Source organism: Carcharhinus amblyrhynchos, chromosome 13, assembly GCF_965287045.1.
Source record: "Carcharhinus amblyrhynchos chromosome 13, sCarAmb.v2.hapA, whole genome shotgun sequence".
Lineage (NCBI taxonomy): Eukaryota > Metazoa > Chordata > Chondrichthyes > Carcharhiniformes > Carcharhinidae > Carcharhinus > Carcharhinus amblyrhynchos.
In genome coordinates, this window is record NC_137336.1 from 37,599,430 (window position 1) to 37,671,518 (window position 72,089).

The 72,089-nt window shown below is 41.8% G+C and overlaps 1 protein-coding gene across 3 annotated transcripts; it reads left to right on the plus strand.

The window, feature by feature from the left end:
- The first annotated feature begins 12,747 nt into the window (after positions 1 to 12,747).
- LOC145351498 (SH2 domain-containing protein 4A-like) lies at positions 12,748 to 36,289 on the plus strand. 3 transcript variants are annotated; one of them, XM_080201098.1, is made up of 5 exons: positions 12,748 to 13,266; positions 14,297 to 14,635; positions 19,018 to 19,141; positions 25,958 to 26,069; positions 34,221 to 36,289. In XM_080201098.1, the coding sequence occupies exons 2-5, from the start codon at positions 14,467 to 14,469 to the stop codon at positions 34,245 to 34,247; spliced, it is 432 nt and encodes a 143-aa protein (XP_080057224.1). In that variant the 5' UTR covers positions 12,748 to 13,266; positions 14,297 to 14,466; the 3' UTR covers positions 34,248 to 36,289. The 3 variants fall into 3 exon arrangements, with proteins under 3 accessions (XP_080057224.1, XP_080057223.1, XP_080057225.1); XM_080201097.1 differs by having other exon boundaries at positions 12,748 to 13,255; XM_080201099.1 differs by lacking the exon at positions 25,958 to 26,069 and having other exon boundaries at positions 12,748 to 13,255.
- The last annotated feature ends 35,800 nt before the right edge of the window (positions 36,290 to 72,089 follow it).

Here is a 72,089-nt window from a genome sequence, read left to right on the forward strand (position 1 = left end):
GGACTCATCCCCAATGTATCCACCAGCAGCATTGCTCAGACTCCAGACTCATCCCCAATGTGTTCACTTGCAACATTGTCCAAACTCCAGACTCATCCCCTTTGTGTCCCCCAGCAGCATTGCCCAGACTCCAGACTCATTCCCAATGTGTCCCCCAGCAGCACTGCTCAGGCTCCAGACTCATCCCCAATGTGGCCCCCAGCAGCATTGCACAGACTCCAGACTCATCCCCAATGTGGTCCCCAGCAACACTGCCCAGGTTCCAGACTCATCCCCAATGTGTCCCCCAGCAGTGTTGGTTACACTCCAGACTCATTCCCAATGTGTCAATTTGCAGCATTACTCAGACGCCAAACTCATCCCCAATGTGTCCCCCAGCAGCATTGCTCGGACACCAGCCTCATCCCCAATGTGTCCATTTGCAGCATTGCTCAGACTCCAGATTCTTCCCCAATGCGTCCCCCAGCAGCCTTGCTCAGACGCCAGACTCACCCCCAATGTGTCCCCCAGCAGCACTGCCCTAACTCCAGACTTATCTCCAATGTGCCCACCTGCAGCATTGCCCAGACCCCAGGCTCATCCCCAATCTGTCCCTCTGCAGACTTGCTCAGATTCCAGACTCATCCCCAATCTGTCCATCAGCAGCCTGGCTCAGATTCCAGACTCATCCCCAACGTGTCCGCCTGCAGCATTGCCCAGACTCATCCCCAATGCATTGGCAGCCTCAGTGTCCACAGCCCTAACAGACACAGACTGCGCTAGGGTCATGTCGGCCTATTCAACCCCCGCCCCCGGGGGGGAAGCCCTCACGCCATCTGTTCTGGCAGCTTCCCGCGGCTCGGCGAGATTACATTCACACATTTCACTGCCGGAGAGGGCACGTCGGCACTCTTTCAGATCAGCGTGTGTGTGTTTTCGCAGGTTTACCCAGCTTCGGTTTCGAATGAGAATTCACTTTTGTGTTAGCTTCCAGCCCCAGTTTGGGGAGGAGACAGCCTGCATGTTTTATAGTCGACCTTAGAAGCACCCAGTGCATCGAGTAGAGTAAAAAAACATTGCTATTGCTTTCTGTGTCTGGAACACTTTTATATGCTTATCGTTAGATTAAATCAGAATGGTAGATAAAATCCTCATGTATAAATGGAGCTGAACGTTGGCTAATATCTTATTGGAGTCGTGTAAAATGCATTAGATCACTTGTCCATCTTTGTACTTACAACAGCAGGCTCAGATTGAATGTAGTTGCCAGGAATAGGAAAATGTTACAAATGATGCGGTCTGCCCCAGACTATCCTATTTCTTTTGTTTGCATTAGTGTTATAATTAAAGGTTGCCAATAATCGCCTGCGAGAAGGAGGTGGGGCTGAGTCTGGTCTTTTGTGTTGTTTACCAAGGACGCCTGGATGAAGTTCCCCTTAAAGCAGAGTAGGAGGCAATGTGACTGCGGTTTTCTGGTCGTGGTTCAGACGCTCCAGATAATTGCCTCAGCCGCAGCTGATCTCAGGGGGTGGTAGCAGTCTGTGCACTGAGACCAGAGGAAAAATACTAACGCTGTGCATGAAAACAGAGACGCGGAACTGCTCGGGAAGTTGGTAAAGATGTGGCTCCAATCCAGAAAGAGCGTCCCCCAGGGGAATGGGGAAAAGGCTGTACAGTCTACAGTCAGGCTGCTCTGGGGACCAAGAATTTGATCGTGCCTGAAACGGGCGAGCTGGGGACGCATATTGGTAAAGGTTACATTGATCTTTCCCCGCCCACTCACTGGTTGACCACTTGTCAGGGGGTACTGGGGTATGAAATAGAGCCTCACTGGCGCCACTAAAAAGCCAACCACATAAATAGGTGAAAACAGCAGGGAACGATTGTGAGAAAAATGTGTAGCTGCAAGACCCCAGGTCACCAGTGTTACTTTGATGTGGGGGGAACTGCTCCCGTGTCCAGGAAAAGGGATATTCTGTTCCCCCAGGGGGGCCGGAACCACCACCTAGACCCAGATAATACTGACCTTGTCAGTTCAGAAAGATCATGGAGGTTAATGCTAGGAGCGCTCCCACGACATGGCTGCAATGTAGACAAAAGTTAAATTTCCTTACCGGTTTTGTTAAGGCGTTAACAATCTGGTAATCGCTGTTCACAATTACACAGCCTGTAACCTCTCTTATCACAATATTCCCTTTCACAGTTTCTTTCATTCGATCGCTCCTACAATACTAAAAATAAGGTGCCAAATTGGTGATGCCATAATCAGAGCTCGGTGAGATCCCACAAACAACAGATCAGACCAAAGCTCTGCTGCCTTCTCACATTCAGTTACGAATAGTGGTGGGCAGTTAAACAACTCACTGGAGGAGGAGGCTGTGCAAATATCCCCATCCCCAATGACGGTGGAGCCCAGCATGTCAGTGCAAAAAGACAAGGCTGAAACATTTGCAAAGACCTTCAGCTAGAAGGACCAAATGGATGACCCATCAAAGCCTCCTTCTGAGTTGTTCAGCATCTCAGAGGCCAGTCTCCAGTCAATTCCATATCATGTCAAACAGCTGAGTGTATTGGATGAAACAAAGGCACTGGGCTCCAGCTGTAATGCTGAAGTGCTATTCCACATCTAATTGTGCCTAAAGGCAAATTGTTCCATTCCAGCCATAACATTGGCATCTATCTGAAAAAGTGGAAAATTGTCCACAAAATATCAAAACAAATCCAATGTTGCAAATTACCAACCATCAGTCCACTCACAATCACCAGCAAGGTGATAGAACAGTCATTGAGGAAGCCAGTTGAAGATGGTTGGACCAAGAACATTACCCTGAGGAACCCCTGGAATAATGTCCTGGGTTGAGATGCTTGGATGCTAACAAGTGTGACTCCAATCTGTGAAGTGTTCACCTTGTCATTCCCATTGACTTCCATTTTACTAGGATTTATTGATGCAATATTCGTTTAAATTGTGTCTTGATGTCAAGGGCATTCACTTTAATCTCATCTCTGGAATTCAGCTCCTTTAAACTAGGTAATCTATGTTTAGATCAAGGCTGTAATGAGGTGTGGAACCAAATGTCCTTATTGGAACCCAAACTGAAAATTGGTGAGAAGGCTACTGCTAAGTAAGTACTTCTTGGTAGCATTGTTTATAACATCTTCCAACATTGTGTTGCTGATTGAGAGCAGACTAATGGGGCAGTATTTGGCTATATTGGATTTCCCTTTTTGTGGACAGACATATCTGGCATTCTTCCATATTGTCAGGTAGATAGATGCGTGCTTTACAGCTGAACTGCAACAGTGGGTAAGAGTGTGACCATTCCTTGAGCACAAGTCTTCAGTACTACAGCTGATATGTTGTCAGGGCCCATAGACTTGGCTGCATTCAGTACCATTAGCTACTCAGTATGGAAGTGAATCACAGGAATTTTCCAGCCCCACCAGCCTCCGGGATGGCTGTGCCATCGAAACCTCCACGGTGGGCCCTGCCACAGTGGGGCCACAAAATACAGATTGGCATCTCTGATGATGGGCAACCTTGGGAAGCAGCTGAGATCGACCAATTGCTTGACACTTCTAGGTGAAGATAGTTGAAAATGCTTTGACCTTGCCTTTGCTGGGTTCACCCATCACTGGACTGTGTAATGCTTCAGTTAGCTATTTAATTGTCCACCACCAGATGTGGCAGGATTGCATAGCATTGATCTTATCTGTTGCGTGTGGGATCACTTAGCTCTGTCTCTTGAATTGCTGATTCTTCTGTTCCTCATATTTTAGATCCTGTGTTGTAGCTTCCCCAGGTTGACACCTCATTTATATCTTATGCCTGGTGCTGCTGTTGATATTGTCTCCCACAGTCCTTGTTGAGCCAGTGTTGTTATTCTATCATGATGGTGAAATGCCAGCCATAAGATTACAGATTGTGATTGAATGCAGTTCTGTTGATGCACCTCATGAATTTCCAGTTTCCAGTTGCTAGATCTGTTCTGCATCTATCCCATTTAGCACTATGTGAGTGTCAGTATCGGCAGTATAAAGTCTCTTCACGGGCACTTCAGTAGTCACTCTTATCAGTGCTGGCGTGGACAGGCAATTTTGTAAGAATGTAGTCAAGTAGGTTCTTCCCTCTATAAAAGCAAATTACTGCAGATACTGAAATCTGAAACCAACCTCTTATTGGTTCTCTCATCACCTGCCCCAAGCCCAGTCATACAAATATATCCTTCAGGATTCGGTCAGTAATAGTGCTATCACACTGAACCACTCTTGATGTAGTTGTTTGGTTGCTTTTTTAAACATTACTACTCTTATAAATATTCATTGCCATTCAGGAGCTTGATATCCTCTTATTGTAGGAACTTAGGGAATATTTAAAGGTTCTTTTGAAGCAATAAAACTGGTTAACCTAAGAAAATAATACTTTTGTTGTTATATTTAATACAAACATATTTTTAAGATTTTAAGTCTCATTTAAAACCTAGTGAACCCAAATAATCTACAGCGTTAGATTATATGATCCCATGATATGCTAAATTTCAAATGAGTTAGATCTAATGCTATTTACTGTGGTTGGGGGGGGGGGGAGGGTGGCGGACAACTGTTTAGAGTTCAAAAGCGCTGGAGACAAGCACGAGGAAGATAGCAAAGCAGTTTAGCCTGAGAACTGTGAAATGGAGTGAAGAGCACAAGAAAACTGGTTCAGGAGGAAGTGTAGAAGAAAGTAACATGCAATGTGAGGGCGGCAGGCTGACATAGTGGTTAGCACTGTTGCCTCACAGCTCCAGGGACCTAGGTTTGCTTCCCGGCTTGGATCACTCTCTGTGTGGAGTTTGCATGTTCTCCCCATGTCTGTATGGGTTTCCTCCATGTGCTCCGGTTTCCTCCCACAGTCCAGAGATGTGCAGGTTAGTCATGACTAGCCGAGCTAAATTGTCCCTTAGTGTTCCTGGATGCATAGGTTAAAGGGATTAGTGGGGTAAATACGTGGGGCTATGGGGATAGGGCCGAGGTGGGATTGTTGTTGGTTAAGGCTCAGTGGGCCAAATGACCTCCTTCTGCACCACAGGATTTCTATTCCTATGATAACTAATACTATGGGCCCGATTTTACCATTTTGATTCCAAGTGCTGAATCTGGGAGTGATCCAGATCTGACTTGTAAACCTGTTCTCAAGCACCGCTATACACTCTCTGCCTGAAAGAAAAGCAGCGAATCTGAATCACGCTGTGGGCGGGGCTTATCACGTCCGAAACGCTGCCACTCCGATCGCAGCCTTCAACTACACATGCACAGTAAAAAAAAATGTGAAAAACGCTCCCCAGCCACATTGCTCCCGGGCCACATAAAGCGATTGCCCCCATAGACATTGCCCCATCCCCACAGCATAACTGTCCCCCTTATCCATCCACCCATCTGCTACACAGACTGATTGCGACCTCCTGCTTCACTCCCCACTGCACCCCCACCCCCCCCCCCCCAACCGATCGCACGCAGAGTGGCAGTGAACCCGCCTCCCCTCCCATCAGAGAATGATCTGGCCCGCCTCCCTCCTCCTCCTCCCTCACCCCCAACAGAGAACGATCTGGCCCTCCTCCTCCCCCCCCAACCCAACAGAGATCCATCTGGCCCTCCTCCTTCTCCCCATGCCCCCCTCCCCCCGCCCCCCGAAGACAGTCTGGCCCTCCTCCTCCAACCAGCTCCCCCTCCCCAGCCCAGAGAACAATCTGGCCCTCCTCCTCCCTCCCTCCATCAGAAATCCCTCTGGCCCTCCCCCTCCCCACCACCAGAGAACAATCTGACCCTCCTCCCCCCTTCCACCTCCCCCCGCCCAGAGAACAATCTGGCCCTCCTCCTCTCCCGCCCGCCCGCACACAAGAGAACAATCTGGCCTTCCTCCTCCCCTCCCCACCAGAGAATGATCTGGCCTGCCTCTCTCCTCCTTTCTGCCCACTCCTCAACCAGGGATCCATCTGGCTTTCCTCCTCCCCTCCCCCCACCAGAGAACAATCTGGCCCTTCTCCCTCTTCCTCACCCCTCATCAGTGAACGATCTGACCCGCCCATGCCCACCACCGATCTGAGTTAGAGAGCAGCTAGAAGCTCTGAACCTACTTCCTCAGAGGCTGGAGCACTCAAAACAGCCTTTTGTGGACCATGTTCTGTTTCACATCGAATCTGGACAGGCGAACACAATGGTAAATAGGGAAATGCTGGTAAGTTTTGGCATCCAGCCCATTAAGTCATGCCTGTTTTGGCATGGTGTCTTTCGCAGCCATTTTGGGTGCTTGGTAAAGGGGAAACGTGCGTGGAGGCAGTCGTGGATCACTCTACTCGCCTCACATCCAACTTTACCGAGTTTTCACGCTTGAAAATGGGTGCAACTTGTTGATAAAATCAGGCCCCATGTGTACTAATGAAGTGCCAATCTGGTGATAACTGCAACATCAGCTCATGTCAAACACAAGAAGAATCATTCTACAGGCAAAGCTAAGTGATAGCATGATCAACAGACTGGATCAAAATTCTTCAGCCCTGTTACATTCTATACTCCTGAATGGATGTGACCAATTAAACAAGGAGGAGGCTCCATGAACATCTCTATCCCCAGTAATGGCAGAGCTGAGCCCACGAGTGGAAAAGACAAGTCTTTACAATCATCTTTGAGCTGGAGTGCAAAGTGGATGATTTATTTTGCCACTTCCTGAAGTTCCCACTATCACAGAAGCCAATCTTCAGCCAATTTGATTCACTTTGTATGAGAAAAGAAAGAGTTGCTTTTACACAGCTCCTTTCACAACCAGTTTACATTCCAATCACTTAGTCAATCAACTCTCACCGATGCACCAGAGAAAACACCCTCTCCGGGTGTATCACAGTTTGGTATGGCTGCAGCTCTGGCTAAGATTGCAAAAAATTACAAAGGGTTGTGAACGTAGCCCAGTCCATCTGTTGCAAACGTAGCCAAGCCCCCCATCCATTGATTCTGTCTACACTTCTTGCTGCTCTGGAAATTTAATCAAGGACCCCATGCACCCTGGACATACTCTTTTACATCTTCTTCATTCAGGAAAAAGATCAAAAGACTGAAATCATGTACCAACCGACTCAAGAACAGCTTCTGTCATCAAACTTTTGACTGGATCTACCTTTTACTAAGTTGATCTTTCTTGACATCCTAACTATGATTATAATACTACATTCTACACCCTCTCCTTTCCTTCTCCCCATGTATTCTATGAATGGTATGCTTTGTCTATATAGTTTACAAGAAACAATACTTTTCACTGTAAATTAATACATGTGACGATAATAAATCAGATCAATGAAGTATTTTGAAATGTAGCCACTGCTGTCATGTAGGAAACATGAAAGTCAATTTGTTCACAGCAAGCTCCCACAAACAGCAATGTGATAATGATCAGATTTTTTTTTGTGTTGATTGAGATATAAATGTTGGCCAAGATACTTGGGATATATCCAATGTTCTTCTTCAAAACAATTTCATGTGATCTTTTGCATCCATCTTGAAGGCAAACAGGACTTTGGTTTAACATCTCATCTGAAAGACAGCACTTCAAACAGTGCAAAGGTCCATCAGTACTCCACTGCAGTACCAGCTTTGATTTTTGTGTTCAAGTTCCTTTTGCGGGACTTGAACTCATGAACTTCTGATTCAGAGGCAAGGGTACTGCCACAAATTGAACCACAGCTGACAAATATGAAACTGAGAAAGAGCTAAGTGCATTGGATATAACAAAGCCTACGGATCCAGACAACATCTCAGCTGAAGACTTGTTCTTCAGAACTTACATGTCCATCCATGCTGTACTAGTTCAGCTGCATTGCTGGCATGTATCCAACAAAGAAAGCTGTCCAGCTACTTCCTATACCCAAATACAGGACAGTTCAGATCCAGCCTATTACTGTCCTATCAGTATACTTGTAATTGTCAGCAAAATGAATGAAGCTGTCAACAGTGCTATCAAGCAACACTGACCAATAATCCGTTCATCAATGCTACAATTTCAATTCCATCAGGGCCATTCAGCTCTATCCCTCATCACAACTTTAATCTATGAAATGTGGCACGTGCCTATATAATTATGGTGTCATTAAATGTAATAATATCTTACCATTTACAAATATTGTGAACATCAGAAATCCCAGGACAGATTCCAATGAACCATCAGTGGATATTTTCCTTGGCATATAATTTTCCATTTATAGCGATCTGGAGTCTGTCCATGCCCCTCATAATCATTCTGTCCATGCCCCTCATAATCTTGTACACCTCAATCAGGTCATCCCTTAGTCTTCTCTGGTCCAACAAAGCCAAGCTATCCAACCTCTCTTCAGTGGTTAATGGTGACTGGAGAGATAGTGCAGTAGGAAGAGCTTTAGATTCTTGAGACATTGGTACGTCATAAGACATAGACAGATTGATGGAATGGGTGGACAAGCAACAGATGAAATTTAATGCAGAGTTGTATGAAGTAATTCATTTTAGGAGGTAGAATTTGGGGAGACAGTATAAAATAAAGGGTAAAACTCTAAAAGGGTTGCAGGAGCAGACATGCATATGTGCATAAATCATTGTAGGTGCCAGGATAGGTTGAGAGAGTGGTCAATAAAATATACAGAATCCCAGGCTTTATCAATAAGTGGATAGAGTATAAAAGAAAGGAATTTTTATTAAACCTTTTGTTATGGTTCAGGTTAGAAACTCCAGAATGTTTTATGAAACCTGCCTGAATCATAAGTTTTGCAACTTGTATTTGGCTAGGATAAGCATGAGATGCTTCACTTCAGGTGCAATTCAAATGACCCAGTCGGGAACTTTTATCAAACAAAGTTTATTTAAGAATATAGTTAACATCTATAGTAAGAAGATTAGCAAGAAACTTTATCAATTACAAACAAGAAACAAAGCAATTACCATAATGTACAATTTTTAATGAATATCTCTAATATATTCCAATTAAAACCAAAATCCAATAAATGAAACCCTTTGAACAGGTTTATCACTACACAGCCTAAAACTTCCATAATACTGGAATCCAATCCCCTGGATTGAATGCTGATTTTGAATGATCTTGAACATTCAGAGCAGCTTGTTGTCACCAGCTCCCCAAAATACAGATTCTTCACTGCAGCATGGCAACAAGTTTTCTTTTAGCTAACTGATAAAACTTTCAAAATAAAAAGAGAGAGAGACCTATTTCAGCTATGCTTCTAGCACTGCAGCCAAAACAAAATGAAAAATAACTCTTGTCACCCTGGCTCCATACAGTTTTTCTCTCCTCCCAACAATGACATCACCTCAGGCTATAAGCTGCAGAGATCATGATTTAAAAAAAACTCTTAAAGGGACTGTAACGTCACACCTTTATAAAACATTAGTTTAAGAGAAGGTTGAAAAGGGATTTGACAGAAGTTCAAAATTATGAGGTTTCTGGACAAAGTAGATAGACAGAAACTGGTGGAAGGATTGAAAACCAGAGGGCACAGATTTAAGATATTCACAGGAAAAGCAATGGTGACATGATTGGTTAGGATCTGGAGTGCAATGCCTCAGAGGGTGGTGGAGGCACGTTAGTTGAGGAAATGTTTCCAACTAGTATAGATTTTTCCATCTCTTTCCCATTAACTTCAACTTTATGAAAGTTCCAGAATACCACACTTGCCTTGATGTCATAGACAAGCTCTCAGCTCACCTATTTTCTCTATGTTTGGACCAAGGCTATGATAATGTCTGGAATGAGTGGCCCTGATAGAACGCAAATGGGACATCAATCAGCAGATAATTGGGGAGTAAGTGTCATTTGATAGCATTGTCATTGATTTTTTTCATCACTTTACTGATGATTAAGGGCAGACCGATGGTAACTGGATGGATTGGATTTATCCTGATTGAGACTTATCTTTTAAACTCAGCAGTTGGGCTCCAAATTTTTTGAGGTTTGGATATCCATGGAACCGCATCCTTCTGTTAGCTGTGTAAATATACACCATCATTCATGCATGGATGTAGCAGGACTGCTGAATTTTGATCTGATATATTTGTTATGGGATTGTTTAGCAGAGTCTATAACATGTTGCTTCAGCTGTTTAATATTCATGAAGTCCTATGGTATAGCTTCACCACTTGGCATCTCAGTTTTAAGGTATACATTTTTCTACTCCTGACATGCTGTTGTGCACTTTGCAGGGCTGACTGGTCTGGGTGGGCCTTTGTCACATCCTGCAGATAGGCCAGTGGTGGGCAGTCCAACCAGGTTTGTTCATGTTAGATCTTTTCATAGAAGTATATGATACAAATAAGTAGCTTTTTAGAACATTTTGTGGCCAGTTACACTGCTGCAGGTCAGATGTCAGAAAGTGGTTATATTGGGTAAGGACAGGCAATGTCCTTCTCTGAACGATATTCCGAACCAAGCGAGTTATTATTGGCAATTCAATAGTTTCATGGCCATTGTTACTGATACTAGCATTTTATTCTATATTTATTTATTTAACTAAATATAAATGCCCAGTTACCATTGTCCACGTCTCTAGATTACTACTGTGTTACCATTCCAACTTGATAACAAGCTTCATTCATACATTGGATTAAAATGGATAAACAGCAGTTCTACAAAAAGAAACTTTTGCAAATTCGTCATCCTTTTTAGAAATAGAAGGTTGGTTGGAATTGATACAAGCTTACAATTAGGTGTTTCATGTTTCATCTGGTAGAATAGCAACAACGAAACTAACAATAGGGGAATTATATAGGTCTGTAGAAAATTAACTTGTTAAAAAGAATTAAAAAGATTGAGGACAATACCAATAACTTGAATTTAGATCATAGAAAAATAGAATGGTCACATCACAGAAGGAGGCCACTGGGCTTTTGTGTCTGTGCTGACCATCTTGAAGAGCTCCCAATAGCAAAACTTCTTTTTTTTCTGGTGTGGGTAGCACAGTGGCACTGTTGTCAGCGCTGTTGCCTCACAGAGCTAGGGACCTGAGTTCAATTTCCAGGTGGGTCACTATCTCCCTGAATGTTTTCCCAATTTCTGTGTGACTTTCCTCCAGGTGCTCCAGTTTCCTCTCACTATCCAAAAGATGTGCTGGTTAGGAGCATTGGCCACGCTAAATTCTCCCTCAGTGTACCCGAGTGTGTCGACTAAGGGATTTTCACAGTAACATCATTGCAGTGCTAATGTAAGCCTACTTGTGACAAATAAACTTTACTTTATCTCATGCCCTTTTGATATCCAAGACTGAAGCCCCCCTCCACTACACTCTAATTACTTATTTGTAAAAAGACTTTTCCTCCTGTAACCATTAGTTCTGCTGCCACCAATCATGTTAAATTAACTTCCTCTAGTTCTCAACACTTCCACCAACGGGAAGAGTTTCTCTTTAGCTGTTTTGTCTTAATCTTACAATTTTGAACATATGCATGAATTCCCTCCCTACATTTACAGGATTGACACAGCTACAGTTCTAGGGAGCTAAACAAACTAAAAAAGTAACTGTACTAATAAAATCAACATCATGCAGAGTTTATCTTCCAAATCCTGTATGGCCTGTGGAAAAGAAATCTATGACGTTAATGATACGGCATCATCCTGTAGTGAAACAGCACTGAGGTATAGTTTTGAAAAAAAAACATTTTGGAACAATGTTGTGTGACTGTGAGTTTAACTAAACTCGACTGGGATAGATCAGCTTTTCCTCTTCTAGGGGGCACAACAGTAAAGATCACGAAATATTTTATGGCCGATTTAAACAGTTTTTTTAAAAAAAGAAACAAACTAAGAGACAAAGAGGAAACATTTGCTTGGCCCACCCATTATTATTTGACTATCAGCTGTAACTCAGTTGGTAACTCCCTCACCTCTGAGTCAGAGGTTGTGGTTTCAAGTTCCACAAAGGCTTGAGAACAGAAATTGAGACAACTGCAGCGCCATTCTGAGAGAGTGCTGTACTGTGAGACGTTTTGCCTCTCTCGTGAAGTACTAAAGTGAGAATGTGCCTGTTCTCAAGGTGGATGTAAAAGATACCATGTCACTATTTTGAAGAATTGCAGGGAAATGTGGTGTTTAGGTCAAGATTTATACTTCAAGCATATAATCTTAAAATCCCTACAATGCAGAAGGAGGCCATTTGGCCCATCGGAGGTCATTTGTAGCTGCACCGACAACAATCCTACCGAGGCCCTGTCCCTGTAACCCAAGATATTTATCCTGTTATTCCCCCTATCGTTGAGGGACAATTTAGTATAGCCAATCAACATAGCCTTCACATCTTTAGAGCGTTACAAAAACCAGATTTAGCTGGTTATTGTCCTATGTGGGAGCTTGCTGTGTAGAAATTAGCTGCTTCCTCGCCTACATTACCACACTGGATACACTTGAGAAGGACTTTATTGACTGTAAATTACATGCAGACCTCCTTAGTTATGAGATGCGCTACATAAATGCAAGTCTTTCTTTTGTTGATGCAGCTACAAAAGAGTCTCTTCTCATTCCTGCGCCACCCCATCCAGTTAGCCACAAGGATGCCAATGAACAACTACTTCAATCACAAAAAGAGGTTTTATAGCGCGTAGAATAAGTGATTTTGCAAGCATGACATCTGCAAATGTCTTCACCTACCACAAGCAGCGCACTTTCCTGCCGGAATCTGCTGAGCCAATGACATTGACAGCAGGAATTTACAAGTGAGTGTAAAGGGGAGCGGCCCTTTGAAATGTAGACAGAAATGTTTTTTTCTCTCTCATTTTCCTCCCAATCGAGACGTAACATACGGGTTAGACACTTAAAACATCCTGAGCAATATCAATTGTAGAGGAAGTATTTATTTGTAGAAATCTGATTCCTGGCATATTTAAGGAGAAAATGCATCAGAACAGCAGGAAAGCGACTGCCCCACATGAACATCCAGCAGACACGGTTCTCTGCAAGAAACCCGAATAGGCAGAGTTAATAAACATGGAAGAATTTAAAGAGGTGGGGGCGTGGATTTCGTTAATCCCCCAAAATCGTAAATTAGCACCAGCCTTTGGGGTTGGATGCTTTCATCATGGTTGGATCAGGCAGTGGCATGTACTTGGACAACTTTCCGCTACTTCCAAATACAGTTGCCCTCTCCCAGCCTCTCAACAAGTTTCATTCGGAGTGACGAACTGCAGACAAGTTATTTCCCTGTAGTCAAGGAAAATCGTCTCAGCCAAAAATACCATTCTCTGCTGAAAGAACCAGGGTACTCAAAATCGAAAGCCTGCCGTAAGTAAAACGTTAGTTTTTTTTGTGAACGTAAATTACCAGCAGTAGCCTTTAAAAAATATATTGTACCAAGCATAGTTATTTCAGTAAAACTCCCCAACTTCTGATGGTAGATTTAGGCTTGCATATATCAGCAGTGACCTTGAAGCTTCAACATTTTAACGGAGGTATTTCTGGTGAATCTGACTGCCAGTTACCCGAATGATTATTCGGATTTTTAAAGAGCGGCTGTCAACTTTTTGTTTTGATACTTGGGCAATGAGCAATTGTAGCAAAACTTTATCACGTGCCTTTATAAAATTGCCCACTGTCCCGCACTGTTACAGCTGAGATCCATCACTTCATGTCAAGTGTGCCCAAGTTGTTCGGAGGTGGTAGAGGATTGCTGGGCTGCGCGTTGATTGTGTGGGGGGAGGTGGGGTCGGTGCAAAACAAAATGAGGAAGTATTTATAGGAAAGCATTAAGAAACAGAAGGGTTAAGTGCGAGTTAGTTTTAGAAATGCCGGAAAAGCCGAGATATGTTGATAACTTTAATTGAACCGAATGCAAACGCGTGGGCTGACGTTAAAATGTGTACATACTGCACCTCCATCCGGACAGAAATAAGTCTCCAGGATATATGGTATTCATAATTCACAAATTATGGTCAGATCTTTATTTCCCAAGTGTGTGGGTGCCTGTTACAGCACTTTTTGCATAAGCGGAGGGAGTTACAGAGAAGTAAGGAGTGTCCTGTAGACCAGCATCTGACAAATACACATCGTCAAATAATAAAGTCCAAATGCAATGCCCTAGGCTGGAGGCTTCAACAACAAGGGCACGGCATACAGTAGATTGTTATAACTGACCAAATACTTTTCAAAGTCTTTGCTAAAAATATACGCGGTGCTCTGAGGATGAAGTTTTTTTGGATACCAATTTTATTTTTGTTACTCCTGTATCTTTGCTGCAAAGTTATGCGGGCTCTGGGTTATTTATAAATTTCTGAATACTTGCAAATCAGCATATTATTTATTTATGTGACACTGTCTCCTTTTTAGGGTAATTTGGATTGTGTCTTAAATAAGAAGACGCATCAGAAACGGACAGTGTCATCATCAAGAATGCGAGGACCATAAATGCCTGATAATGCACAATTCCAAAGGTTGTTAAGTTGCATTGTTTTGTTCCGGCCAGTGTCGATTTAACTCAGCGAGTCTGTCTTGACAAAATGCTGCAGCAGATTTTACAGGACATGTACATCGACCCAGCTGTCCTGGAGCAGCTCAATGAAGAACAAAAGCAGATTCTGTTCCTAAAGATGAGGCAAGAGCAAGTGCGAAGATGGAAAGAAAGAGAAGAAAAAGCAGAAAGAGAAGAGAAGAAGATAAAGAAGACAGGTATTCAGAAAATTCTGAAGTCGGTGAATCTTTTAACCGGGGATCAGTCATAGTTACTGAGTTTCCAGACATTGTTCCTTTCAAAATTAATGCTAACTTAATTTGAGTGATGACTAATTTCTTAAGTGTGTAACAGGATTCAGTTTAACATAGTAATTGAATTTAGAATCTGTTTTGGGGCTATTTAGCAACTTTTATTGATTGAAAAAGTATTAATTTCAGCTGGTAAATTCAAAACAAAATACCTGACACACTTAGGAAGAATCTTAATCACAAACATTTAATATCTATAGTTGTAATTTCACATATGAATTATCATTTGTTTCTAGACTGAATATTGCCTTTAGTCAGAAGAATGATGTTAGTGGTGAGAACTGAGACTTTAAATTGAGTACCCATGTAAAGCATTCCCAGGTTAGGGATAACCTCTGGGATAAAATGCATTCAGTGGCAGTAATTTAGCACCTTAATTTCAAAAGAATATCCTCCATTAAATAAAGACTAAAATAACCTGAATGGCATCACCCTCACCTGGCAGAGCAGGTAAAATCATGGTGAATAATAGGCAGTTCAATTCTATGGACTTGCACGCACAAGGAACACATTTCAGGCACAGCACAGCAGCACAGTAGCTAGCACTGCTGCCTCAGAGCATCGGGGACCTGGGTTCAATTCCTGGCTTGGGTTGCTATATGAGTGGAGTTTGCACATTCTCCCCATGTCTGCATGGGTCTCCTCTGGGTATTCGTGTTTGCTCCCACAGTCCAAAGATGTGTGGGTTAGGTGAATTGGCCATGCTAAGTTGCCCCTGATGGCAGGGGACTAGTGTAAGGTAAATGTTTGGGGTTAAGGGGATAGGGCTTGGGTGGGATTGTAATCAGGGTAAACTCGCTGGGCTGAATGGCCTCTTTCTGCACTGTAGGACTCTATGATTTTCAAATCTCCATATATCTTCATTTCAGTCTGCAGCAGTTATTACAGACTTTCATAGTATCACTCTGTGAAAGATTAAAGTATTAGATCCAAGAAAAAGGGTGCATTTTGCATATCAAGGAATGCAACATGTTATCATTTAAACATATGGACAGTGCCAGCATTAAACAAAGCCCCCTTCATAATAGATACGTTTCCATTCTAATTTTGTTTTCTAATGAGACTCCTAGGCCTGATAAAGCAACTGACTTCTGTCTCAGTGGCACTGTTACGTATTCTGCAATTTACACAGTTATGAAATTGTGTAGAATATATGCTCAATGGTGCTGATGACAAGAAGAGGGATATTGAATAGGGAAACAGCTATTTACTCTTTGCCTGTTGGCAGATTGCAAACACTGAGGGTAATGATACTGTGCTCACCTGCTAAACTGCCATGCATCATTTACTGCAGTTGGCAATAACATGAACATGGCAACATAACTAGATCCCTTTTTGCTCCACTAATGTTGCAAGTGAGGGAAAAGTCAGCTACAGCATTACTGTTGCCAATTTAAACACTGCTACTACTTCAGCATGTTTTGCAATTATACAGATGAATGAAGGCAATAGTATTTATTTCTACTTGCATGTTGGTGAGTGCAGGATAGCAATTGTGGCAGTGCAGCTACAAATCTTGTACTTATAGTTATCATCAACATCCTTCTGTCTACAAAAGATGATGGATACACAGCAGATGACCCATTTCAGATGGAATGTCTTCATATGTCTTTTACTAATGGCTGACGAGACCAATCCTTGAGGGCAGATTCTCCCACAAGTGCAACCATGAAGTTATCAGGTGTTTTTGGTGTTGGCTTGTCAATGGATGCCAATGTAGCCACTGGTCAGTGTGATGATGCATGCCAGCTACAGAAGTTGCCATTTTCCTCTGTCACCCATGAGTGACTCCCAGGTGTAATAATGGGTATTGAGGATATTCATATCACACTTACAATCATTCTTGAAATGGAGCTTTGGACATTCTACTGGTCATTTTTATATTATCTAGTTTGCAATACTTTATGTTATTTACATTGTGTGTAATGTTAAAAAGAACATAATTCACAAATAGGAAAACAGACTCCAGGCAATGCTTGATGCTAATAGTCACCATTGCCTATTATCTCCCAATTTAACCTTAGAAAAGCACAATTAATTCTAACTGTCAACAGAAAAGTTACTACATTTCAAAAGTAATTCAACAGATATAAACCACTTTGAGACACCTTGAGAATGTAAAAGGCAGTGTATAAATATTAGTTCTTTCATTGCTCTCATCCAGGTTGAATATAATCTTGAGAGGCTTGTTATCTAAATAGAATTTTTAACAACATAACGTATTATAACAAATTGACATTTCTTGGGAAAATTATGTTATTGTGAAGAGGGCATTGTACTCTGATCGGTAATGAATGCACGGTGCCTCAAAAGGGAATTAAATGACAATAGCTAAATAATAGTCTTGCCCTAATATGGACAATGATCCTTAGCTAAGCTCTTGTGCGTGTTAATATTTCAGTATGCCTCCATATTTATGCATAGCACAAAAAAAACACACAATGAATTGCAAAACTGAAAGAATGCATGGAATTGTCTTCCCAAAAATCAAATATTTTAATGCATTAAAAATAATAAGTCATGATACTAATAGATTTAAGAATATAACAAACATTATAAATTGAGACAGTTCTTTCAAACCCACTCAAATGCATTTTTTTGTTATATTCTATTTCCTTTTAACATATCTTTCATTCCGGTTCTAATTTTAAAAACGTAGTTATGCTTTGAAACATAATCGTGATAGCTGTGCTATGCCACTTGTAAGCATAACAGCCCACTGGAATTTTAAATATCCATGCCCACATAATCTGTATGTCCCTGATAATGCCTGATTGATTTTTATTTTGGAGAAATAGGACCGCACGTTAAATGCCTGTTAAGGATAAATTAATTTATATATCTTGTGGTCTGAAGTAGAGAAAAGGATACCTGTCTGAGCATATGTGTCTTCAGAATATCTGCTGTGGCAATAGTGCATTGGTTACTTTACCTGTTTAAGTGTTACTGTTTGGATGCGGATGCATTGTAACAGTACACCTTGGAACTTCAAAGTTGATCCTGATGGTAGAGTAAAATAAGAAACAGTAAAGCCCCCTTCTGTGCAAGGATTTCACTGAATCCTAGATGTTGGATACACATTTTAAATTGCATTAGCTACCTTTTTGAAGTGAGTCATTGTTTCATTCAATACCCAAATTTTCAACTTGTTTAGCAATATTGGTTTATTATCAGCCTCTCATGGGCCTTTAGCTGAAATGAGGAAGTGGAAATTGAGGAAGTGCAGGAAAAAGCAGAGTGAAAGTCTGACGCTGATGTCAGGAGAAGGTGAAGGATCAGCAGAGAACAGGCCAGCTCAGAGAAGGACTGATTGCGTGGACAATATCAGAAACACAGTGTGTCAAATTTCAGTGAAAGGAAGGAGGTGCCTACAGCTCTTTGGCTAATTATGGTTAATGAATGATCTCTCGCACTACATAAAATATAGGAATAAAGTCGCTGGAAAGAAGGGAATTTGTGAATCATTAGGACTGATTGTGGAAACTGCCTCACACAATAACAGCAAATTACATGTGCATGTTTAATTAGTATAACTTGGGAGAATTTTAAATACTTAGAATTTGGCACCAAACTAGTGTTTAACATTACAGCAGAAGAAACAATGCATACAGTGATTTTATAATAAAGCATTCTTTTGCCCTAGGTAGTTATATATCACAATATTAATGCAGTTTTTTCTCTAACTGTAGTGTTCGCTTGTTCACACCACAACAGTCATTTGACCTTCAACTCATAATGCAGTACTGTCTATATATGAATCCGCTGAAAATTTTGGGCATGTTCCCATGATGATACAATGCTGAAGGAAAATAAAACCACATACCCAAGATAAAGGCCGCTCTACGTTTTAGAGCTTGTACAGTTTTTTTTAAAAACTCTATTTCTTTTTAACAGCACTGTTGGGAAAAAATAAACAAACTGTGGATTTGTCCAGTGTTAACAATGTATACGCTACTGTCTTGTTCAACTGATAGGAACCTGGACTTCTATGGCGAGGTTTGTGTTGTCTTTCCTGCAAATCCAAATTACACTGTACATGCAGGAAAAAAATAAAATTAAACTTAACTTGGATTATTCTGGCGTACACTTCCTGTTGACTGGTTTGGATGGAATAAATAAAAACCTGGAAGCAGGCCACTAGCCCTCTTACAAATGGAGCAGAGAAATTCTTAAAAATTACTAACTTCCTTCAACGATATAAAATATTAGCCTTTTATATTCACGTTCTTAACTTTGAAATGGCCATGCTTCACAACTGCAGCCACTAATGCTTTTATCTCCTTTGACAGAATCAACAAAACGAGTGAATTGGCTGCTTGGAAAAGACGGAGATGTGTGGGTGTGGGTGATGGGAGAGGCTCGAGGGGATAAACCATCTGAACAGATCTGTCGTGAAGCTTCAGCAAAAGCAAGGTACAGATCCATTCAAATAAACCAAATGTTTCAGAGGAAGGAGTTAACTTTGTGAAGGCTGAAGGTCTTAAAATAACAATCATCCTAAAACTCCCAAGTTGTAACATTTTTGTGTTAATTCGTATTTCACTTATTCGGCATGCATTTGTTTGCCAAAGGAAATAACGTTATCTACATTTTTCAAAAAGACAATTTCAAGTAAGCAAAACAAAAATGGTATTTTTGGGACGCGGAATGGGTTTTCCAATCCCTTAAAGTGGAAGGATAGGTGGATTGTTACTGCAGTCCAACATTCTTACCAACTTGATTATGAATACCATTTTAGTTAAAATTCAAATATGCATATGGTTTCCATTTAGAATAAAGAGTTGAGTATTCCTAAAATATATATTTAATGGATGAGTTCAAACCACTCATGTTTTAAATCTTATAAAGCAAATATTACGTGGAGTTACAGAAACAGGCTGTCTGGCTCAACTAGTGCATGCTTCCCACCTTGCTGCTTCATTTAACTCTATTAGCATAACCATTTATTCCCTTCTCCCTCGGTTTAAATGTTTCTGCTTAAGTGCATCTATTACATTCATCTCACCACTATCTGTAGAGAAGTTCCTTCTGAATTCCCTGTTTGATTTCTTGGTGGCTGTCCTGGCATTATTCAGTTATTTTTAGTATTTCAGTATACTACAAGAGCTGGTATGGGCCTTCTCAGTCTGTAGTGACAAAGGCTAATTCATATCTATGCAAGTGTTATAGGGCTCAATTTCATGTGCTCCTGCTGGGCATATTTGTAGCAGGAGGCACATAAAATAGGACGGGTGCCCAGCCCGCGAACCCTGGGAGGGATTTTCAGTCACCCACTCTGCGCAGTGTATTTTCCAGTGGCAGAAGCAACTCAGGAGCTTCCAGTACCATAAGAACATAAGAAATAGGAGCAGGAGTAGGCCATCTAGCCCTTTGAGCCTGCCCCGCCATCAATAAGATCATGGCTGATCTGAAGTGGATTAATTCCACATTCCCGCTTTCTCCCCATAACCCTTAATTCCCTTGTCTATCAGAAACCTATCTACCCGTGACTTAAATATATTCAGCAAGGTAGCCTCCACCACTTCATCGGACAGAGAATTCCAGAGATTCACCACCCTTTGAGTGAAGAAGTTCCTCCTCAACTCCAATCTAAACTGTCCCCCCCCTTATTTTGAGGCTGTGTCCTCTAGTCCTGCTATTCTTTCTAAGCGGGAAGAATCTCTCTACCTCTACCATATCTATCCCCTTCATTATCTTATATGTCTCTATAAGATCCCCCCTCATCCTTTTAAACTCCAACAAGTACAGACCCCGTCTATTCAATCTCTCTTCATAGGCCAACCCCCTCATCTCTGACATCAGCCTAGTGAACCTTCTCTGCACTCCCTCCAATGCCAATATATCCTTCCGCAAGTGCGGTGACCAAAACTGCACACAGTACTCCAGTTGCGGCCTCACCAGTGCCCTGTACAGTTGCAGCAAGACCTCCCGACTTTTATATTCCAACCCCCTCGCAATAAAGGCTAATATTTCATTCGCCTTCTTGATCACCTGCTGCACCTGCAGACTGGGTTTTTGTGATTTGTGCACAAGGACCCCCAGGTCCCTCTGCACCGTAGCATGCTGCAGCTTTTACCATTGGCGTCAACGCTTTGAGTAAGTGTCCTCCAAGGGGGCTTTCGAGGTGCACAACAAATGCAGAATCATCAAGCAGAAACTGACAGATTCCACACTCATGAGGATGGCTACATGTAACCCCACCCTTCTGTCTGTGGGGGAAGAATCTCCCTGACTATCCTGTTTTAACACCATTAACACCATGATTACAGGTGATGATCTCTCTGCCTGAATTAGTTTGCATAGTGTTTAGCACTATCTCATTCTTTGATTGCTTATAATTATCTCTCTGCCTTAAATTATTAGTTCTTCGGTCACCCCTTCACTTGACATACAGCCTATCGACACTTGACACATACTGATTATACGTAACTGCTTACACTTATTGATTAGCACTTGTGATTACTTGTAAAGACTTGTTATTCAACCAGCCTACACTGTACTACACTGCCTGTAGTTATCCTCTTGATTATCCGTTAGTGTCGGGCTGTCATCACTCCACCGATATATTCTGTGCCTAGGTGCCTTGCTCCACTTCGCCTGATGAAGAAGCAGCGCTTCAAAAGCTTGTGATTTCAAATAAACCTGTTGGACTATAACCTGATATCGTGTGACCTCTCATTTTGTCCATCCCAGCCCAACACTGGAATCTCCACATCAGCGCTTTCACTGAACACTGACCTTTATTCTCCCATTAACACATTCTGATATCTTACATTTTATGCAATGACTAGCACTTTCTCCTACCATTAACGCTCCCTGTTTCATGACCTACACATTTGTTGCAATCGTTCCCAGCTCCCACCAAGTACTGACCTTCTTCTGTGCTCCAGTTGCTCCACCCTCTTTTATGAGTATATAATGCATCACATTCCTTCCTCTTTTTAGTCCTGAAGAAGAATCATACAGACTCAAAATATTTATTCTATTTTCTCTCTCCAAGAATGCTGCCAGACCTGCTGAGTTTTTCTAACATTTTCTGCAAAGCCTAATGTAAGTTAGAGAAACAACATCTCAGCTCTACAATCTTTCAGACTCAACATTGAGTTCAATAATTTCAGATCAAAACTCTGCCCCATTTTGCAGACAGCAACTCTTGCATTCAGATATTCTCATTTACACCTCCTGTGCACCCATCTTTTGTCTCTGGTCCCACTGTCATCTCCTTTTGTCTCACATTATGATTCATATTTTTATTTAATCTCTCCTGCCCCTATCCCTATGACACACACCTTCCCTCTTGTTCATTCCTTCTCTCCCCCACTTTCTTTGCCTATGTCTTTGTTTAAAACCTGTTACACCTTGAACTTTGTCAAGTTCTGATGAAAAGTCATTCAACTTTAACTCTGTTTCTGTAACTATAGGTGCTGTTTGACTGCTGCGTATTTCCAGAACTTTCTGCTTTTGTTTTCTTATGTGCTTCCTTTGCTCAAAAAACCTTCCTGCCAGCTCAAGTTGAGAGCTATGGCTACTCTGCACGGACACACTAAATCTCGTTATCACTGGGAACAGTTTTATGCCACTCACACATCTTTAACATTGTCTTCAGTTCCTCTAAAGCAAAATAAACCCTAAAACCGGTGTCCTGAAATACATCTGGGGAAGGTGCAGCAATGCCAAAAACCCTGAATGTGCGTGAACAGAAGATACTGCTGCCTATCTTGTTCAGACAGGGAACCTTGTGAGAGTAAGGTTAGAGGCGAGGTGACAACAGAAGGTTGGTGAAGACTGGGAAATGGTCATCAGCTAGTTTCAGCTCTCTATGGTTTTGTGGCTTATTTAAATGCCCTTATACTTAGCAATTATTTTTTTCCAAGGGGGACTGTGGCTAGAATGACATCGAAACAACATGTTTTGTGTTTCACATCATAGGGGTACATTGTAGGAAGAAGCTTGTCATGATGATTACCACCCACGCAATTCCACCGAGAAGTCGGTTACCAGAACCACAGCCTCAGCTGCTGTCATTTAATTGCATAGGCACTGCTTAGGAGAGAAATACTGTGGATGCTGGAAATCTGAAATGAAAACAGAAAATGCGGGAAATGTTCGGGTTGGACAGTTCTGACAAATGATCATCCACCTAAGATGCTAATGCTGTTTCTCACTCTGTTGGTGGTGCCTGACCTGCTGAGTATTTCCAACATTTTCTGTTTTAAATTCCATTCAGGAGGAAGTAGCTAATGAGTCGCAAGAGCTGTCACTGGGTTAAGCACTAAACGCTACCTAGAATGAGAAGCGAGGAATGCAAGAGGAGGAGATCCATTCCTCCATGAGAAGTTACTTCCCTTGCTTTGGACCCAGCTGTCTTCAAAAGATAATAATGATCAGGGAACATTTCAATCTTTTGTGGAGACAGTTTGAGATCATGGACAACTGGGAGGAATCTATTATTTGCATCTTTAAGACATTGCAGGAAGTTTTCTGTACACACTGCAGAATATTCTTAAGTCTGAGACATTGAGATTTATATGGCTTCGGGAATATCAAAAACAGTTTCTAAGATTGTAGGGTGATAATCTATATGCTGGTATGAGTGGGCAAACTGAGCATAGTGCCATGGTGCAAGGGGCATTCAGCTGGGAGGAATGAAAAGGAATTGATAAGGAAAGGTATAGTTAGGAAATAGATACTGCAGTCTTCAGCCACAAAGAGGAGTTTGAAAATTGTGTTGCTTCCCTGGTGCCAGAGTTAAAGACATTTCTTCATGATTGGAGAAGAAATTGAAGTTGGAGGGGAGGATCTGGTTGTCATGGTCCTATGACATAAGTGGATAGACTGAGCTAAGTGGTCACATAACCAGCAGGTCAGATCAAAGCTCTGAACCTGCTGTGAATGGTGGTGGACAATTAAACAACTAACCAGAAGACAAGTCCCTAAAGATAACTGTGTCCTTAATGATTGGGGTTCTCAGCACATCAGCACAAAGGACAAGACCAAAACGTTTGTAAACATCTTCAGCAAGCCTACTGAATAGACGATCCATCTTGGCCTTTTCCTGAGGACCCGACAACACAGATGCCAATTTTTAGCCAATCTGACTCACTCCGTGCAATGTCAAGAATGCCTGAAGGCACTGGATAGCACAGGCCCTTAAAACATCCCAGCAGTAGAACTGAAGACTTGTGCTGTAGACCAAGCTGTGCCCCTGACCAAGCTAATCCAGTGAAGCTACAACACTGACATCTATCCGACAATATGGAAACTTTCCCAGGTACGTCCAGTCTCACAATTTAAGTTAAAATCATTCTCTGATTTCCCTTTTTCATATTATTACCTTGAATATACAAAGAACAAAGAACAACACAGCACGGGAAACAGCCCCTTCGGCCCAATGAACATGTTGCTTTCCAATTCTGTGTCCACCTTTCCTGCAACATCCTGTTTGAAACTCTCAAATTGGATTTCCTTTACAGCACCAAAAGGCCCTGACCAAAGTCCTAAAGGTCTATGCATTATTGTTCCTTATTTCCTTCTACTTCCCTGCACCCACAGTCACCTGTGCCATCCACCTTCAACACCGATTCTTTTTCATCCAGTTGTGTGGGATAACCATGCCTGGTTCCAATTAAAACCATTTGATGATAACTGGAGTATCATGTGTACTGAGCTCCTCCATGGATCAATACTTGGCCCTACTTCTTTTCCTCATCTACATGCTGCGTCTGGGTGACAATGTAAACAGTCAAACACATCACTGAATCCATCTGCACCCTAGCCAGTAATTCAGGCTGACCTTAACTATCCTCAACCTCAGCTTTCTGTTCAACGTTGAACTGAATTTCACACTCAATACCATCCTTATCAGAAAACCATCTACTTTTGTCTCTGCACCAGCCTCTGCACTTGCCTCAGCCAATATGTTGCTGAAATCCTCTTCCATGTTTTTGTGACTTCTAAAATTGATTATTCCAATGCTCTTCTGGCCAGCATCCCATCATCCAACCTCTATAAACATCAGCTTGTCCAAAACCTCACTGTTGATATCCTATTTATGCCAAGTCCTGTATGCCAATCACTCTTGTTCTTGCTAACCAGTATTGGCTTCCAGCGTCGGAATTCCTTAAATTTAAAATACACATCCTTGTGTTTAAAGTTCTTCATCGCCTTGTCCCATTAAAACCCCCTTCAGCATTCCAGCCAACCCTATCCCCCAAAGCTCTCCACTAATCTGATCTGGACATTGTATATTACCCTTTCATTTACACCATGACACTCCCCCCTCTTTAAGAGTCTACCAAGAAAAACGTTAACACTTGATCACCCCGCCTAATAAAAGAAAATCTTTCTTTGGCTTGACATTCATTTTTTGCTTTTGACTCAGTAGAGTGACTTGCAACTTTTTTTTCTATGTAAGTAGTTCTCTTCTTATTATCTTGTAACTTGATAAGATCACTGCACACAGTGAATATTAATTGGCCTCCTTGGTCTCCAACTGAGCTCTGGTGAAGGATCAGCCTGACTTGAAACGTTGGCTCTATTCTCTCTGCACAAATGCTATCAGACTGGCTGAGTTTTTCCAGCTTTTTCTGTATTTGTTTCAGATCCCAGCAGCCGCAGTATTTTGCCTTTATCTCCAGTGTGGCTGATAGGAAGTCCGTGTTCATTACAAGGCATGCTACTCACCCTGTTAATATAGCTAACCTTCCTAACAACTAATGAATCCCCCTGAACAATACAACTTTGGTTTCCTGATGGATTTGACACTAAGTTTTCTCCTGCAAGTTTTCATTTAAATTATGTTGAGGCAATGACAGTGTCATTGTGCCACAATGTATAGATTCAAATTAGTAGTCTGCCTGACTATAGTGGGAGTATACATCTGACTTCAAAGTTTCAATTTCTCCCATGCAGTTTTGAAACCAGGTAGTATTGCAGGTAAACTTGGCCCATTGTTTTTGTTGCTCTGTACTAATAAGACTTGATTTTTTAGAACAATAACATTGTTTTTCACTGAGAAGCTGGTGCTGTCTTGAAAATTAGGGCAGCAATCTATAAATGTTGACAGGGAGTTCCCAGAAGTGTGCAGCTATTTGCAAGAAGTCTATCACAGCAAAGTTTGAAAATCACTAAGTTGAGTTGAAACGCTAATGTCCGATTAATCCAAATGTTGCACTGAGACAAACCTAACAAGATAATGTAAACCAATACTGTAAATTATTCTTGTTTTAGGAAATTCACAGAAAATCAAAGAAAGCTATTTTCAGATTCGGACACCTGGAATACAGATAAGCATGAACAATTTAAACCAAATGGAAACAGCGAAGTATATGCAACTAGCAAGGTTAGAATGGGGTCACATCTGAAACATGCATTTGAGTCTTCATTGAATGGGGTGGAAGGGAATTCATACAATGCCACATGAACATCCCATAATGAAACAAGGCCACTTTTGTGTATTAGTCAGTCAGTATTGATTAAATACGTGTTTACGCAGAAGAAAACATTCAGTGTTAAGAAAATCATCCATTCACATGTAGGTAATATTATAATTTATCTAATTTCTTTATCTGAATTGTACATTTCATTTTCTGAGAAAATAGTTTCTAACTATTTTAAAATCCACGCGCCAAAACTGAATGACAGTCTATGGAAATTCATGGGAACACAGAAAAAATTAGCAGAGAAGTATTAAAACATGCAGAAAAATCTCATTAGAAGAAGTTCAACAATTTGAAAAGCTGAAACCTTTTATTAATAATTTGAAAAATGGCCGAGACCATGCCATGGGCCAGAAAATACTGATGACCATATCAACTCAATGAAGCTTTCAAGCTTTGCCATTACGATTTATGTGAAGTGATTTAGTGAAGCTATCCCATTGCCTTGAGTTTTGTTATTGACACAAGCTGGGTCAAGGTTCAAGCAATAGCGTATGGCCCCAGTTTTGCAATCTGCACTCATCAGTAGTGAAGCCCCAAATTGACAGCCATTTGTCTGATATCATCAGAAACCTCTGCTTGTGTAACCTATCACTCATATTTTCGATACAATGCATTGCAAACAGTATTGAAGCTGATTTTAACTTTTGCCGGGAGTGTAAAACTACAGATAACATTTGACTGCTGGTAAAACATCCTTCATTGGAAAGGCATATTGGGCAGTGTATAACAGACCTGTTACTGGCTATCAGCAGTTGTGGGTACATTTTGAATATATGGCAGAGGGACAATGTGTGATGTTGGGTAGGGGAGGGGGACAGGAAGCAATTAATGAAATGTAAATATATTAAACTGAATGTTGGGCTCTGCTTCATAAAAAAATATAGTTACATCTGTCCCCTTGCCATGTATCCAAACAACAAGTTGACGCAGATGTGAACCTATCATGCAGATCCTCCAAGGGCGTAAAGGTATAACCCCCAGGCAAGAGGGAGAATTAAATATATTAAACTGAATGTGAATCAGGTTCACACCCGTTGTTGTCACGAACCTGATTACACCATTGGCGAGGGGTGGTGAAAATCGGAAGTTGCGATCTCTTACGTATCTATGACATCTGGGGTTTGGCTGAATCTTGAGCATCTGTTGCCATTCCTGCAGACAGGAAGCATGGGCTTAAATCGCCCCAGTGTTGAAGCTGATAGCAACAAACGTAATTGTTGAAGGAATGGAGTGGGAGTGTGGAAGCAGAGCCCAACATTTCACTTCAAAGGAATGTCGGAGAAACATTTGAAGTAAAAAAAATCAAGAGGTCATAGTCTTAGGATAAGAAGTAGCAAATTTAAAACAGATTTGAGGAGAAACTATTTCTCCCAAAAGGTTGTGAATCTGTAGAATTCGCTACCCCAAAGTGTGGTCGATGCTGGGACAGTGAGTAAATTTAAGGAGGAGTTAGACAGGTTTTTAATTGGTAATGGGTTGAAAGGTTATGGGGAAAAGGCAAGAAAGTGGGATGAGGAGCATATTAGCCATGATCGAATGGCAGAGCAGATCCAATGGGCCAAATGGCCTAATTCTTCTATTCTGATTAACTTATTTTATGGGGGCTATGAGGACAGTGGGATTAATGGGGTATTGCTTGGCATAATAAGCCAAATAGCTTCCTTCTAGGCTGAAAACTTGCATAATTTTAAGTAATTAAAACAAATGGAAAAACATAGATCATGTACATTAAGCAGTATTAAAAGATTATGTAGGCAATTGAGGTGGAGGAGAAAAATGGTAACTGAACATATTACCTGCTTGAACATCATTTAAGCCACATACAATATAATGTAGTTTTGTGACACACTTAAGCATGGTTGTTATTTTGTATATGGGATTTGAACCCTAAGCAAGTTGCAGGTTGGTAGGAACAGAGCATGTATGAAACACATTGCTGTGTGGGATTTTTTTAGCTATTCATTTAAATGCTGCCAATCCTCTCCCACTGGTGGCCCAGTGGTTGGTACTGCTGCTTCACACCACCAGGGACCAGGTTCAATTCCGGCCTTGGATGACTGTCTGTGTGGAGTTTGCACATTCTCCCCATGTCTGTGTGGGTTTCCTCCAGCTGCTCCAGTTTCCTCCCACAGACCAAAGATGTGCAGGTTAGGTGGATTCGCCATGGTAAATTGTTCCTTAGTGTCCTAAAATGAATAGGTTAGGAAGATTAGCGAGGTAAATAAGCGTTATGGGGATAAGGTGGTAGGTGGGACTCTTAAGAGGTTCTGCCGGCGAGTTGGTGCAGATTCGATGGGCTGAATGGCCGCCTTCTACACTTTAAGGATTCTATGATTTCTACCAAGAATGGCTGGGAAATGGGCGTAGAGTGGCTGATACCTGGATAGGAGTTAAGAGATCAGGAGACACTTTCAGGAAGGGCTCACAGGCTGGAAACACGGGGGAGTACACCATAGGGGTGGCCTCCTTTTGCAACCTGGATCTTGGCCTGGGCCTGCTAAACACTGTTCAAGCTAGCTTTCTGAAGCGATGTTGTTTTGTGGGTGTGCAGAAAACTACTTAGAGGCAAGTGTTGTTGCATTCCCACTTTTCTGATGTGCTCCAGATCCAGTTCCAAATTCAACTGCATATTCAGTTTGAAGAAAATTAATGGAGAGCCACGTGGGCCTTGTGGCATTTGAAGACGGACTTGCTCAAACACTCTGAAGACTTTGTTGTACACATAAACAAAAGTTAAACTTTTTTTGCAGACCTTTTTGTCAGTCAACTCACAGCTGCCTAATCGTTTCACTGTTGCAGACCCTTGGGGCCTGCTGGCACAAGTCTCGACCCCAATCTGGGTGGGAGGTCAAGCCTGCCTCCCATGTGTTACGTGACCCTGCCAGGTCAGGGAGATACCTCCGGGCCAATTAGATGACATGCCCTGCTCAAGATTGATTCTTTTGGTTTGTATTATGTTCGGAATATTACTTTGAATCTGTAACGAGCAGTTTGGAGGGAGAGCAAAACAACACACTGCCAAAAATTCACAATATTTTCAGAATGCATGAGTTTGAGAATGCGCCGAAGGGCCTGTACTGTGCTGTAATATTCTGTGTTCTATAGCTACAGTTTTGTGATTTATTTTTGATTTAACCTATCAAAAAATATGAGTCCAGATACAATAACTTTGTATTGTATGCTGTCATGTAATGCAAGAGGAAAAAAAGCAAATTACTACATTCAAGTGTTTTCAGCTTATTTATAAATTGCTGAAAATGATGAAAAATGATTTCCATAGTTTAATGTTCCTGACATGTCTCTGTGAACAAAGCTAATAAGGCCATTTTATACAGATGAATTATCAGGTAAAATTGACAAAATATCTGTAGTCATTATCAGAATCAGATCTTTGCTGGCTCCTTCATTCCTACTATGTATAATTTTCATGTAAGAGATTTTATGCATTGTAATCCTTGGGAGGAGTGTGCAACAAGTCAGGATCAGTGTGAAGCAGACCAGGAGGAGTATGCAGCAGGTCAGGATCAGTGTGAAGCAGACCGGGAGGAGTGTGCAGCAGGTCGGGATCACTGTGAAGTAGACTGAGAGGAGTGTGTGGCAGGTCAGGATCACTGTGAAGTAGACTGAGAGGAGTGTGTGGCAGGTCAGGATCACTGTGAAGTAGACTGAGAGGAGTGTGTGGCAGGTCAGGATCAGTGTGAAGCAGACCGGGAGGAGTGTATAGCAGATCAGATCAGTGTGAAGCAGAGTGGGAGAAGTGTGCAGCAGGTTGGGATCAGTGTGGAGCTGACCAGGAGGAATGTGTAGCAGGCCAAGATCAGTGGAAAGGGAGGAGTGTGAAACAGGTTAGGTTCTAGGATCACTGAAGTGGAGTGGGAAAAAAATCAAATGATGAAATCACAGAAAGACCGCGAGTTAACTGGCCTGTTAGTATTGTAGTTTTGTTTCCCTTTAGGGCTTCATGATGGCACAGTGTTTAGCACAGCTGCCTCACAGTGCCAGGGACGTGGGTTCAATTCCAGCTTTGGGTCACTATCTGTGCAGAGTCTGCATGTTTTCTCCTTCTTTGTGTGGGTTTCCTCCAGGTGCTCTGGTTTCTTCGCACAGTTTGAAAGACGCGCTGATTAGATGCATTGGCCATGCTAAATTCTCCCTAAGTGTACCCAAACAGGCGCCAGAGTGTGGTGACTAGGGTAACTTCATTGCATTGCAAGCATACTTGTGACACTAATAAATAAACTTTAAAAAACCTTATACTTTCTCTGAAGTTAGGTTAAGGAGTTGGGACATTTTTTTAAAAAATTATAATAAGGGTTAAGTCAAGCATTTCAATTAACCTCGGTATAATTAAGTGACAATAGAAGGGAAGGGAGTACTGATGTGTATTTACTTTTTAAGTAGCAAGATTTGTCACCTAACAGATAGTGAAATAATGGGGCAGCTCTGAACCTCGGAATGCACATCCTGTTCCATGTGGGAGTTCTGAGATATTGAGGGTGATGAGTGAATGGAATCGGCTGCCGTCAGTGGTAGTGGAGGCGAACTCGCTGGGGTCTTTTAAAAGACTTCTGGATGAGTATATGGGATTTAATGGGATTGGGGGTTATAGATAGGTCTATGGATTGGTAGGTGTTGATATGTGATCGGCGCAACTCATGGGCCGAAGGGCCTGTTTGTGCTGTAGTGTTCTATGTTCTATGTTCTATTCCCCTTGTCCTGGATAACCACATGTGCAGGAATTATTGTCACCTTCAGCTGTTCAAGCTCCAAGTTTCAGCTGGCATCACATACACAAAATTGGGAACTTTGTGGATAGTGCACCCATAGATGTGGTCACCTCTGAGATTAAAAGTATGCTGAAGAGACGGAATGGATGACCACCATGCAGGCAAGAAGAAATAGAAGGGTAGTGCAGGAGTCCCATGAGTGCATAATTCTTTCCAATTAGTATTGGTTTCTGAATACTGATTAAAATAATGGTTCATCTGCAGAGTGCAGACAGAGCTAAATCCATGGTACACAGCTTGCTCAGCTGTACAAGGTTACAAAAAAGACTGTGACAAAAGATTTGATAGATCATCGAACAGACAGGAATTTTTGTGGCCGCAGATGTGAAACAATGTGTTATATTTCCTCCCTGGTCAAAAATATCACTGGCTGAAGACCATCCTGAGCATGAACAGCGAATAGTTATGGTCCACATTGGCACAAGCAGTATAGGCAGAAAGAGGGATGTGGTCCTGCAGTCAGAATTTAGTGAGATGGTAGGACATTAGCAGATAGGACCTCAAAAGTATAACCTCTGGATAACTCATAGTACAATGCAGAGTAGAAATAGGAGGGTAGAACAGATGAATGCTTGGCTGGTGAGATAAATCAGGAAGGAGGACTTTAGATTACAGGGACATTAGGATCAGTTCTGGGAGTGGGAACCAGATGGCTACAAATAAAAAGAACCAGAACTAATTTCCTAGTGGGTGATTTGCTAGTGCTATTGGGGAGGGTTTAAATTATCCTAGTAGGGATGTCAAGGTGGAAAGAATATTGGAAGAGATAGATAACGTCAGAGTTGGAAATAGTAAGGTGGGTTCAGTATAAGCCAGGAATAAACAAAGGCTCATAAATTCCCCAGCATTAGATTTAAGGGGTACCTCAATGATGCACTGGGGAATCCCTCTGGGAAGTTCCCAGGTAAGGGATTACCTGGCAATTGTCCAGAAACACTAACTTCCCCTGGACAATTGCATTGTGCTAGTCTCAAGCAGCTCCAGCCAGCAAAGGTTGCAGTAAAGTTTTCCAGGGCAAGTCAATGCATTTTAAAATCTTATAATTCCAGTGGGCCAGGACTTTCAGACATAATGGTCCAAAGTTTAAATTAGGGTTACAGTGTATTTTTGTGTTAATAGGGTTGGTGAGTTGCTGAAGCACATATCACGGGGAAATATGATGTGACAATAACAGAGACCTGGCTCAAAGAAGGACACGACTGAGCATTAAACATTCCTAGGTACAAGGCGTTCAGGAAAGATAAGAAAGGGGGTCGGGTGGCAGTACTGGAGAAAAACATTTCAGTGTTGGAGAGAGAGGATATCCAGAGGAGTCAGGGACAAGAAAGGGAAAAACTATTTGCATTGCTGGCAGAATCGAGAACCAGAGATTTGAGGTAAGTGACAAAGAAGCAATGGTAACATGAGGAAAACCTTTTTCATGCAGCATTTGGCTAGGATCTGGAACACACAGCCTGAGTATAGTGGAGGCAGGATCAGTTGAGGCTTTCAAAAGAAAATTAGACCATTAGCTGAAAAGGAAAAGTTTGCAGGGCTATGGGGAAAAGGCAGGGGAGTGACACGAGGTAAATTGCTTTTTCAGTGGACCAACACACACATGACGACAAGCTGAGTGGCCTCCTTCCGTGCTGAAAATATTCAATCGTTCTATAGTTCTGATCAGAAATGGATTCCATGACATTTATATAATGGATATTTTCTATTGTGTAAATATAAAGGCATGCTATAAGAGCTGCTGGAAAATAAACAATGCAAAGTTACTGCAAAAATGATTTTGTTATACCAGTGTACTATATATATCCACTGAACTTCTAATACTTGTTTAAAAAAACAATATTTAGAAATCCTAAACAACTGAGGTTGTGAAGCTAGCAATTTAGGAAAAAATATTGAGGCCAGAAAATGATTTATATTACTCCAAAATTGACATTTTCCCTTTGGACACAAAGCTACATATTGACCAAGTACTGGTGCTGGTGATGAATAGGCATCTTTGCAAGGTCAGTTGGAACAATTTCAGAGGGAGTTACTGTGAAGTACTGAGCCTTGCTATATTTTGTTGCCCAGACTTATTTCAATAATCCTGAGTTCAAATTGTAAGCAAGTTGCATACCCTTGAAATTGTTATTTATTTAGTGCAATGAACGGAAGCTTTATAACCAAAATGTTTAATATGAAGTCCTCTGTTGGAAACAGAAGCAATAATATTAATCAAAAAAGTACATGCCACCTGAATTTGAACAATGATCATTAAAAATTATAATATCTTAAATTGACTATAGTCAACCAATATAAAACATTAAACTAAGCATCCATAATAAATTGTGTTAGGAATTGAGCATGATTTGAAGAATAATTTGATGAATAAGGGCAATAATTTGAAGAATTCTGGCATAAATCCTTGGAGTAATTTTTTTTGTCCTTTTTGCTAAATAGAAGCTTCATAATTTGAACCTTATTATAGTAATTTGATAGAAAAGTACTGTCTGCAGAAACTAGCCCCAAGGTCCTTTTGAGTGATTAAAAATACCTGGGAGACAGAGACATTTTCACTTTGTTCTTCACCTTGTTCATAGTTTAAATCTTTTTGGTTAGGTTTAACAACAAACCAAGATTAAATATTTGCCCATTTTAGCAGTTCATGCTTTATTCTTGTTAATCTTAGGCATTTGTAGTGGAATATATTTGTCTCAAATTTCTGTCTCCCCCTTCATATCATGCACAATTCTCCAGCTGTGAAGGTGAGAAGATGGCCCTTTTCCAGGCCTTTAGTGATATTGCTCTCATTTTCTTCCCTTCCTCCTGTGAAAAAATCCCTTGGTTCCATTCAGTGTGACCCATTGAAGGTTAACTTGAGATCTGTAACTGCCATGTGAGAAATTATGGTTATAAACCAATCACTCAGTGCAATATGTTAAGTGTCAATACACGATATTCACATAATACATGCACACAATACAACATAGTATTGAGATTTACCTAAACATGTAATGAATCATGTTCATTTCTAAGCTTCGGAAATGCAGGACTTTAAAAGCAAATAAAATAGCACTGCAGCAGATTACTTTAACTTTGATGCCTAATTGCAATGGGAATGATTGAACATTTTGAATTCATTTGATAAATATTTATAAATGATCCAAATACTTAAATACACTGTACTTGTAGATAATGGACATTTATAATACATGCAAATAAAAGTTTCAAAAATGTGAAATTAAAATAGATTATCTTTAATAAACGTATTCATTTTATTCTCAAAAGGTGTTTGAAGATGATAAAAACTGGTAGAAACATGAGAATCAGGATTACAAGTGAGAAATGTATGACCTACAAGGAAACTCACCAAAAAGAAAGCTGAAGAATGTGGATCAATAGTGTCATGAAAACCATATATAATATTTCAGAAGTTTCATTATAACAGTCATTATGCTTTATGCTTACTAGGCTTCGGCTGAGAAATGTTCATTGTGGTCTAATTTCTATTAAATATCTCTCATTTCATGACCTTATTTCATCTTATAATTACCAAAATTGTTTTTCCTCTTGAAATTAGCTTGAAAGGATTGGCCAAATGGTGTGAATTCTTAATGCACTGTCATAATAAACAAATCATCAGCTTTGTCCACAGAGGGAGAGACAACTAAAGTAACCATAGACCAGTCAGTGCAACATTAGCTGTGACCAAATTTTTGAGGGATGAATCCCTGCCTGCTAGTGGAAGGCAGATATTGAGCAGTTCTAATCGCCTTTGCCTTCCCAAAGGTTCCACTTTTAGCCTGCCTCTGAGAGTGCAGAAAGGGCAGCCATTGGAAACCATAAAGGTCCTTCTTGAAATATACACATCAGGTTCACTAGCTCAGTATGGCCAGCAAGGAAATTTTGGCTTTCCCAATCTTGCAATTCCAGATCGCAAATCCTGCCAAATCCTGTTCTGCCATCTTACCTGAGTATCAGGGATCATTCCTTTGGTCTCTAGAAGCAGCTTTCAGTCTCAAAACATTCTTCTCCCTTTCACTGGCCAGCTGCCATTTTTCACTTGCTTTGCAAAGGAGACCTGAGGAGATGAGATCCCACAATTAAATTCTCCCAAATAGATAGTGATACAGTGCACAGCTGGCAGTCAATGTTTGATCCACTTCAGTTCTCAGTCTATGCAGATGATGTTAGGATTAGAATCTTGAAAGCTGTGAATTGCACAAAAGTAGAAATCAAATGAGAAGACTGGTGACAAAATGTAATTTAATATGGATACGTGTAGTTTGTACGCAGTTTATGGAATGGGAGTACCCAATTGATGCAAAAACAGTAAAGGGTAGGGATGAACAGGAAGACCTTAAGATTCAAGTATATAATACCCTGAACAGCACAACTAGAAAAAGAAAGACAACAACACTTAAATGTCAACAACAATATGGAGGGAATGAGGCAGTAGTATTAGTTTTAGATTGCTCCATAGGATAAAATAGAATTCGTACAGTGCAGAGGGAATCCTGTTGGCCCATTGAGCCTGCACCAATTACAGGCTCACCTGTCCCTATTCGCACATATTTATCCTGCTAAGGGCCCTGACACTGAGTGGCAATTTATCATGGCGAATCAACCTAACCTAATCTTTGGAGTGTTGGAGGAAACTGGAGCACCCACAGGAAACCCACACAGATACAAGGAGAATATACGAATTCCACACAGACAGTCACTCAAAAGCTGGAATTGAACCCGAGTCCCTGGTACTGTGAGGCAGTAGAGCTAACTGCTGTGCCGCCGTGCCACCAGCAAAAAGAAAACACAAATGTGATGGGTTAATTAGTCTTCTTTGCTGTATGATTTGATGGTTCTTTTCACCTTCAAGTGCAATACAGAAATTGGATAATATTTAATATCATTGTTCATAATCTCATCACCCAGTTAATTTTATCCTCTCAGATAAATTTTTAAAACATGGTGTAACCAAAATACTTGATGAAGATCCATGGAAAGTTATTTTTATTTTGCTCATGACAAAGTCATGAGTAAATTAACCAGTCACCTTTGCGATATAAATTATTTGTCGGTCTTTACCATCATCCGTTTTTCTAATTCTGTACATTATATGAATATGATTTTATTTGCTTTATATTTATATTTATCACCATGCATGTACAGTTTGAATATCAAATAACACTAATTTTCAGTGATCACGTTGAAGCCAAAATCATACTGTTTATTCTTTGGATTTTGTTTTCTCTCGGCTGGCCCTGAGTTGATCCTATTTGCACTTCGGGCTTTCAATCAAGAAATTAAAGGGCAACTATTTCAACAACTCATTTGTCCTTTTATTTGGAAAAAAATATGCAAACAGCAGTAAATAAAATGTTGATGAAGAGCAACAGTAGTGAATGTTTCAATGGAAGAGAATAAACTATCCAATCAACATTTTGGGCCTTAAAACTTAATGTTGTCCTTCTTCCAGGGGTCCTGGAGCAGTAAACACACAAAATGGTAAGCGGGCACATTCACTCATCACTTACCCACCATATGAGTGAAGGTTGATTAAAAAAAAGTATCCAGGACATATGCCTTAAATGGATATTTGGCTCTTTGTATCTGCAGAGGGGGGCCGAATCCATTTTTGGGCCCTATTTTCAACATTGGGCTACCTTGACTGAAGCTAGAATTTGGCTAGCTGCGTTCAGGAAAGTATAGTCTATATCCTTCATAAAGGCTTTAAAGAGACTACTAAAAAAACTCATGTTCTTTGGGTCAGGACTAGCACTCTTCGGTCTTCACTCAGTCTTCTCTCAGTCCCTTACACCTCTCTCCTGATCGCTCCCTTTTCTTCTGATCACACTACTCCATGACCCCTACCCACTCCCATCACTTCCCATAACCCCTAGCAGATATCTGCCACACAGTGCTGGTGATGCAGTGATCCAAAGTTGAAATCAACTTTGGCGCCAAGCTAATTCGGGAAGCTGGATGTCTGAAGCTTAACAGTCTTATGCAATTGAGGCCAGCGGTACGGCTCAGAACAATCTTACAGGCACTAGGATTGTTCCTAGCATGAACCAATTTCTACATCCTGATCTCTGACATTGGCTTCATGCAGGGCTATTATAACACTATAGGCATGATTTGCTTCATTTCTCTCTTTGGTGATACTTCAAAGACTGAACGTAAGGTGGAGTCCATGGCATAAAATCTACCATTTAATAGTTTCATTATAACCCAGACTGTTTCCCAGTGACAAAGCAAATTAGATATTTAAGTATCTGTACCATGCCTGACAGACATGGCACACCATCATTTTCAGACAGCTGAAAATCTAAACAATGCAACCCTGCTTGCACACACTTGATGAAAAAGCATGCATCTTGTGAGCCATCAAACTTGGTGAAAGGGAGATAACAGCCTGGAGCTTCCAAGCAGTAGGATTAGTTACCCTGGCATTCTTAAATACCTCCGACTCAATGCTGCTGTGCCTTTCTATCAGGATCTTCCATAGAAATGCACAGTTCTGCGTCTCTCGGGGAACTCCATCAGAGTGAAGAGTCAAGGGAAGACACAACATGCCCCTGTTTTGGCACTAGCTAAAATTTGGTATGTTTAAATGTCCAATTTGAATGTTAGTGAATGGTTGAGTGGATTAAAAGTTGAGTGGGTGAGTGAGTAAATGGGTAGGTGGTGAGGCGGGTAAGTGAATAGAGTTGGGGTGAGTTGATTAAGTGAGGAGGGGGTTAGATGGGTGAATTGGATATGTGGTTGAGGTCAGTAAGTGGGTAAGTGGGAAAGGCAGTTAGATGGGTAAGTGGGTAGGGTGTAGGAGGGTGAGGTGGGTAAGTGAACAAATTGGGTAAGTGGTGAGGTGGATAGGGGTAGAGATAAATGAGTGACTGGGTATTTGGGGCAGTGGATAGTTGGGTTCAGGTTGGGAGTGTAGTCAAGTGTTTGGAGAGATAGTCCAGGGAGGGGGTAGCCTGGTGGTCGGGAGGTTACTGGGATTGGTTCAGGGGTGTAGTCAAGTCGGGATTGTAGGTAGGTCAGGAAGATAGTAGAGTCAGGGGGGATTTCAAGTGGTCAGAGAAGTAGTCAGTTTTGGGCAATAATTGGGGGAGAGTCAGATGTGATGTGACCGAGATGGTCTGTTTAACAGTTCCTGGATAATTATTGTGGAACTATCAGAGTCAGAGATTTTTGCACAGTATCCTGAGGGTCGTGTTGGTGGGGGTGGGGGGATGCAGTTTATGTAGTGCAGGTGGTATTGCCCATTGAAAGTTGAAATTTCCCAGGTAATTTTCATGTAGGTCTATGTACCAGGATTTCCACAGTATCACACTTCCATCTTTGGTCATATGCCTAGCGTCTTACAAACCAGAGTCTGGAGGACTTGCTCTTCCACCATTTGATCACAGACTGCATTTCATGCCTATATGTTTTGTTTTATATCCTTTTGTCCCAGCAATTATTTCTCTCCCAGTGATCGTTCACCATCACAAAGCTCCTACACCACCCCCCCAACCCGCTCTCAGTTTGCAAAAGCAAGAAACTTGCCTGAAGCATTTTTGAACTTGGGAAAGGCTCCAATATTTTCAAATTACATTTTGATATCCCTTCATATCACTCCACGTGCACAGATCAGTAAGTTTTTAAATTATATTCATGAGATGGTGTTACAAAGAAAGATCATTATTCTTCCAACGTGAGGTCTGAGCTTCCTGAAGTGATTCCATTGGCTTTTTAGTTGTGAATCAGACAAGGGTGTCTTGACAAAAATCAAAATTGCAATGGAATTCACACTCAAAGTTTAAAGACAATTCCCAGTACCTAAATAAATATTAAAAGCTGTCCCATAGAGATCCGTCATGAATCAAGCTTAAAATATTTATTTTAACTGCATGATTTATTTTTATTTGCATTTGATCTATTTTAAATTTATATGTGAAAAAGAAGTGTTGTTGCCTCTTCGGTTTTGATCAATATGATTAGAAGTCATGTTCTCATTTACATTTATCATGTTAGATCTATCAAACATAGGTGGCGATCTTAACAAAAAAAAAGCAGTACCAAATGAGCATGAAAACAGGGGAGAATTCCACCAATTATTCTGGGCAAGTTAAAAATCCAATCTTACCATATTCTGAGCAAAACATATTGCTAAACCTGCTTCCCACCAGGAGGGGGAGGGGTGGGGTGTAATCTCACTGAAAACCATAGATCATAGCAAAGGGCGCCATTGATCTGTCACTGCCTCTCACCCTGAATATTGCTGGCCTCCACGGCCAATTTCTTCCTCCACTTTTGCTGGCCTCCGTGGCCAATCGGCCCCCATGCCTCCCTGTCCTCAACACGATCCGGTTGATCCTCCCCATACCCCTATCCCAGTCAATTGCTGGTTGCAGAGTATGCAGCATTTCCTCCTACCCCAATCCTGGTTGCAGAATGTGCAGTGCCCCCATGCCGACCTCTGCCTTAGGCCCTTCTCCCTCCCAGTAGGTCCCGCACCTTCAGAGTCTGCCCCCCTGAAATGATCCCATTGGCTTTTTAACTGTAAACATTGAACTGGACAAGGGCATCTTGGCAAGAATTAAAATTGCAATGGAATTCACACTCAAAGTTCAAGAAGTGCCCATTGCCTGGTTCCTGCCAGTGTGCCAAACTACCAGTGCCAGACTGTGTGGTTGGCAGTGCCAGCATGCCAGGATGGCACTGCCCAAGATGCACCCCCCTGTGCCCCTAACCTCCACTGAGGGCCTCAAAAGCCTCAGTCCTACCAGCAAGGCCATCACAACAGGCACCCATTGACGGGGACCGTACGTGATCCTTGCCGGTGAGAAACTTCACCGGCAAGGTAGCTAAGGCCAAGTGAGCCCAGATGATTCTGTCCCAATTTCGCAGCCACTCTCACCTCCTTTCCTGGTCTGTCAACCCACCCCATTGCTCAGAGTGGGGGCCAGCGATATTCAGCAGTGACAGATCAATGACAAATTCCATCTGAATATTCCAGTCAATACTTCAGATCAGTGACCTTTTTGAAAATTCAATTATTCCGCGGAGTAATTCCAGCACTTCCAATCTTAATGTAAAAAAAATTTGAAGTTGTACATTAAAATCCCCTGAACTACAAAGAGTTAATACAGTAAAAACAATAACAGAAAATGCTAGAACACACAATAGTGCATGCAACATCTGTAGGGGGAACAGACAAATTAACATTTTAGTTGTGGTCCCTTTATCAAAACTAAACCAACAATATTGACCTCAACTTCAAAGAAACTTTCTCCTGCAAAGAAGACAGCAAAAGAAAAGTTGGAAAGCACAAAAGAGATGGTGAAAATGATTACTGGTAAGAAGCACCTTCCACAAAGAAATTTTGAGCATAAATTCTAACTTATTTGTTACGAATTTAATTAATTCAGCAAGTTGGTGGGTGGCCAATGTAACCCTGCTACTTAAAAAAGGAGGGAGAAAGCAGGGAAGCACAGACTAGTTTGGCAAACATCAGTAGTAGAGAAAATGTGAGTCTATTATAAAGGATGTGATGACAGGCCATTTGAAAAATATTAACGGGATTAGGCAAAGTCAATGTGGATTTCTGAATGGGAAATTGTTTTTGAGGATATAACTCATCAGGGTGAACCAGAGAATGTGGTGTATTTGGATTTTCAGAAAGCTCTTGATAAAGTCCCACATAAGACGTTAGTTTTTTTATTCATTCATGGGATGTGGGTATTGCTGGCTGGACCAGCATTTATTGCCCATACCTAGTTGCCCTTGAAGTGAATTTCAGGGGCATTTAAGAAAGTCAACCACTTTGCTGTGGATCTGGAGTCATGTGTAGGCCGGACCAGGTAAGGATAGGATAGCAGATTTCTTTCCCTAAAGGGTTTTTTAAACAATCGACAATGGTTTCAGGGTCATCATTAGACTTCTAATCACAAATTGTACTGAGTTACAATTTCATCATCTGCCATGGTCAGATGTGAACGCAGAACCCCAGAGTTTTACTCTGGGTCTCTGGAGTACTATCCAGTGACAATACCACTGTGCCACCATTTCTCCAATGTGCAAGATTAAAGCACATGGGATTGGGTGTAATACATTGGTGTGGATTAAGAATTGGCTAGCAGAGAGGAAACAGAGAGTAGGGAAAAAAGGGTATTTTTTGAATTGACAGATGGTGACTAGTCATGTCCCGCAAGGATCAATGCTTTGGCCCCAGCTATTAACAATATACATCAAGGGAACCAAATGTAATATTTCCAACCTGGCTGATGACACAAAACTTGACGTGAATACAAGTGGTTCGGACAATGTTAAGAGGCTTCAAGTTAATTTAAAGAAGCTGAGTGGGCAAATACACGACAGATGCAGTATAACATGGAGAAGTATGAAGTTATCTACTTTGAATGAAGAATCAATGGCAGAGTATTATTTAAATGGTGATAGATTAGGAAATGTTGATGTACAAAGGGACCTGGATGGAGCAGTCTTTAGCCAGGCCCTCACAAACTCCAAACGCAGAAGCTGTTAGCCACAAGCATCTGAGCAGCCAAAGCAAGGGAAACTGTCTCTAGCTCTGCTGAAACTGAGAGAGTAGTGCAATGTGTGTGTGATCCCTGGCCAAGGAATAAAAAGAAAATTGAAATAATTAAGATGTTCAGCACTATTACCCCTTTATTTCCAATTTTTATGCACCATAAACTTTATTTTGAAGGTTGATCATCCAGTCATCCCAATTATTGCCAGTCGGCTGGACTTTAGCCTCAAAGAAAGAGTAGAAGATGAGCAGTGGCCATTAGCAAGAGAGACAGATTGGTTGATTTGCAGGGATGCTTTGGGTAGGTATATTCATCACTGATGTGCCAGCTAGTTGCATTGCCTCAGATTAGCTGAAGTGTATCTGAATAAGACCATCCTGTTCATCACTGTCAGCTAAATGAGTGGCTGCAGATATCCAGGCTCCCTCCTCCTTGTCTTGTTGCTCTTCCTTGACCTCTTCCAAAAATGTACAATAGTCATTATCTTCCAGTTCTTCCTGCTACAGCCCTCCCTGTTATGCTATGTCATCTAAAGTGCAGCAGAACATCATTCTAGATGCCCTGGCTAGTGTATACTGAAGACTGTTTATAGACCTGTCTGGGCACCTTAGTTACAATGTTGGCATCCCAATGGCTTGTTCTTGACTGCTCTTGTGCTTGTATGACTTCTGTTACCCCCTCCCTCAGTGTTGGTGGTAGATCTCCTCACAGCCACAAACTTAGGGGTAATCTATGTCTCCAATGAGCTACCCGATGACTTTGCAAACACTTAAACTGATGCAAAATATAGCCCTCAAAGCTATTTCCTGGGTACGTTCCATGTAGATACAAGATCATCTTTCAGCTGACTACTAATGTAATGGAATTCATTTCAATTGATGAATACAGGTGGTTGATTTGAGGGGGCCTTGATTACAAGATGGGTGTAATCTATGCTTCCTTGTGCTTGTGGAAATACAGCCTCAGCAGCAAGTTCAAAGGCTCTCTCATGCAGATCGTCTTCAACATCAGCAAAGTGGATGTAAGTGGCAACACCAACAAAATAAAGAACAAAGAACAAAAACATAGAACATAGAACATAGAACATTACAGCGCAGAACAGGCCCTTCGGCCCACGATGTTGCGCCGACCAGTTACAAAAACAATGACCCACTAGCCTACACCAATCCCTTTTCGTCCATAAACCTATCCAGAGATCTCTTAAACGCCCCCAAACTAGACGCATTTACAACTGCAGCAGGCAGGGCATTCCAATCCCTCACCACCCGCTGGGTAAAGAACCTACCCCTGACATCCATCCTGTAGCTACCCCCCCTTAATTTAAAGCCATGCCCCCTCGTGCTAGCTTTCTCCATCCGAGGAAAAAGGCTATCACTATCCACCCTATCTAAACCTCTAATCATCTTATATGTTTCAATAAGATCCCCTCTTAGCCGCCTTCTTTCCAACGAAAACAACCCTAAATCCCTCAGTCTCTCCTCATAGGACCTCCCCACCATACCAGGCAACATCCTAGTAAACCTCCTCTGCACCCTCTCCAACGCCTCCACATCCTTCTTGTAATGCGGGGACCAGAACTGCACACAGTACTCCAAGTGCGGCCGCACTAGAGTAGTGTACAGTTGCAACATGACGCTGCGACTCCTAAATTCAATCCCCCTACCAATAAACGCCAAGACACCGTACGCCTTCTTAACAACCTTATCTACTTGATTCCCAACTTTCAGGGATCTATGTACACATACACCTAGATCCCTCTGTTCATCCACACTATTCAAAGTCCTCCCGTTAGCCCTATACTCGACACATCTGTTGCTCCTACCAAAGTGAATTACCTCACACTTCTCCGCATTAAATTCCATCCGCTACCTCTCGGCCCAGCTCTGCAACCTATCTAAGTCTCCCTGCAGATTATGACACCCTTCCTCACAATCTACCACACCTCCAACTTTGGTGTCATCAGCAAATTTACTAATCCACCCAACTATACCCTCATCCAGATCATTAATAAAAATTACAAACAACAGTGGCCCCAAAACAGATCCCTGAGGCACACCACTCGTAACTGAACTCCATGATGAATATTTACCATCAACCACCACCCTCTGTCTCCTATCTGATAGCCAATTCCTGATCCAACTTCCTAGATTACCCACAATCCCATACATCTGCATTTTCTGCAGAAGCCTACCATGGTGAACCTTATCGAACGCCTTACTAAAATCCATATATACCACGTCAACTGCCTTGCCCCCATCCACCTCTTTGGTCACCTTCTCAAAAAACTCAATAAGGTTAGTAAGGCACGACCTACCCGCTACAAAACCATGCTGACTATTTCTAATCAATTCATTACACTCCAAATAACTATAAATCCTATCCCTAATAATTTTTTCTAAAACCTTGCCCACAACAGAAGTAAGACTCACCGGTCTATAATTCCCGGCAAAGTCTCTGTTCCCCTTCTTAAACAATGGGACAACATTCGCTATCCTCCAATCCTCCGGGACTACACCAGAGACCAATGACGACCTGAAGATCAGAGCCAGAGGCTCTGCAATCACCTCTCTAGCCTCCCAGAGAATCCTAGGGTAGATCCCATCCGGACCAGGGGACTTATCTATTTTCAGCCCCTCAAGAATTTCCAGCACATCCCCCTTATCAACCGTAATACTGTCTATTTTACACCCCTACAGCCCGGGAAACAGGCCCTTTGGCCCAATGAGCCCGTCATGCACAGCTAATTGTGAGATTGTACAGCCTGGAAGGAATCAGAAATGAAGAAACTGCAGTTGTGGTGACTTTGGCCATCACTAGTAATGCAGGCCCACCTGGTCCACTTTAGAGGAAATCTTCATCCAGGAGGTTGCAATGTCAGTAATGAAATGATGTGTAAGTCTGAGCCTCCTAAGGCACTGGTGCTTAGTCTTATTCGGGAAGCTAATTGTCTCTATCTGGATATACTGAGTTAGGAGATAGCTCTCCTGCAAGGTGAGGGTTCTATGTTTATCCCTTCTACCCTGTAGAGCGAAGGTATCCCAGCAGATGGCTGATGCTGCTCCTATTGGTGTTACCCCAGATCCTGCAGTTGTTGCTGCTACTAGTCCTCCTCTTCCTTATCAGAAGTCCAAGATCAAGCTGCATAAGCTGCTCAGCAGGCTGATAAAGACAAAATTCCAAGGTAACAGAAATGATGTCCCAAATCCTGGAAGTTGCCTCCAAAACAGACCCTCAAAACAAGGCCTGTGAGTAAAACCACCCTTCCACGTAGGCAAAGAAACAGCTGTCATATCTCAGTATTTAAAGGCTTTCCAGCCTATCAATTGCATAGTCCTGTCAATCCATCACCTTGTTCCACCTATTGAGTCCCAGGTAACCTGGGAAATGCATGTCCTGGCACTAAAAGTCAGAATTCAAATTCAAAAATGCACTCAATTGCATTTTAGCATATTATATTAGCAGACCAACTTGTCCATGGGGGTTTCCAACTGGTTATTGAATGTGCTGGAGTTAGATGTGAAATCAGCAGATTACTGCTGGCTTCCTAACATGGCCCAAATTAGTTTATATTTAATTTTGTACTTGATTAGAGGGCAGCCCTCTAATCAAAATGTAAGTGTATTTTATTTGTTAGTGCTACAAGTAGGCTTACATTAACACTGCAATGAAGTTAGTGTGAAAATCCCCTAGTTGCCACACTCCAGCATCTTATTAGATACACTAAGGGGGAATTTAGCATGGCTAATGCACCTAACCAGCACATTTTTCAGACTGTGAGAGGAAACCAGAGCACCTATAGGAAACCCACATGGACACAAGGAGAAAGTGCAAAGTCCGCACAGACAGTGACCTAAGCCGGGAATCGAGCCCAGGTCCCTGGCACTGTGAGACAGCAGTGCTAACCACTGTGCCACCATGCCGCCCCTAAATGAGGCCTGAGAGTTAAAGTGGCCCAGGCATCAAATGGACGACATTGGGTGTATTTGACACTCTGCTGTACTTGGCTGCCTGAATCTTACCATAAATTAAAATACTTACCCCCCCATCCCGGTTCTGCAGTGTACAAATACAATTTTAAAGGGTGCAGTTTGAAATGCAAGAATTTCATGGCATTCTGTTCCTAATTGCTTAATTTTTACCAATTTGATTAATTCTGTATTGAAACTAAAATCCATTTTTTCTACTCTTTAGAAATCTTTGAACAGAATTTTAGAAGTTAAGTTACAATATTCCTCCAACAGGCTTTCTTTCTTACTTGTTTCCATTTTTTATTGGGATCTGCTAGCCTGTCACTCTCCATGACTTACAATTGGGCTGCAAGATACAAATTGGCAGTGAACAGTGACGCAGAGGGAGCCTGATGCTGTGAAACACACACCAGGAATTGTGTGGCAGCTGATGACAGGAGTCAGAATTGCTGCAGAGACAGCTGGGGAAAGGAAGAAAGACATCTGGAGTCAGGATTGACGCAAAGACCAACAAGATAGATGAAATCTCAAAACCTATTATAGTACATACTGAAAGCGCTAAGGGTTCAGTTACGTCCAGTACTAGAAATGAGAATTTGTTTTCCTAGATTCTATGACCATTCATGTATCAGAAATGTAATTTTCTTCATCAGAACATAATTAATGATTTTAGACTGCAAATGTTATGAAAAATGATGACTCTTTTTTGCCTCCCTGCTGTTGTCCTCATGTTCTTTTGGATTTGTTGGCTCTTGGATTCATAGGGGTAGTATGCAGTCTAATATCTCAACCAAATGGTTGTATTACATCTGTGCTTCCAGGCGGTAAGTGCTGGCAGGTCATCACGGATTAGTTTAATATTGTTACCTGCAAACACCTCAACAGACACACTTTCTAGCAGAAGTTGCTAAAAGGCCACTATGAATAAGAACTCTTCCCTAACTCAGAGTAAAGTATAACTGCAATGCCATTGCTGCCATATCTAGTGGGATCAGCTAAGAGAGTCCAGCCCAAATTAAATGTGAGGTCATCTGGTTTGTATATGGTTCAGCTACATGCTTCCAAGAGCAATTCAATTCTATGGTGTGAACCATATATCTTATTTGGGTTTTCAAAGTAATGTTCTTACCAGGTAACAGTTGCCTTAAAAAAAATGAAGATGCTACAGAAAACATTGTGATGTGTTTGTTTTGGGTAGGGTGGGTGGGTGGGGGATGTAGGGCATTGCAGAATGCTTTAAGGACCATTTTGTTTGCAGAAATTGACCTCTTCTCTCACTGATTTGATGGAGTTGAAAAAGATAACTGATGACGGAAGGGCTGTGGATATAGTTTAGATAGACTTTAGTATGGCATTTGACAAAGTCCCACATGGCAGACTGGTACAAAAACTAAAATCATATGGGATTCAGGATGGGCTGACTAGATGAATACAGAAATGACTTGATTATAGGAGACAGACCGGCAGTGGAAAACTAGGTGATTTTCACAGTAACTTCATTGCCTACCTGTGACACAAATAAATAAACATTAAACTTAGAATGGAGATCTGAAGCTAGTGGTGTTCCACAGAGACTAGTGCTGGGACCTCTGTAGTTTGCAGTATACATAAACGATCTGGAGGAACATGTGGGTGGTCTGATTAGTAAGTTTGCAGTTGACACAAAGATTGGTGGAGTTGCTGATAGTGCCAGGAATTAAAGATACAACAGGGTATAGATAGACTGGAGACTTGGATGCTGAAATGGCAGATGGAGTTTAACCTGGACAAATGCGAGGTATACATTTTGGAGGATCAAATTTAGGTGCAAATGGTAGAACCCTTGGGGACATCATACAGAGGAATCTGAACGTGTAGGTCTAAAATTCCCTAAAAGTGGCAGCACAGGTGGCCAAGGTGATTAAGAAGGTATTTGGCATGCCTGCCTTCATCAGCTAGGGCACTGAGTACAACATTTGGGAAACCATGTTGCAGCTATATTAAACCTTGGTTAGGCTGCATTTGGAGTATTGTGTGCAGTTCTGGTCACCACACTACTAGAAGGAAATGGAAGCTTTAGAGAGGGTGCAAAGAAGGTTCAACAGGATATTGCCTGGTCTCGAGGGTGTGGACTATGGGAAGAGGTTAAATAAACTAGGATGTTTTCACTGGAAAGATGGAGGCTGAGGGGAGACCTGATAGAGGTCTACAAATTATAAGAGGCATAGACAAGATGGATGGTCAGAGGCTTTTTCCTAGGTTGGAAATGTCAATTACAAGGGGTCACAAGTTCAAGGTGAGGGGGGGAAAGTTTAAGGGAGATGTGCAGGGGAAGTTTTTCACACAGAGATTGTGGGTGCCTGGAATGCGCTACCAGAGATGGTGGTGGAAGTGAGCATACTAGCTACATTTAAGAGACATCTGGAAGGGTACATGTATTGGGAGGAAATGGAAAGATACAGACCAAGTAATGGCAGAAGGTTTTTTCTTAGTTTAGTTCGGTTTTCATGATCGGCACAGGCTTGGAGGGTCAAAGGACCTGTTCCTGTGCTGTACTTCCTTTGTTCTTTGAAAGCACGCTAGTCAATATCATTCCAATTTACTGGTTCCACATACATTATCACCACTGGCATGATGGAACCCAATTTCATCGGCTATCTTTTTTAATTTTGCGCAGATTGACCTAAATATCCATTTTTCTCCTGCATGAATACTTCTTTCAAAGTTACTAAAGTATGTTTAGCATGACATCTGCTCCAAACTGCACTGTTTCAAACTGTATGTTTAGTTTCACTTACCAAAACTCCTTTTGTGTCACTCTGATTGATAACCTTATTCGCTGCTGCTTTCCTGCTTTTCCAGCTGATAAAAGCTGTTTATGCCTCAATAGTTGAGGAAACTAGAACACGTGGTGGCATTGTGGTATTGTCACTGGACTAATAATCTAGGGACCCAGATTCTACTCCCAGTGCTGCGGTTGGTGAAATTTGAATTCCATAAAAATCTGGAATAACAATCTAAAGATCACCATAAAAGCAGTGTTGTAAAAATCCATTGGCTCATTAATGTCCTGTGATTATGAATAAAAATTTGTGATTAATTTGCTGAACCATTATTTCAGAGAACCTTAATATATTTACACTAAGTTTGATATAAAACAGGCTTTTATATATAAACTCATTGATTTTTCCAGATTGCATGCTTCTGTTTATAATTGCTTCAGTTGTAACATTGCTGTTTTGGAAGTGTTAAATATTGTTTTACAATGTGTCACTACACCATCACTTAAGTTGTTTAACTTAGTTTAAGAAGCACATTGTTCTGATGGAAAGTTAATTCAAAAGTAGCGTCCATCTATAATTGCTTAATTTGTATTATTATGTCATTTGCAACCTCATGGGTAACATACATCGGACCAACAAGATAGAATTTTTTGAGGAACTAACATGAAGATAGTGTAGTCAATGTCGTCTGTGTGAACTAATTTAGTATTGATTGTAGATGATAAGGTTAAGACATTTGCAGAGAATACAAAAATTGACTGTGTGTTGATAATTAAGAAAAAAGACTAAACAACAGGGAAATATCAATGCAATAGTTAAATGAGTGGAACAGTAACAAATTGAGTTCAATTTGGAAAAGTATGAGGTGAAATGTGAGGGCAGCATGGTGGCACAAGTGGTTATCACTTGATACCTCACATTGCCAGGGACCCAGTTTCAATTCTTGGCTGTGTGGAGTTTGCATGTTCTCTGTGTGTTTGCATGGGTTCCCTCTGGGCACTCTGCTTTCTAAAGATGTGAAGACTAGATGGATTGACCATGGTAAATTGCCCCTTAGTGTTCCAACATGTGTAGGTTAGATGGATTAGCCATAGTAAATGTGTTGGGTTACAGAGATAGGGTAGGGGATAGGGCCTGGTAATATGCTCTGCCAGAGAATTTGTGCAGACTCAATTGGCCAAAAGGCCTCCTTCTACACTGTAGGGATTCTGTGATTTGTTTTGGAAGGCTAACAAGGCAAGGGAATACACATCATATGGTTGAAAATTGAGATAACTTGGGCATGGGGGCATGAAAATGGTATGTAGGGGAGGGTGAATGGAATTTTACATGGGTGGGCGGGATGAAGAACTGAGTATTTTGGATGGCTGGTGAGGGGAGTCATCATGATGAGGGGTAAAAATGACATGATGGAAAGAAGTTGAACATTAGGATGGGGGTGGTTTGCAGAGGTCCCATCAGGGTGTTTAAGAGATAAGCTTTGCTGTACAGAAGTAGTTCTTCTCCCAGCCCACAAGCCATGCAATTATATCATTGACCTCATGGAGATGACCCTGCTCACCTCATTTCATCAGCTGAGAATCACAACCTGCAGTTATTAACAATAAGCATCAGCTAAAGTGGAGGCATGCTTCCTGCTTGAAAGATTTTAGTGGTCCACTTGACTCCTAAGAGTGGGTTGGCCATCCTGTCCCTAACCATCTCCATTAAAGCTGCAAGTTGGTGCATCGGAGATGGAATTCAGTTTGCCTTTTTGAAATTTTTAATGTCATATTATTTCCATTCCCTCCTCCCCCAATCTGTCCCACTAGTCAAATTACCCCACAGAGTTTTTGTTGTGCAAACTCAAGTGAATATTCTTGCTTTCTAATGAATGTGCATTTTCCAGTTGAATGTGGGTTTCAAGTTAAACTGAGAAGCACAATAGAGAAAGAAAAGCAAATATTGAAAAAAATACTCATTATTGACTCACTCCAACAAATGATAATCTGCAAAGTTTTTTTTTAGTGAAGATTTATGTCTCAAAATGATGCCACTCATGGGGAGATGATGGTGTAGTGGTATTGTCACTGGGCTAGTAACCCAGAGATGCAGTGTAATGCTTTGGGACCTATGTTATAATCCCATCATGGCAGATGGTGAAATTTGAATTCAATAAAAATCTGGAATTAAAAATCTAATGATGACAATGACCCCATTGTTGTAAAAACCCATCTGATTTGCTAATGTTCTTTTGGGAAGGAAATCTGCCACCATTACCTGGTCTGGCCTACATGTAACTCTAGACCCACTGCAATGTGGTTGATTCTGAAATGGCCGAGCACTTAATTCTAGGGCAATTAGGGATGGTCAATAAATGTTGGCCCAGTCAACAATACCCATATCCCCTGAACAATTTTTTTAAATTGTGTTTTATAAATTGAATGTTGCAAATGTTAAAGGAGGACAGTTCTGGTGGCGAAGAAATAGTTTGGCAAATGGAAACGATTCATTTTTATGATAATGAGAAACAATAAAGCAGTCATAAAGATCTAACACTGAGTCACAGGTTTGCAGAATCTTCTTTGCAATATAAACAGAGTTCCAGAAGTACAGGTCTCTTCCTTTAAAATATTAGTTTGTTTCCTGATTGGTTTATATTCCAAAATTGTAGAATATTTTAGAACTTACGGACTACAAACTTTTACATAATTCAGATACTCTCCTGGATCAAATAGTAACATGAGTCTTTTGGCACTGTTTAAGATTTATATTAGTGACATTATTTCCTTATTGATTGTTACTTTAATGTCCATTCAGTACATCATGGCACATAAGATAAATTCTGAATGGCACTGCACCACGTCTGAGTTGCCACCCAATGCCAAATACTTGTCAATTTATAAAGGTGTCTGTGTGATTATGCTCATCGTTTTGCAATAGAATGCCACAGAGGATTCAACATTTTAAGGCAAAAGGAAATCTTGACCTTTGGCTGCAAACCCACAAAAGCTCCAGGCATCAAACTGTAGTCAGTTCTGACTCTAAAGCTAAAATTTATTTGTTCCTGATAATTGACAAACTGCATGAATGTCACCCATTGATTTACTGGCACTAATTCAAGGAGAAATAGGTTGTCTTTGCCGGCATGCTGTTTTTTCTCTAAGCATCAGACAGTATTCAAAATAATACTTCCTTTTCTACAGGGAAACATCTCGTCACTTCAGAAACGTATGATGCATTAAGCTGCAGATATCAACCTATGCTCTACAATTTCAGGTCAAAGTACATTCAGTGGGAAGGAAACCAGCTTTTTGTTGCTATCTCTTTTGCTCTAGGCAGTGCAGCTGAAAACCCAGCGATAAAACAGACAGTCAATGAATTCTCAGAGCAGAAAGCCCCATCCAATTCAGGATGGCCTGCGAGTAAGCATTCTCCAAGGTAGCCTTCACGACACATAACAATGCAGAATCGCTGAACAGAAACTGATAGCCAAGTTCCGCACACATGAGGACAGCCTCAACCAGGATCTTGGATTCATGTCACACTATATGTAACCCCCATGACTTGCTTGGGCTTGCAAAATCTCACTAACTGTCCTGGCTGGAGACAATACACACCTCGTTAACCTGGCCTTCTCCCCACTCTCACTGTCTGTAACTTTAAGACTTGATTATCTGTAAAGACTCACATTCAAACCATTATCTTGTAAATTGTGTTTGTGTCTTTATATGCCCTGTTTGTGAACACAAGTCCTCACTCACCTGAAGAAGGAGCTTGAGGCTCCAAAAGCTAGTGCTGCCAAATAAACCTGTTGGACTTTAACCTGGTCTTGTGAGATTTCTTACTGTGCTTATCCCAGTCCAACGCCAGCATCTTCACATCACTGCCAGACCAGTGACATGGGAAGCCCAATCAGAAGATCCTCAGTGAAATCCAACCAGAGGAGTTAAGTGATGCTGACCAAGATTGTAGACTATGAGGGCACCTCGGGATGGAGGCACACTTTCAAGTGTTATTATAATGTGTTATTAAATATGCTATTGTAATGATATCATCCTTGTGCTTACTTACTATACAAGACACAAGGCATTGATTGCTCATAAGGGATTTGGTAAGCACTGTGTGGATTCATTTATTAAGACTTAGGCACATGAGAACATTTTTGCATAGGTATAAAGCTTAAAGACATCGGAGCTGTGGTATGGATCATATGACACATTTCTCTTCTATTGATGTAATTCTGATAACCCTTAAAAATATATTACAACACCATTTTTCTTTTTAAAGGTGCTTCTCCTCCTACACAGAAGTATAGTTATTTACATTTTCCTGTACAGTTATGATTACAGAGGTGTATAGAACTGATGAATCCTAGATCTTCTAAAGCGTAGAGGTTATTTGCTGGTATATCCACATCCTGTAATGGTAACCTGATTTCTTTGATTGCTTACACTGATCTGTGGAGTTATCATTCACAGAGTGCAGAAGAGGCAATTCGGCCCATCGAGTCTTCACCGACACATTAGAAACAACTGAATTCCCACCTCATCCAATCTGCCAGCACTTGGCCCATAACCTTGAATGTTATGATGTGCCAAGTGTTCATCCAGATATCTTTTGAAGGACATGAGGCAATCCACCTCTACCACCCTACCAGCCAGTGCATTCCAGGCCATCAGCACCCTCTGGGTAAAAAAGTTGTATCCTCACATCCACCTAAACTTCCTGCCCCTCACCTATGTTCCCTTGGGATTGACCCTTCAACTAAAGGGAACAGCTGTTCCTCATCCACTCTGTTCATGTCCCTCATAATCTTGTACACTTTGATTGAGTCACTTTTCAGTCTTCTCTGCTCCAACAAAACCAACTTAAGCCATGTACCTTTTGGATGCAAACTTGTTGTCCCAAGCGTAAAATTGGCAATTCTGTCCCTGCATTGCTATTGTGTACATTGGTCAATTTTTCTTGCAATTTTAAAAGTTGTTCCCTAGTTTCTGAGAGAGTAGAAAGGATAAAATTAGATAACTTCACATGGACTGGTTTGCCAGACACAAACTCTGCTGGTAATAGAATTGTTACAGTTAAAGGTATCTGTCTCAGGTGTAACATTGAAGTGTGAGACCTTGTTCTGTCACTCTCTCTTGTGTGTTTTCTCTCTTCTTACTCTTCTCTCTCTCCTGCATTGTCTCTGACTTTCTAACACCTCTAACCCATCCCTTTCTCATTTCAATTATTTTTCCCTTGCCTTTTCTTTCCCCACCTCTTTCTTTGCTCTCCTCTTATTCTCTAACCCAATGTCCCATCTCCTCTTTATTGCTCCCTTCCCTCTTTTTCTTATCTTTTCCTCTTCTTCCACATCCCCCTACCCTTCTTTCTCTCTGCCTCATACTTCTCTCCTCTCCCCTTCCTTGCATTTCCATTCTCGCCTTTTCCCTCACCCTTCTTCCACTTCTCTGCCAACCCACTCCTCAGTCCAATTATTCCTGTTTCCTATAATTCTGCTTTATCTGAAAACTGCTCTTGGCCTTGACAATTAATGTGCAATACCTTTGGGGATTGATTAGTATTATAGTTGGGTTAAAAAAAGAGTTTGATATCGGTTGTGCATCCACATAAGGCTATAACTGGCAGGTCTAAACTATTTTCAGGTACAATCTTCATAAATGTTATTGATAGTCTTGGTTACCAAATAGGGTAATTAACTGGCTGGTAAGCTTCTGGAGAGAAAATCAGATCCAGGTGTTGATGTGGTGAAGTTTGAATGGGCCGGCAGTATGATTGCTCTTTCTCATGTTGCTGAAACTATACTTTACAAAAAGCGAACATTGTCTTTTCTTAGAAGCCCCCCAGTGCTCCCTTTGGGAATTCTGGTTAGGTTGCTGCATATCTATTGGAACTAGCATGCTTTGGTCCCTTGGCCACAAAAAAAACAATCAGGATCCCAAACCTTGATTCACATATTGGAGCTGCCTCCTGTCCATTTTGAATTGGAATTCTGGTCACCCAGATCTGGGGAGGCGATGACCTAGTGTTACTATCGCGAGACTATTAATCTGCTAATGTTCTGAATACCACCATGGCAGGTGGTGATATTTGAATTCAATAAAAAAAAGTTGGAACTAAGAATCTACTGATGACCATGAAACTATTGCTGATTGTCAGAAAAACCCATCTGGTTCATTAATGTCCTTTAGGGGGGAGAAATCTGCTGTCCTTACCTGGTCTGGCCTACATGTGACTCCAGATCCACAGCAATGTGGTTGACTCTGAATTGCCTTCGGACAACTAGAAATGGGCAATAAATGCTGGCCAGTCAGGGATGCCCATGTTCCATGAATGAATAGTGCAAAAAAAAATCCCCATCAGATTCTCTTCAGCCAAGAAACAGATGCTATGGAATAGAAAATCCCTTCTCTCAATGAACTAACAAACAAATGCATAAAATTACCTGTTTAAAATTTGTGCAATTCTTGCATTTTATTAGTGTGCCATTAATATGTATTTTAAAAAGGTCATTAACCCTTTCATCAAACAAAGAAGAAAATTATAGTCGTTTTTACAAGTAGGATATGCATCAGAGCTCTTAATAATTTGAATTTTAAAAAACAAGCTAGCTCCTCTATTAATGGTTACCTATGTTACTTGTCACAAGTTTTAACCTTTAGATGTGCTAATTTTTGCAGATACTAATTTTGAAATAGGATGGTACATGAACACATCACAGTACTGATGAATCTTGATTTATTCACCCATCCCCTCCCCCTTTTTCTTTGCAATATCTAATTCATTCTTAAACGATTCCATGGTTTTCACCTCCACTATTTTATCTGAAAGTTTAATGTGCGAACAGCTTTGTTGCAATCAGACCTGAATTTACTACTTATCAATTTTATTGGTAAGTCCTTATCATGTTCTCATATCACTTTAAAGTAACCACTGTGGGTTTACCTTTTTCCAGTTCCTTTTATACCCCCAAAGAAGATCATTTCTCAGGCACCTCTTTAGCCTGCTGAAAAACTCAGAATTTCTCCTGGCTTTCCTTATAACTCAGCAGGGAACAGCCTTGTGGCACTTTTCTGGTGCCTGACTGTCTCCTAGGTTTCTCAGCAACCAGAACTGAACACAATACTCAAATGATGTCTGACTGGAGCACAGTAGTTTGCTGACTACTTCCTCTGATCTATAGTCTACTCCTTTGGCTGTGTAGTTCAACACTTTATTGACTTTGCTAATTATTCTGCAACAGTTGGACATGTTGAGCATTGAATCTGCTGAGGTTCTCTGTCTCTTACAACTTCTTAACTATTTCAGCTTGATTCATGGAGTTTATTATCTGCTGCCCATTTTCCTTTCTAATAGACAATACTTACCATTTAACTTTCAACTGCCATTACATATCTTGCTCAGCCTGTTCTCTAATTTCAGAACTGCTTGTTTGATTTCACTATACTTCTTAGTTTTTTTTAATTGTGATTTGGCAAGTTAGCATATTTTTTGATTCTGGGACATTGATGCAAATTCAAAACAGCAATGGTCTCAGCATTGTCTCACGGGTGCTAGATTCTCCTGCTCTCGCAAATTCTGGTTATTTTATACTCCAGCCAACTTCTTGTCCATTCCCAAGAGTGACCAGATTCCCTGCAGCTTTGAATTTAACTAGTATACTCTGGTATGGACTACTGTCGAGAAGGAGGTGGAGCAGTAGGTAAAAGCACTCCTGGATCTGAGCCAGAAGCTCTGTGGGCGGGATTTTTCAGCCATGATTGCCCCAAGACTGGAAAATTCCGCCCAAGTTCAAAGGGCTTTTGCATGGTCCTGGTCTGCTGGCTACAATTCCCGTGGCGGGTGGGATGGGAAAATTCAGCCCCCGGACTTGATGATCACAGAAACTGCATTAGTAATGTAGTCAATAGGTTAATTATCAACTGGTAAATCTTTCCAGTACAATGATAGGTGCTAAGAACAGAAGATTCTCCTGGTTAGTCATGCTTGATATAAAGTGGTGCCCCTCATATTATAGCTAATGATTTAATTCCAAAAATATCTAGCTGTAGAAACAGATACAGGCATGTGTTTTATCTGCCTCGCATATCTCGAGATAGAGAAAGAGAATCAAGAAAATTGTTGGGAAGAAGAAAACATGAATGCAGTCATAAGCACAAATGAGGAAAGGTAGCAGAACCTTTTAAGAATGTTAACAATTTACAAGGTAACTGCACAAACACTAGGATGACTGCATCAAGCTGCCTACTTTTTCCACAGATCCAATCATTGTGCTCATGTTTGAACCATATATATCCATTTTCAAATAATGTAGATAGAAATTTCAAATAGAAACAGAGGAGATAGGAGCAGGAGTAAGTCATTTGGCCCTTTGAGTCTACTGCACCATTCAATATGATCATGGCTGATCCTTCATCTCAATGCCACACTCCAATGCTCTCCCCATACCACGTGATGTAATTAGAGTATAGAAATCTATCTATTTTCTTCTTAAATATATTCAGTGACTTGGCCCCCAAGTCTTTCCTAGTAGACAATCCACAGATTCACCCTTTGAGTGAAGAGATTTCTGCTCACCTCAGACATAAATTGCTACTCCGTATCCTGACACCGTGACCACTTTGTTCTAGACCTCACAGCTAGAGGAAACTAGTGTTTAAGTTGGAGTTTGGTGGCTGAAGGAGTTTGGTGAGGAGGGGAACAGCTGATCCTTTTTAACCTTTCCTCAAAAAAAGAGTAGCTGCTTTGGTAAGTAGGACCTGGTGAGTATTTCCACTGTCCTTAATATGTACTAAAATAGAGGAAGTAAAAGTCAAGGAAGTACTTTAAAGGTAAGTCATGGCACAGCAGCTTGGCCATGTGGAATGCTCCTCTTGTGCAATGTGGGAAGTCAGGGACACTTCCAGTGTCCACAGTGACCACATGTACAGTAAGTGTTTCCAGCTGCAGTGACTCAAAATCCATTTTTTGATGCTGAAGCTGTGACTGGAGTCACTATGGAGCATCTGCAAGGATGAGACGTTCTCAGATAGCACATTCAGTAAAGCAGTTATACCGCAGGTAAAGAGTGTTCAGGAAGAAATAGAATGGAGGACTGCCAGACAGAGGAAAAACACTAGTCAGGTAGTGCAGGAGTCCTTGGGTCCATCTCCTTCTCTGACAGGGTTTCTGTTATGGATATTGTTAAAGTTGGTGGTTTCTCAGGGGGATGCAGTAAGAGCCAAGTCCATGGCACCATAAGTGGCTCAACTGCAATGGCAGGGGATTCTGTTGTAAGGGGAACAGACATTTCCCCTTAGACATGAAATAGACATTTCTGCTGCCACAAATGTGACATCAGGATGATATATCACCTCTTTACTGCCAAGGTCAAGGATGTCACTGAGTAGCTGCATTACATTCTGAAGGTAGAGAGTGAACAGCCAGTGATTGTGGTCCATATCAATATGAACGACATTAAGTAAGGAGAAGGATGAGGTCCTGAAAGCAGAGGGAGTTCAGAAATAAATTAAGAAGCCAGATCTCAAAGGTAGTAATCTCAGGAATACTCTCAGTGCCACACACTGACAAGAGTCAGAATATGAGAATAGATCAGATGAATACATGGTGGGAGAGATGGTGTAGGAGGGAGGGATGGAATCAACAGCCTGCTTATATGTGACTCTTGGGAACTTCAGCAGAAGAGTAAGGATTAATTAACAAGTAAACCTGTCCAACTTGCCTCAGTTTACTGAAAGATTTGTGAAAGTTAGAAAGGTAGAAGACCAGCCGAGTCTCTGGAAATTCTGAAGTTATTTCCCCATTGCATTAAAACCACTCTGTGAATATTGCTGGCTCACAGTGCATGGTCTTGGGCAGTTGGTGGCAATCCGGTAGCTAATTTGTTGAACTCATTCATGCCAGCAACATTTTCTTTGTTTTTTTTTAATCTGGTCTTCCCAATGGCCTGCTTTAGCAAACTTAGATGACTGTGGTGTAGCTGCCAGCTGTGTGCAACCCATGCATTAGAAGCCAGCTGCATGATCACAAAACTGAAAAATACAAGTGGCTGCAATGGAATTATTCTCTCTTTCAAAGATTTGCTAATGTGGTCAAGAAATCTGCCTCAGAAAGCTCAGAGAAAAGTCTTTTGCATCAATAATCAGATTTGAAATTGACACGGTTTACTGAAGAACATGTAAAGCTAGCTGTGGAGAGTTAACTAAGTGGCTGTTAGTCATTTATTATACATATGTTTTCACAGGCTGTCAAAGATTACAATCCTTGCTGTCTATAAAGAAAAAGAGCATAATATTAGACTTTTATTCCTTTTAAAAAATTATAATTTAACAATATTGTATTTTTGTTTTGTTAAAAAACTAAGTTTTCACAAGCTGATTGGGTACTGTTATATTGTGTTCAGTTTTTTTGAACACTGTGGGTGGAATTTTCCCGCAGCTCACGCCGGCCGGATTTTCTGGTTCCGCTACAGTGAACGAAGGTTTGGCTGAGCACCAGATTCACCGTCCTCACTTGCAGCAGCAGTGGGACGTTAACAGCAGGAAAATTCCAGCTGACATTTCTTTGACAATTATATCTTTATGTATATTTATGCAGTTATTCATATTTCTCCACGGTATTATAGTATGTCATATATTATATCATAAAAACATATATATAATTATATTATAGACCATTCAGCTCCGTGAGTTTGTTCAATCTATATCTCAACTCCATTTACCCATGCACATGTCTGATGTCTTTACTTCACAAAAATCTATTAATATCAGTCTCAAGAATTGTAATTGATCCAGCACCTACAGTCTTTTGGGGAGACAGTTCCCAATTTGCACAACCCCATTATGTGAAAAAGTGCTCCCTTTTTTCCATCTTAAGTGAGATAGCTCTTAATCTAGAATTACCTATACTTGTTCTGGATTGCCTCACCAAATGTATTGTTTCTCTGTCTCTATCCTATTGAATGCCTTAATCGTTTAAAAACAAAATTATTGACCCTTTAACCTTTTCAATTCAAATAGGAGGATTATCCAGTCCCATCTACAGAGGGTTTAATGTCAGGCGAGGGGGGAACAATGCAATAGGGGCTGAAAAATCATTTTCCCACTAACATGAAATGAGAGTTGGTAATTTGCCATCCTGCCTGCCATGGTGGGTGACCACTCTCACCAGAGGCCAGGGCAAAATCAATTTCCAGCCTGCCAATGGGATGGGAAGGTTCAATGGGAATTGAAGCTCTTTCCTGCCCAATCAACTGCACCACCGGTGGAAAATCATACCAGTCCAGAATATGTCAGGACTAGTATGGCTCATACATGTCAACACATACCTGAAGAATTCCTGGGGCAGCTTTCAGAAATCCAAAGAGAATATGGAGGTCTCCAGCGACTGGACTCTAGAACATCACATGCAGCAGTCAGTGGTTAAAGGATCAATCATGTGAATACTCTCGGCACAGCAGCTTCCAGAAGGCGAATCTTCAAGCTGCAGATAGAAGCTGCAGGTGGCACTGGTGGACTGTGATGGTCTGTTCTGGGGGTAGATGAGGGGGGTGTTAATAAGATGGGATGAGAGTGGAAGCTTAAATGGGGATGGGGGAGACTGTCAGTGATAGGGGAGAGAGAAAAGTTCTACCGGGGTCATGGAAAGGCTAAGCTGGCATAAAGCATGAGGGTGCAAAGGGCAGTGCTGGAATGCGTCATGGATTGGGGGATTGTGCAGGTGTGAAGGGGCATGGAGGGGGTGTTAAGGTGTGGACAGGCATAGCGGTCAAGAGGGAAAAGGAGTTCAGAGGGAGGACCATGCAGTAGTGCTGAGGGGCATACTCAGGATGCAGGTGGGATGGGATGGTGACCATTACAGGGGGCAGTGGGAGCAAGTAGGGTGGGAGGGTGAGGCAATGCCAAGTGAAGGGGCATGGTTGTTGTCACGTTTGAAGTTGAGTCTAATGTACTTTTGCCTTCACCCTCGTAACCAATAATTAATCCCCTCCCAGAAATCACTTTTGACATCCCCATGGTCATGCTTCAGCCCTCCCCATCATCTTCTGCCCCATGTTGTTGAAGGTAGTGTGGATTCTGGGGTCGACAGGATGAGGGGGGCATGTTCCTTCTATTGGGGTGGGCCGTTTGAGAAGATAGAGAACTTGAACATTGACAAATATGGGACAGAAGGTGATGGGGAGGGTTGAAGGATGACCATGAGGATGTCAAAAGTGATTCCTGGGAGGGGGTAATCATTGGTTACGAGATTAAGGCAAAAGGCTATTAGACTCAATTTCAAATGTGACCACGACCCTGGCTGCAAGCAACTATAAGGCAAATAAACCACATCAGACATGATTAAAGCACAAGTGAATTATATTTCCAAAAGCATGACTGGTGTAAAACCACCGTAAACCCATACAAACTCTTTTGAAATCAGAGTTTTTTAATTGTTCTTTCCCTACCATTTCTAAATGCTCCCCTCACATCTGCAACAGGAGTAGAAGCAGCCTACTGACCAGTTGGTCCCATTGCCTTGGATAACCATCGTGTTGTCCTCTGGACACCCAAGGCCTGGAGGCTTGTTTTGTTTCTCCTCTGTGGGCATCTGCTCCCTCGGTGGTGACAGAGGAAAAGGATGAACCTGGCAAGGGGGATAGAGAAGGGCTGGGTACCTCAGAGTTCAATGCAGACGTTCCAGGGGTGTCCAACTGCTGCTCCTTTCTTTGGGTCCTCAAGGGGCCTTGTCTGACTCCTAGAGGGGAGGGGGTACTTGGAGGTAGGGCAAAGTACTCCATCCTCTCGCGGAGCCACTGTGAAAGCTGACCCATTGCCATGGAGCACAGGTCTATGCACACCTCTGGTAGGAGCTGCTGAATATGGGTCTCCATGGAGACTGCCACCCTCCCCATGGAGATCTCACTCATACATAGGTCAGAAGCACTTCACTAACCAGCAGGCAGATGGTCTCCTCAGCCTCATGTGTCACTGAGGACCTCCAAAACCTTTGCTGATTTCTCCCTCTTTTTTGCTGCCTGTCCAGCATCTCTTGGAAGGCCAATTCCAAAAGTTTATCATTAGGCCTAAATCTCACAGACAGGACCGCTTCCCTAGAACTCCTCCAAGCGCTGGTGAGCTTGGCATCATGGCCTCCTCCTGTTCTGGCCACGTGACAATACACAATGCGAGACACAGCCTGAACTATAATCTAGTACCCATATAAATGCCTGTTTTTGAGCTGTTGAAGGTTTCAGGTATGCTGCACCACCTCTACAGGTGCACCTTCTTCCTCTGCAATGTCCTCTCTTCTCTCCAGTCTTGTCTGGGTGCTGGACAAGGCTTTGTCACTTTTGGGTCTTGCTCTCTTGCTGCTGGCACCTGTAAGAGAGGGAACAGTAGGTGATTGCATGGATCCTTACTGGATGGAGGCCACAAGCCCATCTCTCCATTTCATGGCATTTCACCCAGTCCACCCCTGCCAGTTTGGCTGCCTGCACCGCAAAGATGATGAGGTCTTTGAAGTGTAGCCAGCTTCCTCCCATCTTCTCCCTCTCTCTCTTATTGTGGCTTAACTTTCCCTTGCAAAGAGAGATGATAGGCTTTCAGATATCATTCTCCTACTTCCTGGCTTACAAACAGAATTGTGTGCAACTTGAACTGCTTGTTCTCTACACGGATTCTCAAGCAGCAGCCTCCAGAACAGTGAGCCCATGCTGATAAGAGGATAGTGCTCACAGAGGCATGTCATGAGTGGTGCTTGCTGGTACCCTCAAAGGCTAGAACGCCCTCCGCCTCTCCCCAACCCCAATTCCATGTGAGCTCTCTGTATGGAAGAATCAGGGGCTCACAAAGACTGCTGCACCAGCAGACTAGAGAGTCTGCAATGAGGCTGTGAGGCATCGCATTATCATAATGCTACTAAGGCCTGTGTCCCCATACCATTCAGTGAGGTCAGTGTAAACAGTTGAGAGTTTCATTTTTCTTGGTGGTGCAGATGCGATCATTGATCTTTTCGTTGCATTGCAGGGCTGTTCTCTGGTGGAAGCCCTGGGCAGGCATTGACTGTAGTGGAGAAATCCTCCATGCTATGTTCATCTCCCTGCTCAGCCTCCTCCTCCCAGAGAGAGGGTGCTCCTCCTGCCTCCACGTCATCGAGCAGGGCACTCAGGGAGATATTGCTGAATTTGGGCGCTGGAACTTCCTGTCCTCTTTAGGCCATCTCTTCCATCAACATTGTGCGGATGGCTGTCTGGGCACCTTTTAACAATGGAGCCTACATATAACGGCAGGGCATGTGAAATCTCGTTTACCTTGCCATGTGATACTTCTGCAAACTCTCGACTTCATAATTAATGAGTAGTGTGATACTGCACAAATTCCCAGCAGCTTCCACAGTGGGAAATATTCCCCATTCCCACCCCAACTACAGCACTTAGTCCCAGAATTGACAATCTGGCTGAAAGGAATACAAACCAGGTTTAAGCAAGCTGCCTGCATTACTTAGTGTTATATGATTAGATGGTTAGCCAATACAGATTCTCTTTTGCTAAAGTGTTAGTCCCCTGGGCAGGCAAATGGATGAGACCAAATGCAGAGAGTTAAGATTCTTGTAGGAGTGTGTTGATGGAGAGAATGGAAAGATAATGGGTGAAATTTTTCTTTTCTCTGCAGAGTGCTGACTGAAGTGAGAAAACCGGTGTGCAGCTCTCAGGCCGTACAGTCAGCTTTCCTCACCATATTGCGCAGCATTCTCTGCAGAGAGAAGCTGGAGGTGTGGCCCTCGCCATCATGCTGCGGGACGAGGCCAGAAAAGACTGGCAGCAGCCAGGAATCTTGAGATTGGGATGCAATTTTTAAAGGATTCCCTGATTGCCAACAGGCAACACAGGAACGCCTCCATGGACATGGGCCAAACCCCACATACACAGGGTTCCCTCCACATGTACAAAGGGAGCTCCCCCACATAACGAAGGAACCCCCTCATTGAAGCTTCCCTGAGGGGAGCTGCTGGTACTGCTCCGGGCACTCTGGCACTGATCCAAGGGGCATTGCCAGGGGACAATGTCAGGGTACTGCCCTGGCATCTTGCCTTCCCCGCAGAGATTATACATACCGGTTCACCATTGGCAGGTTTCCTTCACCTGGTTCCCGTTTTTAAAAGGAGTTATAAAGCTTGCCAACATGACATCACATTGGTAAGGGGGAATTCCTAACATGGAGGGAATGATTTGGTGGGTAAGACCCGATGGGGTGGGAGGGGAGAATCATAAAATGAGATCTCACCGATAAGGCTTTTGTTTTCCAAGACTTGAGATACTCACGCCCACTTTGCCATTTGCAGTCATGGTGAACACAAACAAAAAATCATGGTAAACATAGGTGGATGCTGTGCTACACTCACTGTGGTGAGACAGGGCACTGGAAAATCAAATAAATCTAACATGGATTTGAATTAATTTACAAGTATAAAGTGTTCCTATGAATCGCAGTAGATCGGACAGAGTACTTAGGATATTGTTTATTTTGACCATTTAGTTTTTTTGAAAAGAAAATTGGATTCTCTAACTTCTACTGAGCAGTTTGGAACATCCTTGTAAAGTTTAACTCCTAGTTATTCTCTGTGGATGAGTCATTCGAAAGTGTGCAGTGACCCAGAGAGCTACATAGGTGAAAGAGAGTCCTATCTGTTCTGCTTGAGTAGCAACCCCAGTGAGAACTGAGCAAGCCTCCCAATATACCTGGGAATGTATGTTCATTGAAAACATAAGATTTATTGACTGGTGTTGAATTCTAGAGAGAGATTGGTTTTGAACCCATCTCTTACTGACAACCCATCAGTGGGACTTCCTTTGATCTAACTGCTATAGAACACGTCATGTAACGCTTGGTTCAATCCCCACATGCTTTTATATTTCTGAAGATTAACATGTTTATAACAATTATAATAATTTGCTTATGAGGTTTATTTTAAATGCAGAATTACACTGTTGTTTTAATCTATAACATTGACCTTAGGCATTCTAATAGATACATAAAGACACAAGTGTCATATTGCATTATACTTTATGGAGGCAAGAATGAAGATGAGCTTTTCAGGAGCATTCACTCCTTAGTTTGAAGTAAATCTAAAAGTTCCTTATGCTGTTTCAGCAGTTTGAGTCCAAAATGTCCTGCCTCTGCACTTTCAACGTTTTGTTTTTATCATCTTGATGCACGTCCACTTCAAGTCTCTGTAGTCCTGAGGTAATGGGGTCCTTTCTGTCTGGTTCATTAATCAGACAAGTGGCCAGGGTTGAGATTGAGCTGCCTGTCAGACTGCCCCTACAGAAGTCCTGAACCATCTTGTTGGTTGTGAGCAGCTAGCGCTGAGTAGGCAGCCCATGGGTCAGGAAATGCTTTGTATGTTGGGGCATAGCCCCTCTAAGGGAATTGCTCATATTACCTGCGGTGTGGGGTGAGCAAATTGGGAACTGCCCTGAATGGACTGTCAACGTTTGGAGTGTGGAGCGAGTAGACAGAATGAATATCTGTGTTCCTTGATGCCTGGCTGTGGAATGGTTATTGAGAAGACACCTACTAAAAGATTTAACAGGAAGGGTGAGGAATTGATTGGGTCCTATTTCAAGCTGCATGGCCAGGTCCTGGGCAGGTGATCTGAAAGGGCTGTATCAGGGGCCATCGGTGCTCCATAATATTTTTGTTGGATCAGCATGAGCGCTCTTGTTGCTGCAGGTTTTTGGCCTATGTATGGAGCAGACTGCAATAATTTATTTAAAGACAAATGATTAGGCCACTCTAGGCTACCAGCTAATTGCACACCATCCATTGGCCCATGAAAATTTTGTCAAGGTTCTATGACAGGAGTAGGTGCCTTAATGAAATATCCAAATAAGGCTGTCATCAGACTCAGACAGGAGCTCTGAGCAACCATCTTGAGGCCTGCTCCTAAGTGAATCAGAGTAGCCTCAGGCAGCTAATGTGTGCTTTTTTTTCCCAAAATTTGTTTGCCTTTCACCCCATTTTTCAGTGTATTTGAGGCGGACTAAAGTTTTCCTCGGGGGCATGTCATGAGCAAAGTTACGTTGCGTAACATGGGAAAGACATTAAGCACAAAGACTTGCAGCCAACATTCATTTTTAAGTGCCATCAAAGGCATTTCAAAACTAACTTTTCTGACAACTCAAATTATATTTGGCTGCAATATTTAAGTTTTACAGCAAACAAGGAAACACCTATTCCGAAGGCTTGTTAGAATTTCACTGATCTGTTGTTAATGGTGGTGTGTTAAAGCTTGCCCTCTGTGTCCGTGAATGACATTTAATAATGAAGGAAACAAAGGGTCAGTCAGTAACAGAAAGGCAATTTAAATGGTTTCAACTGAGGACAGTACCACTCAGATTTAATCTTCTGCCCCTTTCTAACGGGAAGAGAAAGGAACTGTTGTGTGTGGTATAAGTGGTCTTGATGATGTCTGAAAGTTTGGCTGACAAGGATGATCATTAAGCCTCTTTGAAGCAAAGCAGTCAAGCACTGTAAGAATTAAAAAATGTGAAAAAGATTCATTGATCCCAAAAGAGGGGGGTGGGGGGGGGGAAGAAATAGCAACACCATGTGACACAATTCCAGAGACGGCCTTTCAGGTCATGCCCAGCACTGCATGCCTGCCACATCATTAACTTGACTCACGGCAGAAGGCTGCCGGCAGACAGCTTCACACAAAGCCTTAATGATTTTCCTCTAAATGCTGGATTAACTGAAAAGAACTGTCATGCATGTTTTCACCACAGCGAGCTGCTGAGAAGAAACCCTCTCTATCTCTCACGGCACAAAGTTATTTTGATCCCTAGAAATCCAGCTCGCCAAACTAAAAAAAAAATCCCGAATGTGTCTGTGATTCATCAAAATAATACCGGGAGGATAAGCTTGACTAAAAAAAAAATTTTACAGCTTTCTGCATCATAGTTGATTAATAGGAACGGTGCGATTCACATTCCATAATCCGTAACAAAAAAAAATACTGGGAATAACAGTTTTATTTATAGAGTACGGTGTCCATGGCAACCATAGTTTAAGTGGAGAGGTCATGGGGTGAGCTGGGCCTCGATTTCACACCGCTCATCAGGGAGTTTGGTCACACTGCAGTTTTTAGATTTTTCTGGCAAGGTTGTTATTTGATCCTGAGAGAACTGAAATGGTTGCCCAAAAGGACATACACATCATCTGCACCACTTTGAGAAAACTATGTAAAATAGAATTTTAAATGCATCAAAAGGCCAGATTTTATTTTCTAAGTATGACTCCATAACAGGCGGATGAAATTATTCTGGCCATTAAAGCCAGTAAAGAAATGCACACGCTTCCCCTATTTCAGCACAAAGGACAAGTTTGAAATCAGTGACATTAATCTTTAAAGTTAATTCTTTAGCACTAATAACCATTAAGCATTTTTGTACAACAGAGCTGGACGGGAAAAAAAAGTGTGGGCAGCTGTGGGATCAAGAGAGGAAGTAGTGGGTGTACAGTATGGCTAATGTGCTTTAACCCTTTCTAGTTCAGTAGCACAAATGCTGTCTTTCAATACAGCGATATAAAAATTGTATGTGTCGTAGCTGTTTCTTGTGCATACAAGGGGCACAAAGCTTACAAATTGCAGTGAGCCCATTTTGTTCAGGAGTTAGTCCACATCATTAAATTGTTTACGTTAATTTAGGCACAGATGCTTAGAATAGGTGTGTGAGGGGACATAAAATAAATAGATTTATTAAAAAGGATTATAACTAACATACGTATTAGAAGGCATTATAATTAACATCCCAAAAATTAAATGCTTACGTGAACAGTATGAACAATGAACATTGTAAGCCTTCAGGGCCCATATCAATGGGATGAGACGTCTAAACAAACTTGTGTGTCTCAAGGACCTTAGTCGGTGGAAGGACTGGCTTTAAATATATAAATTTGGGGCCTAATATCCATTAAAAGATCACTTTTCACAATTAGCCAGTGTTGAGCAGGGTATATTATACTCTTCTTCCTTCCCCTCCTCTTTACCTTCTTCTTTTCTTCCTCCTCCTCCTCAGCTGATCATGGTAAACCTGGTGGAAAGGGTTGTGCCCTCAGGTTAGCAAAGTGGTGTAGGATGTAGCAGACCACAATGAAGAGTGAGACATGATCTGGACAGTGCTGCAGGACTTCTCCGGAGTAGTTCATACAGTGGAAGCTGTGCTTAAATACTTCAATGGTCTAATCAATGACATTTCTGTGTGGCAACAAGGTTCCCTGTTACATAGAAATATGCTGCAACTGTTGCACACATGGTCAATGGATAGCTACACTCTAGTCACTTGTGGTGGCTCAAAAGCTGACAGTACAACAGATGGGTACAGAATAAAGTTAGTTAGGAAGGTTCAGTTGCTAGGTATAGATGGGGAGGTTGTAAATTGGATTAGACACTGGCTCAATGGAAGAAGCCAGAGAGTGGTTGTGGAGGATTGTTTCTCTGAGTGGAGGCTTGTGACTAGTGGAGTGCCACAGGGATTGGTGTTGGATCCATCGTTGTTTGTCATCTACATCAATGATCTGGATGATAATGTGATAAATTGGATCGGCAAATTTGCTGATGATACAAAGATTGGAGGTGTAGTGGACAGTGAGGAAGGTTTTCAAAGCTTGCAGAGGGACTTGGACCAACTAGAAAAATGGGCTGAAAAATGGCAAATGGAATTTAACACAGACAAGTGTGAGGTAATGCACTTTGGAAGGACAAACCAAAGTAGAACATTCAGGCTAAATGGTAGGACTCTGAAGAGTGCAGTTGAACAGAGGGATCTGGGAATACAGGTACAGAATTCCCTAAAAGTGGCGTCACAGGTGGATAGGGTCGTAAAGAGTGCTTTTGGTACATTGGCCTTTATAAATCGGAGTCTCGAGTATAAAAGTTGGAGTGTTATGGTAAGGTTACATACGGCATTGGTGAGGCCGAATTTAGAGCATTGTGTACAGTTTTGGTCACCCACTTACAGGAAGGATATAAATAAGGTTGAAAGAGTGCAGAGAAGGTTCAAAAGGATGGCGCCAGGACTTGAGAAGCTGAGATACAGAGAGAGATTGAATAGGTTAGGACTTTATTCCCTGGAGCGTAGAAGAATGAGGGGAGATTTGATAGCGGTGTATAAGATTTTGATGGGTATAGATAGAGTGAATGCAAGCAGGCTTTTTCCACTGAGGCTAGGGGAGAGAAAAAACCAGAGGGCATGGGTTAAAGGTGAAAGGAGAAAAGTTTAAAGAGAATATTAGGGGGGGCTTCTTCACGCAGAGAATGGTGGGAGTGTGGAATGAGCTGCCGGATAAAGTGGTAAACTTTACTTTTAACATTTAAGAAAAACTTGGATGGGTTCATGGATGAGAGGGGTGTGGAGGGATATGGTTCAAGTGCAGGCCAGTGGGACTAGGCAAAAAATGGTTCGGCACAGACAAGAAGGGCCAAAAGGCCTGCTTCTGAGCTGTAATTTTCTATGGTTCCATGGTAAAGGCATCATAACTGCAACCAGCATACTGGGCATTGACAAGCAGGATGCATTGACTATGGTTGCACTCCAGCTAGACATTGAAAGTGTTGAATCCATTGAGGTTACAATATGTCTCTGAATTTACACATGAATTTGTCAGACTCACAGAGAATAGACTGCTTCCTCATGATGCAGGGTACAATTGACTGTGAACATATTCTTTTGCTGGTGCAGCATTCTTACAGAGATTCAGTGACCTACCTTATGCATCAATGGACAGTCAACAGATTTTGAAGATGTTACCTTCTGCAACCTGAAAGTAGCCTAATGGGAAGAAGTTCATCCCCACAGTTACATTTGTAGCCACTAATAATGCCATCCTCAACATGCTCTATGACTGAAGATTTGTCTGCAACTGGTAGGAGATTTCAATGATCAGTTGCTTAGTGGAACTGAGATGTCCCCTGCTCCTCTTGCCTCTGCTCAATCTTCCTGTCATGCTGCAGGCCAAAGAGGATAGACTGACTGACAGAAAGGGACCTGACCAGAACCCTTGAATTGAAAGCTAAGGCCTTCACAATGGCTACTCCTTGTAGACTTCTTTCTCCAGGGATCAGACGTTAAGAGAACATTGGCGACTTTAAACTTTCACTGGAGTGGTCCATGAATATGCCTGGCAAAGTGCTGCAGTACAGCTGACTAGGAAACTCTTCTGCTCTTACCACCTGCCATCAGGTGTACCAGAAGGACTTTTAGGCTGATAATGAACCTGTTTGGTCATGTTATGAATGCACCTATTGCCATCAAGTGGGAGCTGAACTCAATGCTTCTGGCCCAATGGTAGATATGAAACCACTGCACCACAAGATCTTCTCTTTAGATATGAACAACTTTAAATAACAGTGCAAACCTAGATGTACATCTGCTAACATAGTGAACAGTAATTAACCTAGAAATGGTTGTCGATCTCATTAAATAGCAGTGGTAAATGTCCCTGCTGCTGCTGAATGCATGTGAAAGGTTGAGAGAGGTGTTAACTGGAACACTGAGACTGAAAATATCACTGCTAGAGTCATGACATCATCATCTGTCTACTCTGCACACTTCCATCACACACTCTGAACCCAACTTTACTGACTCAACTGAAACGGAGTCCAGCGTAAATATGTGTACGTGACTGTGGCACCATTTTGGATACAAACAGCAGCTGATGCACTGAAAGTAAGGGCATTATGCAGACAAAATTTACATCGACAGGAGAGGACGGGTGGGTTTAGTTTAAAGTCTCAGCTGAAAAATATTAGTGTACGCGTCATTCTCTCAGAATTCCACTGATGTGTCATCTTAGATTATCCACCCCAGTCTCTGTGACTGTGGTGGTGACTGGAACTCAGATCCTTCTGACTCAGAGGTTTCACACTATATGTCCCTGTTTGATCTTTGTAAGTGGTATGTTGGCATTATTTACATAGACTACGTTTTGGAATGGTGGGAGGAGGTACATAAGTCCGATGTTGTCTGTTTGATACTAAATAAAATAATGAAAGGGGAGAAATTTAAATTTTGGGACAAAATTAAGGGTTAACTGGATAATAAATCATAGAATCATAGGAACCTACAGGGCAAAAGCAGGCCATTTGGCCCATCGAGTCTGCACTGACCACAATCTCACCCAGGCCCTATCCCCATAACCCATGCTCTTACTCTAGCTAGTCCCCCTGACACTAAGGGACAATTCAGCATGGTCAATTCACCTAACCCGCACATCTTTGGACTCTGGGAGGAAACTGAAGGACCCAGAGGAAACCCACGCAGACACGGGGAGAATGTGCAAACACCACACAGACAGTGACCTGAAGTCATAGAACATAGAACATAGAACATTACAGCGCAGTACAGGCCCTTCGGCCCTCGATGTTGCGCCAACCAGTGGAATGAATCTAATGACCCTCTAACCTAAACTATTCCAAAGTCAGACATATGCCTATCCACTGACCATTTGAATGCCCTTAAAGTTAGCGAGTCCACAACTGCTGCAAGCAGGGCCTTCCATGCCTTTACTACCCTCTGAGTAAAGAACCTACCTCTGACATCCGTCCTATAATTATCACCCCTCAATTTAAAGCTATGTCCCCTATGTCGGGAATTGAACCTGAGTCCCTCGCACTGTGAGGCAGCAGTGCCACTGTGCCACCCGGCAGGTACAGTATCAGGCAGGAAAATATGAGGTTAGCCACTTTGATATGATCAGTAAAATTAATATTATTTAAATGGAGAGAGACAGCAGAATGCTGCAGTACAAGACATTTGGCTGTCTGTAATAACTTTACTGCAGCCAGTCTTCCATCACCAATCACCCTTTATTTACAGTGTGTTTTGAACTCCGTTCAGTGGCTACAGAGTGCAGGTCGGTCCTAGGTCTTTTGACTGCTGGCCTGAGAGGAGCCAGTCCATTTTAAACCCTTTACTGCTCCTTCCCTATTAGGTGAGCCACCACTCCCCTAATCAGGGAGCTTGTACTCCATGAGGCCCACAAGGAGGTCTATTTGACAATCCCCCAAGGCCATCATGACAATATCCTTGTACATGAATCACAAAAAGTTAGTATGCAGATGTTTGGGAAGAGTGCTCTTGCAGTTGGCACCTCAGTGACAGGAAACAAAGAGTTAAATGTTGATGGGTGTTTTTGGGACTGGAAGGCGGTTCCAGTGTGATTCTGCCAACCTCAGTATCACATCTCTTTGGTTTTGTGGTTTGTATTAATGATTTAGATCCAACGTAGGGGATATGATCAAGAAGTTTTCAGACAAAGCAAAAATTGGCCATATGGTTGATAGTGAGGAGGATAGCTGTAGACTGCAGGAACACGGTAATGTACCAGTTAGGTAAGCAGAGAAGTGGCAAGTGGAATGAAATCTAGAGAAATGCGTGGATTGAATCATCTGAGGAGGAAAACAAAGCAAAAGATTACACAATTAATGGGAGAACATCGAGAGGTGTAGAGGAAGTGAGGAACCTTAGAGTGAGTGTCCACAAATCCCTGAAGGTAGGAGGACAGGCCAATAAGTTGGTTAAAAAGGCAAATGGATTCCTTTTCTTTATTAGCTGAGGTATGGAACAATATCAATCATCAGTTAGGCCACAAATTAGGATTCAAACTTGGGTCCCCAGAGCACTACCCTCGTCCCTGGATTCAAGAATGACAATCCAACAGATCACTGTGATCTTTGTATAAATATTTCCATGTGCCTCGTCTCAATAAATTAATCCACAGCTTGTTTGCACCATCCCCTTACTAACCCAGTGACAACACACTACCCAACTGCCTCCATGTTGCCAGGACTAAAAGATTGGAACAGAGCAGGGTGACGGGGGAATTTGATTCAAAATGTACAAAATTGTGGGAAGCCTGG

What these genes read in the sequence shown, in the direction of transcription:
- LOC145351498 (XM_080201098.1), top strand. Translation starts at nt 14,467, where the DNA reads ATGCTGCAGCAGATTTTACAGGACATGTACATCGACCCAGCTGTCCTG. An exon ending in GAAGCTTCAGCAAAAGCAAG is followed by an intron (nt 19,142 to 25,957) that starts GTACAGATCCAT and finishes TTCTTGTTTTAG; the next exon opens with GAAATTCACAGAAAATCAAA. An exon ending in AAGTATATGCAACTAGCAAG is followed by an intron (nt 26,070 to 34,220) that starts GTTAGAATGGGG and finishes TATTCTCAAAAG; the next exon opens with GTGTTTGAAGATGATAAAAA.